Source organism: Archocentrus centrarchus, chromosome 10, assembly GCF_007364275.1.
Source record: "Archocentrus centrarchus isolate MPI-CPG fArcCen1 chromosome 10, fArcCen1, whole genome shotgun sequence".
Lineage (NCBI taxonomy): Eukaryota > Metazoa > Chordata > Actinopteri > Cichliformes > Cichlidae > Archocentrus > Archocentrus centrarchus.
Window position 1 is genome coordinate 34489510 of NC_044355.1, and position 72089 is coordinate 34561598.

General features: G+C 41.5%; 1 protein-coding gene across 4 annotated transcripts in view; it reads right to left on the reverse strand.

The window, feature by feature from the left end:
- pcdh10b (protocadherin 10b) overlaps nt 1–322 on the reverse strand; it is a 16775-nt gene extending 16453 nt beyond the window's left edge. For all 4 annotated transcript variants that reach the window (XM_030740023.1, XM_030740021.1, XM_030740022.1 and 1 more), the window contains exon 1: nt 1–322. This exon is cut by the window's left edge. The gene's annotated coding sequence lies outside the window, so the exon portion shown is untranslated.
- Nucleotides 323–72089: the final 71767 nt, after the last annotated feature.

Here is a 72089-nt window from a genome sequence, read left to right on the forward strand (position 1 = left end):
CATTTTTTAAAGGAATTTAAATTATTTATAATATATGTATATATATATATAATTTTTTTTTTTTTAAGATTAGCTCTGTTGCTTTTTTCGATTCGTCCAAGTGAAGCTACAGCGCACATTCCAATGAAGTATCGCCAGAGAACTGAAAGCACCCTTAAGCGGAGTTGGAAAAAATAAATTATAATCCATAGAAAAAACACAAGAGATACATATCCTGTTCGATGATTGTCCCTAATTAGATATACTTCAGACTTCTTCTCTTTGTGTTTCTGGCTGTCTGTTTCTTCTTGGCAACCTGTTCCCTCACTGCAGTCGCCTCCACTCCACTGTCTACTGACGGTGTTCACTCAACTATTTGCTTTTTTCCCCAGCATCGCGCCTCCCCTCGCAGCCTCCACCACTGTAAATCACGCGGAAAGCGCTCTCCTGATTGGCTACTGGGGTTGTCTGTCAAGGGTTCGTTCGGCCCTTGTCCCCCTCACTGCTTCTCTATATCGCTCTACCTCTCTCTGAGCGTCTCTGAGTGACTTCTCTTAAGGGTACCTGGCGCAAAGGAAAAAAGGAGAGAGAACAACAAGGCATTTATGACTGAGTCTCTCACCTGCAGAATGCCCTTCTCAACATGTGTGTTATAAAGTGCATAACTAATGAACCAGGGTGTGATTAGAGTGAAGAACTTGTTGACTTGGTGGCAGGGCCTGTGTGCGTCTAAGGACATGCTGGGCGAACCGGGTTAATGCATGCAAATGTTGTGATATGCATGCATTAATTCGAATGCATTCACTATCCACGTGCTGCTCTCAAGGCTGTGCCTTATAATTACACCCAACGGCAGTAACGTTATATCTCTCTTCCAACCACACAGCAGTGGAACAGAGAGGCAGGGAGAGTTGTACATCCGCGGAGCGCATACGACCCCTGCCGGCGTAAATGCAAACCATGGTCTGATTGAGGACTGTGAATTAATATTTAGTATAAAGATATGGTTATTACCACAAATATATTGTTATTTTATGTGCAGACCAATAAATGGGTGGAGTGACAAGAATAAAGGGTAAAACTGGAAGTTGGAATTAAATCAAGACAATTAGAGAAAGAAAACACCCCATACTGTCATTTAAACCACCAAAATAAAGATAACTCTTGTGACTGGGCTTATGATCCGTGATATTAATAAATGTACAAAGGCTTGGGCTGTGAGAAAAAACCAAAAACAAAAGATGTGTTATGGAAACAAACAAGTCAGAATCTTGTAATGACCAGTGTATGAATAAAAAACAAACAAACAAAAACAAACACATTTTGTCTGTAGTTCTGGCCTTAGGACCCCATTAAGACAACAGCAGTTAAGATATTAGCATCAGTAGTTAAATAAATTTGAAGGATGATTAACAATAATAACAATTTCTTGCTGCAATTATTCATTTGTACCAGGCCAGTTAACTTCATCTAATCATCCACATCAGAAGATAAAGTTAGCTCAGCTGTTCTGGAACTGAGAACAGCTCATGAACAGCCCGTGTCTTTATTAAGCATTTTACTGTGTCGATTACTCAAAGTAGCACAGGCTCTGACAACACAACACAACAAGTTTTAGAAAATGTATTTTCTAGTAATTAAAGAAAAATAGAACATTAAAACTTGCATAATTTTTTATTTGCATGATTCTTATTTCACCAGTAAATTTTTAGTGAATTTGAAAGTGACCAGATTTACAGTATAAAAAGCTCAAAATTCATGAGCTATACCAGAATTTAAAGACCATATTCTGCTTTTGGGCTTGAAAATTACCAGTTTGATTCCTGTTGCTGAGCCAGTGAGAATATATGTGCACAGAAACATTTCTATTTCTGAGCCTTGCTCTTCTGATTTTTTTGAGTTTTGTCTTTCTGAGCCCTCTAGTGACCTATCTGAATTTAATGCTCCTTTATTAATAATGGCAGAGAGTGGGTAATTTGTTCTGGAGCCGTCTAACATAAAGACTGATATCCTTTCTAGTGAACTGACAAATACTGACTATGGGTCTCTCTTACTCGGGTGATTGATATTAAGAAATTTTTTGTATCCTGGTGCATTCCGAGGTTGAACCTGTTTCTCCAGCCAGTTAATGAGGAATCCGGTTTTTGTTTTTGTTTCTAAATACCGAGTTTTTAGTTGCTCAAGCAACCCCCAAGCTTTGCTTCTTGAATCTGAGCAAACAGTTTCTCAGTCTATCTCAGTTTTTGTGTCCCTTGGGACAGAGCAGGCCTCTCCAGAAACTTCAATGTGCACCTATGCACTGCTTGGGACCTCCATTCTTGGTCCAGGACTCATACCTGCCCCTACGGTGGGTGGCCAGGCCCAACTCTGGGCTTCAACTCTGGCTTCCAGTGCACTTCAAGCGCTCCGCACAGCCTCAGCCTCCAGAGTCACCTGAGCCCCCAGTGTCCCGGTGTATCCCGTGGACACAGTGCAACCCAAGCTTTCAGAGAAGACAGCATCCCCTTTTGAGCAGCCCCAGCCTTCTGAGTATTTTGACCTTCCTATGTCCCACAAGTTGTTCAGGTAATCCCAACTCTTCAAAGTCTTCACTGCTGTCAGATCCAGAATCTGCCAAACAGGTCTCCAGAGTTTCCTTAATCACGGGCATTCAGAGGATCTCTGCTGCTGTCAACGCCAGCTTCCAGCCAAGCCAGCAGAGGTGTCCCATCACCTCTGTCATCACTGGCCACCACCCCAGCCACCTGAAGGACATCATCACCGGCCTCCTGAAAGGCTCTACAGCTGGCTTCCTCTTCTGTATCCTGGGGGGTCACCTCCTCTGAGGCTGGTCCCTTGGCCGGTCCCAAGAGTTGCTCCTTCTCCACCGGGAGGCCCCCAGAACTGCTGCATCTCACCTGTCTTGCTCTATAGCCAGTCTGACCACCAAACCTGTTACTCTGGTGCTCCCTGTTTTCCTTTTGTTCTGTTCCAGTCCCTCCTTCAAGGCCCCCCTCTGCCCACTTGGGTCATGGTCCTGGGTTGTTTTGGGAGTTGTTTTTGTGAGTCAATGTTTGGTGAGTTTTTGGACTTTCAAGTTTTTTTATTTAAATATTCAATTTGATTCCAGATTTTAATGAACCCTCAGTGTTCCATCCTCTTGTGTCAAGTCTACTGTATTAAGTTCATTCATGTGTTTGTGTTTTCCCCATGTAGTTATGACACTTGCTGTTTTTTTCAGAGTTACTGTTGCTTGTGATTTGATTTTAGTTTTGCTTTGTCTCGTCTTCTGTAATTTTTGTTCACCTGTGTGAAGGTATCTCCACGTCCCCAAATTGCCCTTCTATATATTTATAGTTGCTGTCTCCCCTTGTCCTTTGTCAGAGACTCTTTTCCCCTCATCCTGTTGTACCTCTAGTTCCAGTGTATTTCTTTAACTTTATGTTTCTCAGTTACTCCTTTTATACCATGTGTTTTTGCTTTTTCTAGACTTTGCTACCATCAGTCAAGAAACAACGTGCTTTCAGCTAAACTCCCCTTTCCCTACATGCATCTGCATTTGGACCCTCTGCACATCATGCAGATTACAGCACCTTATTAATCCTCTGGACTTCCTGATTCACTTACCATCCACCATCCTCTCTCTCTCTCTCTCTCTCTCTCTCTCTCTCTCTCTCTCTCTCATTTTCTTAAGGTAAAAACAGAGCTTGTACAATTCTAATGAGCTTGAAAGCCAAACTTTGGTGTGACCACCTTTATTCTTCAACACAGCCTGAACTGTCTTAGGCAAATGTTCTTGTAATTTCTTTAAGTAGTCTTCAGGAATACTTCTTCTGGTTTCTTCTGATGTCAAAAGACAGAAAGCCTGGAGAACTATTGCTCATGCCTACTTTAGAAAATGAAAAGAAAAATAGGGCTGGTTTGAGACTTTTGCACAGTAATCTCTCTCTGCACATATATCTCTTTCAGGAGCATCTCAGTTAGTTCAAAAGTTTCAACTGTTGAAACTGTTTGTTCACACACTCGATGAGTCATAGACCAAAATGACAAAAATACACATACCAGGAGTCAGATATTCTTTTAAGTCAACTCTTGCCTCATCACTTTGACCTCAGGCTTCATCTTAGCATTAACAACAAATCTGTGCCATCAGTTTGTGCTCAGTGGGTCTGTGTGTAGCTGAGTGGAGGAGAGCAGCTCCAGTTAGACCTTGTGCTCCCTCTAGTGAACCACTACATCACTACACCACACACACAGCTGCTTCCTGCCCAGACTCTGGACTCAAGATTGCCCGCAGACTTACATGAGTGGCAGGCAGTGAGTGAAACATACACAGACACATAAGTGCATGATTCATGTTGTCTGCAGACTGTCAGAGCTGCACCGAGCAGGCCACTGGATGAGAAACATGAATTGGTTCCAGAAAGAGATTTTCTTTTTTAAATCAAGTCCCATCAAGTCAGTGGTGCAGACAGACATGCATCACAGTCTACTCAGATAGTCAGCTGAGCCTGGAGGGAAGAGAGCAGGGTATAGAGAATTTGGCATTCCAAGTGTGCAATGGTGTGCAGGGTTAACACTAATACAGAGACTGTATTCACAGTCATGAATGACAATTACACGAATACACAAGTCCTTTCTCACAACAATGCATACCACTTCACCATTCTCACACAGACACACTGAAGCAGCAGCAACAGTCTTTTTAGGGCTAAGATATAGCACAGGGATGGGTAATTTCTGTATTTTTTCTTTATTATTAGAAAAGGGCCTTCTCACTCATCAAAAGTTTCCCAAACATTGGAGGGGGCTTTGAAAAGATAACTGCCCTAAAGCAATCCAACCCATAAGATAATTAGAGCAGGAGAAACAGCTTGTAATCATCAAGTGTTATGAAACTGCAGGGACCAGAGAACATCAGCAGTCACATTTACATGTGTGAAATCTCTTCAATCTGAATAAACTTCAGATTAGAACTTCACTGTTTACATGGACCCTAAATAACGTGAGCCAATAATGACCTGTGTTTGCGTTCATCAAGCCTTTGAACAGAATAAATCATTTTGGCCTGCACAGAATTGTCTAACTTTCCAGAAGTAGTGCAAGAAGAAGATATGATTTCAATTCAATTCAATTCAATTCAATTCAATTTTATTTATATAGTGCCAAATCACAACAAACAGTCGCCTCAATGCGCTTTGTATTGTGAGTAAAGACCCTACAATAATACAGAGAAAACCCAACAGTCAAAACGACCCCTATGAGCAAGCACTTGGCGACAGTGGGAAGGAAAAACTCCCTTTTAACAGGAAGAAACCTCCAGCAGAACCAGGCTCAGGGAGGGGCAGTCATCTGCTGTGACTGGTTGGGCTGAGGGGAGAGAAAAGACATGCTGTGGAAGAGAGCCAGAGATTAATATCAATTAATGATTAAATGCAAAGTGGAGAATAAACAAAGTAAATAAGGTGAATGAAAAGAAACAGTGCATTATGGGCCCCCCAGCAGACTAGGCCTATATCAGCATAACTAAGGGAGGGTTCAGGGTCACCTGATCCAGCCCTAACTATAAGCTTTATCATAAAGGAAAGTTTTAAGCCTAATCTTAAAAATAGAGAGGGTGTCTGTCTCCCGAATCCAAGCTGGGAGCTGGTTCCACAGAAGAGGCGCCTGAAAGCTGAAGGCTCTGCCTCCCATTCTACTCTTAAGTATCCTAGGAACCACAAGTAAGCCAGCAGTCTGAGAGCGAAGTGCTCTGTTTGGGTGATATGATACTATGAGGTCTTTGAGATAAGATGGGGCCTGATTATTCAAGACCTTGTAGGTGAGGAGAAGAATTTTAAATTCTATTCTAGATTTAACAGGGAGCCAATGAAGAGAAGCCAATATGGGAGAAATATGCTCTCTCTTTCTAGTCCCTGTCAGTACTCTAGCTGCAGCATTTTGGATCAGCTGAAGACTTTTCAGGGAGCTTTTGGGACAGCCTGTAAATAATGAATTACAATAGTACAGCCTAGAAGTAATAAATGTATGAAATAGCTTTTCAGCATCACTCTGAGAAAGGATGTTTCTAATTTTAGAAATATTGCGCGAATGCAAAAAAGCGGTCCTACATATTTGTTTAATATTGAAGGACAAATTCTGGTCAAAAATGACTCCAAGATTTCTCACAGTGTTACTGGAGGCCAAAGTAATGCCATCCAGAGTAAGTATCTGCTTTGACACCATGTTTCTAAGATTTGTGGGGCCGAGAACAAGAATTTCAGTTTTATCTGAATTTAGAAGCAGGAAATTAGAGGTCATCCAGGCCTTAATATCTTTAAGACATTCCTGCAGTTTAACTAATTGATGTGTGTCATCTGGCTTCATTGATAGGTAAAGCTGAGTATCATCTGCATAACAATGAAAATTGATGCAGTGCTTTCTAATAATACTGCCTAAGGGAAGCATGCATAATGTAAATAGAATTGGTCCTAGCACAGAACCCTGTGGAACTCCATAATTAACCTTAGTGTGTGAAGAAGACTCCCCATTTACATGAACAAATTGGAGTCTATTAGATAAATATGATTCAAACCACTGCAGTGCAGTACCTTTAATACCTATAGCATTCTCTGATCTCTGTAATAAAATGTTATGGTCAACAGTATCAAAAGCTGCACTGAGGTCCAACAGGACAAGCACAGAGATGAGTCCACTGTCAGAGGCTCTAAGAAGATTATTTGTAACCTTCACTAATGCTGTTTCTGTACTGTGATGAATTCTGAAACCTGACTGAAACTCTTCAAATAAACCGTTCCTCTGCAGATGATCAGTTAGCTGTTTTACAACTACTCTTTCAAGAATCTTTGAGAGAAAAGGAAGGTTGGAGATTGGCCTATAATTAGCTAAGACAGCTGGGTCAAGTGATGGCTTTTTAAGTAGCGGTTTAATTACAGCCACCTTGAAGGCCTGTGGTACATAGCCAACTAATAAAGACTGATTGATCATTTTTAAGATTGAAGCATCAATAATTGGAAAGACTTCTTTGAACAGTCTAGTAGGAATGGGATCTAACAAACATGTTGCTGGTTTGGAGGAAGTAACTATTGAAGTTAACTCCAAAAGACCAACTGGAGCAAAAGAGTCTAAACAAATACCAGCAGTGCTGAAAGCAGCCGAACATGAAGAGAAATCTTCGAGATGGTTATGAATAATTTTTTCTCTAATGTCTAAAATTTTATTTGTAAAGAAATCCATGAAGTCACTACTAGTTAAAATGAAAGGAATACTCGGCTCTACAGAGCTCTGACTCTTTGTCAGCCTGGCTACAGTGCTGAAAAGAAACCTGGGGTTGTTCTTCAATTAATGATGAGTAGTGAGATGTCCTAGCTTTACGGAGGGCTTTTTTATAGAGCAACAAACTCTTTTTCCAGGCTAAATGAGCATCTTCTAATTTAGTGAGACGCCATTCCCTCTCCAGCTTTCGGGTTATCAGCTTTAAGCTGTGCGTTTGTGAATTATACCACGGAGTCAGGCACTTCTGATTTGAAGCTTTCCTTTTCAGAGGAGCCACAGTATCCAAAGTTGTACACAGTGAGGATGTAAAACTACTGATGAGATAATCGACCTCACTGGGAGCAGAGTTTAGGTAGCTGCTCTGTACTGTGTTGGCACTGAAGAGCATAATAATGAAGAAATTACAGTAGATCCTTAAACTTAGTTACAGCACTTTCAGAAAGACTTCTACTGTAATAAAACTTATTCCCCACTGCTGTGTAATCCATTAAAGTAAATGTACATGTTACTAAGAAATGATCAGACAGGAGGGGGCTTTCAGGGAATACTGTTAAGTTTTCAGTTTCTATGCCCTATATCAGGACAAGATCCAGAGTATGATTAAAGTGGTGGGTGGGCTCCTTTACATTTTGAGAGAAGCCAATTTAATCCAACAATAGATTAAATGCAGTGTTCAGGCTGTCATTTTCAGCATCTACGTGGATGTTAAAATCACCCACTATAATGATTTTATCTGAACTGAGCACTAAATCAGATTATTGTCTACAATACTAAATTATTGTCTGAGTTGTCCCCTGCTCAGATGTCAGAGTCTTGTTGTCTTTTGAGGCAGTGTTTTTGTATTCCTTCAGTTTCCTCCCAGTTTAGGTTTCCTTTTAGTTTTCTTCTTTTGGTTCATGTATTTATTTTTGTTCAGTCAAAGTAAAGGTTCACTTGTTTTTTACTTCCTCCTGCTCCTGGATCCTCCCTTCCTCAACAAGCCACACAACCTGCTTCCATGCAGCTATGAGGTCTTTGAGATAAGATGGGGCCTGATTATTCAAGACCTTGTATGTGAGAACAAGAATTTTAAATTCTATTCTAGATTTAAATGGTAAATGGACTAGTTCTTATATAGCGCTTTTCTACTCAGTATGAGCACTCAAAGCGCTTATACAACCTGTTTTGCATTCACCCATGCACTCCCATTCATACAAGCACTTCCATTTTTACAAAGCTAAGTGCTTTTTAACTAACATTCACACGCATGTTAAGTATCTTGCCCAAGGATACATTGGCATGTAGCCTGGAGTAGCCAGGATTCGAACCGCTGACCTTCCGATCAGTAGGTGACCTGCTCTACCTACTGAGCTACAGCCACCCCTAACAGGGGGCTAATGAAGAGAAGCCAATATGGGAGAGATAAAAATCAGTCGTTTTTCTCTTTTTGAGAGATAAAAATCAGGACATTTATTTCATCCCAGTGATATTCAGTTTAGGGGCACTCCTCCACCAAAGACAAGGAGCCAGTGGAAGCAGATGAGAAGTAAAGGCTGGTGGGAGAGGACCGTATGTTTTTCTTTGTGTTAGTTTTCCTGGCTAATCTTTCTCTTACATTTTTTAGCAACTTCTCTCCTTTCTACTCTTTACATTCTCAAAACAGTTAACTCTTTTGTGCCTTTTAGGAATTAACATTTAATCCAGGTTCAGCCATATGATTTTTTTTTTTCCTGAATTTGTTCTTTCTAAAGTTTTGGCAATATATGTGATGCTCCAAAAGCTAGTCTTATACAAACTATATGCTGCATTTTATCAGTGGGTAATAAAATGCACAGCTCATGTTTTCTGGGTGTTTTTTTTTTTCTTTTTACTTGAGTACACTTCACAATCTGGACTTTACTCGAGTAAAAGTTGAAGCGGTACATCTTCTTCCACCAGAGTATGAAAAAAAAAAATATTTGGGCCATTTCTCAATATTACTAAAATCATTTATGTACAGAGAACGAAGTGATGTTTTATGAAATGATGCTATCTTCACATTTCTCCCTCCCATTCTTACAATGTTGGAGCATCAGCTATAAAATGCCAGGAAGTGCACACATGCCCTGTGCCAGTCTGAACTCTTCCAAAGGGCTCATCTATTGCTTCAGGTAAGCAAAGTAAATTCTGCATTTTTGGATGAGGGGGAAATACTGGCTTTAAATGTACACTTCCTTGCCTGTATTACAAAAACAATAAAGTGCAAGTGTCAAACTGTGTTTGCAAGCAAAAACTTGAACCCCAAATGTTCCTTTTCTGGAAGAGAGTGTGAACAACACAGAGAAAAGACACCAACTTCTTAATTGTTGGTGACCCTGCTAACCCATTTCTTGACTGGCCTGACTCCTGAACAGGTGTCCTCTAACACCTAACTCAGCTCAGTCAGGGTGGGAGTAGAGATGGCTTTTGGATTGCTGAAGGTGAGGTGGAGGGTTCTTCTAAAAAGTGACTTTCATTTCACTTTTGCACCAACTGTGACTGCTACCTTTGGTGCACCAACTTCTGTCACAAGAAGCAAGATCATTCCCACAGCAGACAGTTGGAAGAGGCCTGTAGTAAGACAATTACTCTCAGCCCAACCAGCCAGTGATCTTCAGTGCAGTAGTGATGGAAGCAGTGTAAGGGAGGTATTGACAACGTATGTCCAAAAACCTTAGTAGTCAAGTCAAGAGGGTAGTCAAGACAGCACAAAGAATCGTTGGCTGCCCTCTCCCCTCCCTGATGGACATCTACACCTCCCGCTGCATCAGCAGAGCCAGGAACATCATCAAGGACAGCTCACACCCTGGCTTTGACCTGTTTGACCTGCTGCCCTCTGGCAGGCGCTACAGGTGCATCAAAGCCAGAACAAACAGACTCAAGAACAGTTTCTTCGCCAGAGCAATCACCACCCTGAACTCAAACACTCACCCACTGTAACTGTGCAATATTATATTATTCATACTGAACAATATCTGACATTCCTATATTGTGTAATATCCAGTATTCATTCACTAGTGCAATATTCATTCACCAAGTGCAATATTCATCATCCATCCATCCATCCATTCACTTCCGCTTATCCTGTTCAGGGTCGCGGGGGGGCTGGAGCCTATCCCAGCTGTCATAGGGCGAGAGGCAGGGTACACCCTGTACAGGTCGCCAGCCTGTCGCAGGGCCAACACAGAGAGACAAACAACCTTTCACACTCACATTCATGCTCTCATTCACACCTATGGGCAATTTAGACTAGCCAGTTAACCTAACCCCAGTAAGTGCATGTCTTTGGAATGTGGGAGGAAACCGGAGTACCCGGAGGAAACCCACGCAAGCACGGGGAGAACATGCAAACTCCACACAGAGAGAGGGAGAGGCCTGGGCCAAGGTGGAATCGAACCCAGGCCTTCCAGATGGTATTCTAACTGTGAGGCAGCAGTGCTAACCACTGCGCCACCGTGCTGCCCGCAATATTCATCATCTTCATTATTATATGTATACACATATTTACTTTTCTTACAATGTACAGATGCACCAATGTATGTATATATTTTTATACATTCTATTTTTTGTATATTTTACACATTGTTTATTTCTGTATATCTCTTGATTATATTGATCATACTAGATTATAATATTTTTATTTTAGAGAGTTTGATTTTCTGTTACATGGCACTGAACAGGAGTGGCCCTCCAATCTCATTGTACATCCTGTATAATGACAATAAAGGCATTCTATTCTATTCTATTCGCACAGGGCGCCTACACTGATGTGTGGTTTAACCAAAAAACAAGAATTCAGTAATTTAATGTTCACAATTAATTTTCAATTCTTATAGTATTATTCTTAAACTTTCAGTTATTATAGTATTTTTTTTTTGTAATTACAGTTCAAAGTATTGATAGTAGTATTTTTGGTGTGTCAGTAATTATACATTCTAAAGCACTGGAAAAATATGGCATTGACTTAGTTTAGAAAAATCTTGAATAAAAATCAGTTAGAGTAGTTGAATGATCTTAAATGCGCATTCAAACATGACATAAAGTGACTTGTTAGCACTTGACTGCTAGTGCTGTGCAAAAAATAAACAATTATTAATTTTAAAAAAAGTAAAAACTTTGCCCTACTTTATACTGAACATAAACTATTTCAACATTCAGTTTTAATAGAACAAAATTTAAGATTGTGAATGTAATTGTTGCAATTAACTAGATATTTAGGTCTTAGAGGTGATAGAGTTGTAATGTTCACTGTAGTTTGGGCTGTGTTGGTTAAAAATTAGCAGGCGTGCTGCAGTTGTGCTGATGCTGAGGGTATGAGTACTCGAGGTGGGCACAGCTGTGGGAAGATGGCTCTAAAAAAATTTGCTCTTGAGGCGCTCATTCGGGTGGGAGGTCTCTTCTATAGATTGTGAGGAACCTCTCTTCCCGTTGCAGACATCTTTCCTGCTGTTCTTCGGTCCACATGCTTTGCGGCTCTTTTCCATAAAAGCTTGTTGTTCATTTGATTAACTGCACATAGCTTTGGCATTAGCTTATGATGAGCTTGGTCTTCTTCCTGCATAGTTACAAAAAATAAGTTTGTAATATTTTTCAATATTTAGACAACAGATTAACATTTTTGTTTCCACAAATTGAATATGGCAAAGTATTTGCATTTCACTCAAAAAAACTAAAATAATTAAGGCAACCCACCAGAAAACTTAAAATGAGAAATGTAACAGTTCCACACCTCTAACTTGATTTTTTTCTCGACTCTATTAATAGTTTCTCTGTAGATATAACCTTCTGTGTCTATGGGGATCTGCTCAGTGCTGTTTTCTATTCCTTAAGTGCTGAATCTGAATGAAAAATGAAAAATGAAAACCCTAATATATAGTTTTGTGACTCTTGGCTTTATAATAGGTCATCAAACTTTTTAATTGTTTTTTTCCACTGTTCACTGGTTTGGTGGATTCTGGGCGCCTTCCGCTGTTCATAAACTGTGTTTCTAGCCTTTTGACCATCAAGATGATTTTTTTTTTTAAGATTTCAAACAAAATCATTGTCAGATATAGACCAGTTTTGTTTCACTCCCACCATGTCTACCTCTAGCTGCTGCAAAGGCAGAGATACAGTACACCAACATATGTCTCACATACCAGACATGCTCAGTAGGATATAAATTTAGACAATATGTAAAACAAGTTGTGGCTATTAAACGGCTTTTAGCATTTCTATGAAGCAAATTGGAACCAATGACACACAAACATTGCATCCTACACACTGTATAGAAATAGTGATTTGCCGTTTGCAAAAGAGCCGGCTCTGAGAGCCGATGCTTTGCTGTGAGTCAGAAGAGACGAATCCTGTTGAATGAGAGCCCGCTCCCCACTGTCTTATTAGTAGCATTTGGCTGCAATTTAAGGAAACTGGAACCAGGGTGCCAGCACTGCAAACTGAAACTTACAGTGAGAACAGGATCCACCATAAACCTGCACAACACATAAGAACTGTCCATCCCTTGACGCAGTTGGAGAGTTTTAAAAGTTTTTAAAATGTTAAATGTAAGATTTTTTTTTTTAACAGGAAAAATGCACAAAATAAAGTAATTATAAAGTTGATTATAAAAACACTGAATGCAAAACAGCTTCTCAACACACAAATCATTCATTTTTTGCTTGGTTAGGCTAAAACATGAGGCTACAAGTGATAAGTAAAGAGCCAATTGGGGCCCGAAAGAGTCGGGTCTTCTTCCAGAGCCGATGCTAAAGAGCCGAACTTCCCATCACTACATAGAACAGCTTTTGGTAGGTACATGCTTTCCCATGTCAGACCGTTGTTTTGTGTTGTATATTTGTTCTCACTTTTGGAAGTCAACAAGCCAACCCACACATCCACTTGTGTGGAGGCCAGGGAGGAGCCACTCACTTCACTTTTCTTTCACATGACACTGATACAGGCCAATATAAGAGAACATTGGTAAAACAACATTGCCATTAAAAGAAGTCTTCATATTGAAACAACCGTGGACCAATGTTGTAATTGTGAGATTTGGTTGCTTTGTGAATCTGACGCAAAACTTGACTGATTCAGAATGGGGTTCATTCATTGTGTATTTTTCTTGTGCTTTTTCCAAAGCACATTCTCTGTATCACCTGTAAATTAGAAACATCCTTTCTCAGACTGATGCTAAAAAGCTAATTCATGCATTTATTACTTCTAGGTTGGACTATTGTAATTCATTATCAGGCTGTCCTAAAAGCTCCCTGAAAAGCCTTCAGCTGATCAAAAATGCTGCAGCTACTGACAGGGACTAGAAAGAGAGAGCAGATTTCTCCCATATTGGCTTCTCTTCATTGGCTCCCTGTTATATCCAGAATAGAATTTAAAATCCTTCTTACATACAAGGTCTTGAACAATCAGGCCCCATCTTAAATACCTCATCGTATCATATCACCCCAATAGAGCACTTTGCTCTCAGACTACTGGATTCCTTGTGGTTCCTAGGATACTTAAGAGTAGAATGGGAGGCAGAGCCTTCAGCTTTCAGGCGCCTCTTCTGTGGAACCAGCTCCCAGTTTGGATTCAGGAGACAGACACCCTCTCTATTTTTAAGATTAGACTTAAAACTTTCCTTTATGATCAAGCTTATAGTTAGGACTGGATCAGGTGACCCTGAACCACCCTTTAGGTATGCTGCTATAGACTTAGGCTGCTGGGGGATCCCATAATGCACTCTTTCTTTTCATTCACCTTATTTACTTTGTTTATACTTCACTCTGTATTTAATCATTAATTATTATTAATCTCTGTCTCTCTTCCACAGCATGTCTTTTGTCTTGTCTCTCTCCCCTCAGCCCCAACCGGTTGCAGCAGATGACTGCCACTCCCTGAGCCTGGTTCTGCTGTTAAAAGGGAGTTTTTCCTTCCCACTGTCGGCAAGTGCTTGCTCATAGGGGGTCATTTTGACTGTTGGGTTTTCTCTGTATTATTGTAGGGTCTTTACCCACAATACAAAGCGCATTGAGGTGACTGTTTGTTGTGATTTGGCACTATATAAATAAAACTGAATTGAATTGAATTGAATTGAAATCAAATCTTCTTCTTGCACTACTTCTGGAAAGTTAGACAATTCTGTGCAGGCCAAAATGATTTATTCTGTTCAAAGGCTTGATGAACGCAAACACAGGTCATTATTGGCTCACGTTATTTAGGGTCCATGTAAACAGTGAAGTTCTAATCTGAAGTTTATTCAGATTGAAGAGATTTCACACATGTAAATGTGACTGCTGATGTTCTCTGGTCCCTGCAGTTTCATAACACTTGATGATTACAAGCTGTTTCTCCTGCTCTAATTATCTTATGGGTTGGATTGCTTTAGGGCAGTTATCTTTTCAAAGCCCCCTCCAATGTTTGGGAAACTTTTGATGAGTGAGAAGGCCCTTTTCTAATAATGTTTAGTTGCTCCTCAGCCTTCTTTAGCAATGATGGTACTAGTAATAAATAGCCTGTTTGTAGCTTTGGAGACCCAGCTCTACATGCCGGAAAATATTATAGCTAGCAAGGCCCTTGTAGTCAGTGCAGCCCAAGGTAGCTTAGCCACCATCAGTTCTCCCTCAGCAGATTGTCCGAAGCAGCTGAGAAACCAAAGACCCAGACAGATTTTAATTCATCTGGAATCAGGATGGGTGGATTGATTTGGCAGGGCCAATGCTATCAATGCAAACCTTCATACAAGGAAATGGGGGGATCAAACAGTTATAGCATTAAATTTCCAGAAACCAGTGCGGAAGCAGGGTGTGCCATCAGACTTACAGAAGGGGCAAGTAGCTATGGGATGCTCCAGGGACTGACTGGGCCGAGTCAAACCTTTCTCTAACAAGTGATTGACTTCCTTTTTCATCAGCTCAGGTTTTGACAGGACAGCGGTAAGCAGCATCAATGTCCTGCTCAGACACTAGTACCACCCTTAAACCACCAGACAGCAGACACAAACAAGCAGGAGAGGAGAGTGGGGAAAAGTGAGAACTGGAAGGAACACAGGAGGACAGAGGGCCATAACAGTACATTCCCCACCCCCAAACGGGAGCCTTGCTTGTTGCGATGCCTGCAATGATACTCCCTGACAACCCCTTATCCAGGTTAGCTGACTGTGGCACCCAGGCCCATTCTTCTAGATCACAGACCTCCCAGCTGACCATGGTGTCAAGCATCCATGATGCGGGTGATGGAATCGGCCAGCTGACCATCAATGACCTGGGTGGGCGGAGGGGGTCCAAAAAGGAGGGTTAATCACAGACTCAATCACAAAGGGTACAATGAAGTTTTGTGAGAAGACCTGAAAAATGTGGATCTCATGTTCCTGTGGAGACTTGGAGAAGATTAGAATGTCGTTAAGGTAAACAAACACAAAATGATTGAGGAAGGCCAATCAATATTTGGCTCATGCACACTTAGCCAGCAATGTCCAAGAACTATGGGGGCGTGTGGTGATTCAAACAGAAAAAAATTGAGTGAAACAATGAATCTTATGGATTATATTGGCTAATCCGGTGCCATTTAAAGTTGTCACTTGAAGTGGTTCAGACAATGTTTCCAGGGAAATGTCTAGGTTACGGGCCAGGGAATAATTAATGAAACTAGGACTGGGTGAGATGAGTTTTGATGTGTATTTTTCCAGGAACCATTAATCTGGGAAGGGAGGAATTGTTCATAATTTTGCCCACCAGTAGCCCCACTTTAACCAAGCAGGCTCAATCTTTTTGCTTGACCTGACAGGCATTTACAAAGTGTCCTTTTTTTGCCACCATAGAAACACTCACCCTCAACCAGTGCAGCCGAACTGCATTGGTTGGTTCTCCTCCCATCCAGTTTCCTTGGCCAAAATTCTGAAGTCCACGGAAAAAACCAACACTCCTTTTACCTTGCTTCAAGTGAAATAGTTTTTGAGCAGCCATGTATGGACTGATGCTCTTATAAAAACCCTTTAAAACAAGAAATCTGGGAAAAAAGACTGGGGTTAGATTTCAAAACAGCTTGTCTCCAGCTCAGAGCTCTTCCTTGTAACAAGATAACCATGAATCCAAGCTTAGAGCTGCGGGGGAGATGCAAACAAATCTTTGTCTGCAAGTCGCTGAGTTGTCGCGCTCATTTGACTGGTGACAAGGCGCAGCATCCAGCTTTGAGCCAAGTGAGTACTCTGCAGAAAGTGGGTCATAGTGGGGTTATGTCATTGGCCTATCTTCAGATAGTCCCTGTACAACAGATGAAGATACTGTAGTCCTGACAACAGGAAAACATGCTGAGACATAGCCACCATACCATCAAAGAAATGGGATGTTCTTATTAAACTGTATAATCATTTGGGCCTGACTGTCCTGCTGTTAATTTTGGCAGAATATTGAGGCTGACATTGTTCTGGGCCAGTGTCCCAGTGTGTTTAATTTCTTTTGTGTAGTTTTGTTTTAGTTTTTGGGTTAATTAGTTCTTACAGTTTAGATTCTCAATTTGTAGTTTGGGTGTTCTCTTTAGTTATTTGTATGTTGTTCAGGTTTCCCTTCGTTCCTTCCTGTGTCTATTTTGTTCCTGTGTTTTGGCCCTTCTGTGTTTAGTTTCCTTTCCCGTTGTTTCCTTGTGTGGTGTTTAGGTTCCCTCCCCCTTAGCTCTAGTTTAGTTCTCCCTGTGTTTTCCCCTTAGTGTCCCCCCCTTGTCTTGTGTCTGTCGTCCCGTGTTGTCAGCCTGTGTTCAAGTAGATGTCTAGTCATATGTTTAGATTCCCTCGGTGTCAGGTTTTCTTGTGTTACGTCTGTGTGTGTTATGATTAGTCACTTTCTGTTTTATTTTGATAGTCTCATGTTCCTTGTGCTTTGTGTTTAGTTTTGTTTCCCCTGTGTAATTATGTTGCCTGTTGTCATCCCTGATGTATTTGTCTGCTTTTGTCTTTGTCTTTTGTTGGGTCCTTGTCATAACGTCTAAGTTGATGTTCCTGCTGTGTTTTGTATTTCTAGTTTTAAGTTTCCTCGTCTAGCTGGCTTCTGACCAGCCTGTTTCTGTTTAAGTGTTTTTCAAACAGTGAAGTACAAGTATCACTCTTGCCTTCGTGTCCTGCATTAGGGTCCTGCCTGCTGCAGCAGCCGTGACAGAGGCATTATCCAATGTTTCCCTTTCTTAGAGGGAGCAGACAGCAGGAGATAGTCCATTTCAGATGTTTTGCTGCTGATAGACATGTCTGGCTTAGAAGAGGTGTGAAGCTGACAGTAGGAGATACACCATGCAAAGGTTGAATTTTCTGCACAGATGCCTGCTATATTTTTACATGGGACATTTGTGTTTTTACACATGGCTCAGGTTATGGATAGAAAAGTTAAGGAGCATGTGTGAAAATAGCTTGACAGCACAGTCTGGTATGCCACTTCATATGAGGTTAAAACTGTTACCAAAGAAAACTGTTGTTTTCTAACCTTCAATTTCTCCCATCTCTTTGTTACAGAAACCTGTATTTACCAAACAAGGAAAACAAGTGGACAAAGTGGAGAGAGCGCTGAGGTAAATCACACTTCTAGAGACAAGCCCCGCACTAAAAACAAAGGCAAGCACAGATGCATACTTTGCTATAAAGTCTGAAACGTCCATCAGATAGCAGGGGCAGCATGTTGATAGTGACTTAACAAATGAGTGTGAATTAGGTACATTCACACTCAAGTGAAAGTTTTTAAACAAAGTGGAACATGCTTCATCCTTGTGATGGCATTTGGAGCTGGAACACAGCACCACAGACTGACAGCAGTGTCTGGAAGCTGTTAAAGCTTGTCTGCTTTCCCAGATTTTGCCTGTCACCTCAGCTCATTTAGGCTCACTCCCAGTCCCATTTCACAGATTGCCTGTGACACCTCAAAGACCCATGCTTACGGGGACTTTAATTTTTAATAAAACCAACAGAGAGGTTTGTTTTCTATGAAAACAATTACCACTGTCAAAGGCTTATCTGCTGCTCCAGCTACATACGCTACATGCTAACTCTGAAGAAAAAAAGTCCTCAATACATGCCTACACACACTCAGTGTCCAGAACGGTACTGTCATGGTGGCATCACTCAAGCAGTGGGAGCTTCAGTCAGTCAGTCTGCTGGCGAGAGGCAGACGGTGTGAAGCCAACATGAGGCTCCCCACAGCGACGGAGAGACAGAGAGGCAAAGACAGACAGAGATGAGTGGAGGAGAGACGGCAAAGTGGACAGATGGAGAGAGAAGTGAGGAGGGATGGAGAAGGAGTGACACAAGCACAGATGGACGTCAGAGTTTCCACACATTAAACACTTATTTCATAATCTTAAGAAAGTTTAAACTATAGGAAAGTAGTTCATCTCACACATTTAAATCAATTTGATACATGAACACGTTACCTGAAATTACACTGCATATTTGTCTTGTTGTAATTTGAGAAGCTGAAAAATAAGAAAGAAAGGAGGATGGATGGAAGAAAGTTAGTGAATCAGGAAGTGCAGAGGATTACTAAAGAGGAACTGAGAGCAGCTATGAAGAGGATGAAAGGTGGTTGGTCCATATGACATACCTGTCCAGGTATGGAGATGTTTGAGAGAGGGCAGTAGACTTCATGACCAGATTATTTAACATAATCCTGTAGAGTGTGAGGATGCCTGAGGAATGGAAAAGTGTCCTGGTACTGATGTTCAGAGCCATAGTAACTCCAGAGAGAATGCTGATGAGCCATACCATGAAGCTATGGTCAGAAGTTGCAGTGTCTTTGTAGATCTAGAGAAAGTATATGATAGGGGACCAAGAGAGAAACTGTGGTACTGCGTGAGGAACTCAGGAATAGCAGATGTATGTGAGGGTGCTGCAGGACATGTACATGAGGACAGGGAGACAGTGGTGAGGTGTGGAGTAGGAGTGACAGATGGGTTCACGATAGGGCTGTGCAATTAATCAAATTTCAATTTCAGCTCCAAATGATCACAAAAACAGTGTAATCAACAAACGGCCTACAGCGTAACCTATGTAATTGGCCGGTGACATTGCTGGCACTTATGCTTGTGTGAGGTGCATTATGTGTTAATTTTCATGTGGTTGTGTTCCAACCCGATCGGGAAATCTACGCTGTAACCTACAATGTAATCTGACATGCACATCCCAAGAAATGTAACAGGTCGGGGCGAAGCAGCCTGCAAGGATTGGCCTGTTTAGTGAGGTCGATTCCTCTTGTGCATTTCTGGCTACTTCTATCTCTGGTTACTCACCGCAGTTTGAATTTATCAGCGAGAAAATAACAATCATAGCAGAATAATAGAATAGAATATCCTTTATTGTCATTGTGCAGTGATGTGACAACAAAAATTATGTACACAGTCTCTATCTAGTGTCTTAAAATAAAATAAACAGATCAAATAAATGGTAAATGGACTAGTTCTTATATAGCGCTTTTCTACTCAGTCAGAGCACTCAAAGCGCTTATACAACCTGTTTGCATTCACCCATGCACTCCCATTCATACAAGCACTTCCATTTTTATGAAGCTAAGTGCTTTTAATTACCTAACATTCACTCACATTCATACTCCGACAGAACGGTCGGAGAGCAACTTGGGGTTAAGTATCTTGCCCAAGGATACATTGGCATGTAGCCCGGAGTAGCCAGGATTCGAACCGCTGACTTTCCGATCAGTAGGTGACCTGCTCTACCTACTGAGCTACAGCCACCCCATAGGTACATACACATGTGTATGTACTCTGTCCACCCCCCCACTCCACGCTTGCTCTTATTTACACCTTCTAATATACAGAGCATCATTATTTTGAAGTGTAATAGCCCAGGGAAAGAAAGTGTCTCTGAACAGATTTGTCTGGCTCTTTGGGGCCCTGTATCTTCTGCCAGAGGGCAGGGGGTTGAAGAGAACATGACTGGGGTGTGATGGATCGCCCAGGATCTTCCTAGCCCTGTTTAACTCTTGGGAGTTTGCCAAGTCATCTAGAGAGGGCAGGGGACAGCCAATTATTTTCTCAGCCGTTTTAACAACACTCTGCAGGGCCTTTCTGTCCCAGCCAGCATACCACACCGTGATGCAGTATCTGAGCACACTTTCTATTGTGGAGTGATAGAAAGTCTGCAGCAAGTTTACCTCCAGGTGGCATTTTTTTAATAGTCTTAAGAAGTGTAGTCTCTGCTGAGCCTTGGCGACCACCGCCGACGTGTTGGTAGACCAACACAGGGGGGGCACAGTCATGTGTGTACAGAGCATAGAGGAAGGGGCTTAACACACAGCCGTGGGGTGAGCCGGTGCTGGGGGTCTGGGTGGAGGATATGGAGGTCCCCACACTCGCTGTCTTTGGGTGATCTGTCAGGAAGTTTTAGATCCAATCACAGGTGAGGGATGGGAACCCCAAGTCATAATTCCCCTTTTTCTCTGTGTGACTGGCAGCAGCATGTATGTCAGTGGTGATGGCGTCAGCTGTTGACCTGTTTGCCTTATAAGCAAACTGGTACTTGACTGAGTGTTCCCTCAGTCAGCTGCTTGCCTGAATAATTCTGAATTAGTTTGAAGTTTTACATGTTTTCTGTTTGCCCTGGGTTATACTGGGCTAGCTTTCCATGTTCTTGGATTAAGTTATTGACTGGAATTAATTGAAAATTAAATTTTTGATTACATGTACAACATGTTTCAGTATGTTGTGGCAGTGTACCTTTAGTTGGTCTAAATGACTTGGTCCTTTATCTTTGTAGTATTATCTGTGATGTACCGCTGTGGCAGGCAGGTCTGAGGACACCAAAGAGGGACTCCACAGACACAGGCTAAACTTTTAGCTTTTTCAGGGATCAGCTCTGAGCCCCCTCTTGTTTGCAGTGGTGACGGACAGGTTAACAGATGAGGTTAGGCAAGCGTATCCATGGACAGTGAGCAGGTGAAGGAGAACCTGGAGAAGCGGAGATATCCACTGGAGAAAAGAGGAAAGAAAATCAGTTGAAACGAGACAGAATACATGTGTGTGAATGAGAGGGAGATGGGTGTAATGGTGAAGCTGCTGCAGTGAGTAGAGGGAGTGAGGGTGGGTGAGTTTAAATACCTGGGGTCAGCCATTTAAAGCAATGGTGAAGAAAGGTGAAGAATAGAGGGTAGGCAGGTCTGAATGGGTGGAGACGAATGTCAGGGGTGATTTGTGGCAGAAGGACAGCAGCAAGAGTGAAGATTTATGTGGTAGTGAGACCTGCTATGATGTATGGTTTGGAGATGGTGACACAAACAAAAGACAGGAGATGGAGGTGGTGGTGGCTGAGTTAAAGATTTTCATTAGGACTGACCAGGATGGACACTGAGCAGCTTGGAGACAAAGTTAGAGAGGCAAGGCTGAGATGGTTTGGACATGTACAGAGGAGGGATAGTAAATATATTAGACACAGGGTGTTGCATATGGAGCTTCCAGGCAACAGGAAAAGAGGAAGACCACAGAAGATTCATGGATGGATACAGAAGATTCACTCGAAGGCACAACTGGTTCATCTCTAGGACAAAGCTCCCAAACATGAGCTAAGCAACATAACGTGTGCAGTGCAGTGAGGAGTGCTTGGAGCTTTATATTGGAGAAACCAAAAAGCCACTCCAAAAACCCATGGCACAACATGGAAGAGCCACCTTGACAGGTCAACAATCAGTTGTACATCTGTAGGATAAAGTTCAGTCTTTCAAGGATGCCAATGTTCACATTTGTTTTGAAAGACTGAACACAGGTGGTGGCTTACAACACCAGCTGTCAGCCACCAAGAATGCAGTTTTTAAATCCCTTCCCAGGTGCCTCAACTCCCACTCTCACGTCACTTCAAGTGACCTCAATAGATGACGTGGGTCAAGGTCTCTCAGCGGTTTTGCCCAAAACACCTGGTGGCAATGACCCACTCGTTTTTTCAAATCTTGGCTCATGTGAGGACATGATTAATAGTGGGTCAACAGCCAGCTCTGTAGGGTACAATCTCCACTAAGGTTTAAATAACTGGGACTCTCGAGCATTTGGTTTTAGAACTGAAGAAGCCTCTTGGATAAGAGATGAAACACCTTCAAAAACTTAGAGAAGTCCACTCATCTTTTTTCATGCTCTTGTGACTACCATGACCTGGATGACTGAGAACCTACACAGGCACCTTAATTGGTTTAGTTTAGTCTTTCCTCTCTAATGTCCCTAGTATCTTGTCAAGTCTTTGTGTCATGTTACTGTTATAATTTTATGTTGATAGTCATTTGTCTCTTATGCCATGTTTTAGTTTGACTTCCCCATGCCTCATTACCTGATTTAGTTCAAGCAGTATCTACTTTTCCAGGTGTCTCAACTCTGCCCCAATCACCTCTCTGTGTATATAGTAGCTGTCTCCCTTTGTCCTCAGTTTGTTTGTGCCCTAAGCCTGTTTTGTTCTCCCTCTTATGCCTTGTGTACTTTTGCTTAAGACCTTTGGATTCTGCCATTGAGTTTCTGTTTTGGATTTTCATGGACTTAATGCTCCATTTGCCACAGTCTGCACTTGGATCCTTTTCTGCATCATATGACAGAGTTCAGGCTGTGTTAAAGATCATCATTCCAAATACTGACTTTCAAGCTGATTAAAATTGTACAAACTTAATTTTTGCCTTATATAATGCATTTCCGTGTATGTTTGCATATTTCAATAAATTCTTGCACCTAGTTCCTATTTTCCTAGCAAAATATGAAGCAATGAGTGATGACTTAAGATTTTTGCACAGTATTGTAGTGTATTGACCAAATCTGAAGCAGCACTGTTTCACTCACCCAATCTTCTCGTCAAGACAGTTATTTGTGATGAGATTTGATTTTCTGGTGACAACCCAGAGAACAAATAGCACACATCACAATGAATGAACCATCAGGCTTCAAGTCCGAAGAAAGCATGTAAGGACATGAACATGATCAAAAGTATGCGTTCATTTTCTTTGATTTCTGTAATTCAAGAAGTTGTAAGTGTTGAATTCTTGAATTCCAGGGCCACACTGGACTGACTGGTAAAACCCTTAATGGTCATGCTGTTAAATGTCAGTAGGCCCAACCTAAGGGAGACAGGAAATCTCAGCTGGCTGTGGTGGTCTGTCTTTCAAAAAGTCTTTGCTCTTAGATACAATTCAATTAATGTTTCATAACATCTGTGTCATCTGGGTTGAACCCAAAATATCTGTGCTCAGTGGCAGAGATGAACAACTGGCATTTGCCCTGAACTAATAAATATCCCTTATGTTATCGCACAGATAATCTATTCTTTTTTTTTTCATCATGTGGGACATTTCTTTCTCCACTACTGGATTCTGTTTCATTCCCTGACTTTCAAGATGTCATTTATCAGAACATGTACCTCTATTTTTGAGTGCTTCCTCTTTAAATGCATGTGCCTCTTCTACGCCTCTGTGTTCCATTTGTCCTCTGACACAATTGTAAGTGGCTTCACTTGCTCTAGTTCTTTCAGGACAGGAGGGGAGGGTGGAAATTGCCTCCCTTAATTGAGTTACCTCACATATCTATTCCCTATTCACACTCAAACTGATCATCCTCTCTCCCACTTTTGCTGCCTCTCACACTTCATCACATTATCACGTGGCTTGTCAACAGATATGAAGCTGCCGTCTGTTCTCATTTTCTCTTGGAATATGTCTCTTAGACAAACTTTGCACTTTCATCAGAAACATGAAAAGGCAAAAATGAACTTTCTGTGTTCCAGTTTATCATTGTTATACCTGCAAAAGGTAACAAATTGCTGACCTTGGAAACAGCAGTTGTCAAGTATCTCATCACGTTCCATTTTGAAGCTGTGCTTAAACATTCAATCATCACTCATTCCTCTTCAGCATAGGGAGCTGAAACCTTGTTTTTGTGCCCTCTACTGTCAATATTTACTAAAAGTGTCAGTTTTGATGACTGATTGATGTGGACAGTTATTTTTGCAACTGGCCTTACTGCGTATGTATTTGGAGTTTCCTCTTTGGAGTGCACAACTGCAAATTGCCATGAATTTAACACTGAGAAAAAATTAAAAAAATCTTATCTGGCACTGAATGTGGTTGTGCTAATTTCCACTAGGTGTGTTGGTTTGAAATTCCAGGGAAAGATGTCAGAATGAGTAGATAACTGGCACACATGGATGGCTCATAGCTGTGAGCACTGTGCCAAAGCTTTGGCTCTGTCCTGTAACTCTTCATTGAGTTCTCACCATGAATGCTTAGAGTGAAGCCACACACATTTCTGGTCAATGATATTGGTATTTTGCGGAAACACAACAGAACCTAACTGAAATTAACTAGGAGTGTCAGAGGGACTGGAAATACAAGGATGCGTCTTGTGTTAGACAACGAGCCGATGGGTTTGCAGTGTTTCAGGTTTGTAGTCATATTTCTCCACAAAGATCATTCCACAATGAAAAAGCCTTTACATGTCTTTTCTTCACACTGTACCTCATGCCTCACACGGCATGAAAAAAAAAACAATGAGCACATTTGTGTACGGAGTACAGAGACTTTATTAACACATGGATGGATAAGGCTCTGATCTGATGGTGAGGAAATGTTTTGCGTTCTACACACTGTACAGGTCAGCAGTAATACACAGATCTCAGGATTAGATGTTTGTAACAGCTTCGGTAGAGTGCAGGATTAATCCGGAGTAGGGCTGCGGTGTCATTTTATTCCAGAGAACAACTGTCGCACATGACTGGCCCACACAGAGTCCAGAGAAATTTCCCATAGAAGAGTTTGCCCTTCTATTAAAAGCCTATTGATGATTATTTTTTAACTACTTGTCATTGCTTTGAATAGTCATACTGTTTTCACAAGAAAACAAACTGTTATTTTGGTTAGTGGATTGCTCACTTCCTCTTCAGGTCTGCTTGTTTATGACCCACTAATTTGTGCTGCTCTTTGTAGACTGTGTTGGTCATTATTGAAATGAACTAGGTCATGCTGTGTTTATCAAGTAGCACACTGTTAGCAGATTATCTGCAGAACTAGCCACTCTCTCTGGTCCATTTTTGCCCCACTTGGTAAATCTGGCCCTTGCTGTGTTTTGGTTTTTTGATCAGTCCACCAAGAAGGCTGGAGGGGTGAAAGTGGCATAAGTTGCAATCAATCTAATGAGTGCCAGTCAATCAGCACTCATTAGTAAAAACACTAAGGAAACCATGCCCAGCAGGAAGTTCATGAATGATACTTCAACCTTTTCTGCCCCATCTACCTACCTTCCTCCATGTCTTTCTCCTTTCAGCCTAGTGATGAATTGAGCCACCACGACAGTCTGTTTCTCCTCTCTCCCTGTTCGCCTGTCTTTACATCATCATCATCAGCACCCCAAGCCTAACCTAATTACAAGCGTATTTAACATTTATCTTAATTACCCCCATACCTCCTCTTACCCCCTCTGATTTAATTAATGTAATCAATAATTAATTTAAATATCTCTTTTTAAATTAATTATTGCTGCATTGCAGCTAATTAGCTATACTAATTAACTGAATGGTTTGGTATCCCCTCTGTGTATGTCACAGATCAAATTCATAAAGTGTTTCAAGTATTGTTTATAGGCGAGTCCTCATTATCCGCGTTCACTAACTCTCCCTGAGACTTTCCTCGTGTGCTTCTTGTTTGTTTGTTCAGATAGAAACACCCAGCTGTCCTGTTGCTAAGCAGCACATCAGTTAAGAGCTTTAATTGTGTTGTCTTTGTTTGCCTTTATTCCTTCTAATTTCTAAACTACCATCATTCTTGCTGAGTATTCTTCTTCATTTCCCATTTTTGTTCCATTCCCATCATTCCTTTCCTCATTACCTCACAGCACTCCGATGTCTTTCTCTCTCTCTTTCCATCTTGACATTTACAGAGAGCTTCTATCATGTCATGTTCCACAGCACTACAAACAAGGAGATGATATGACAAGAAAAGAGGAAAATGGCTGTCTGATTACAGTGTCTGCTTTGCATGCCAAACAGAGAGCTGATTCACAGTCAAGATAAATGTTAAATACATCCTGTGTCACCAAGACAACAAAAGGTCAACTGCCACTGAACCACTATGGTTTGTTAAATTGGGATTTTGGCTTTTAACAATTATGAAAGCATAGAGATAAAATTATTACTTTTTAAAGTTAATTTTCAATTCAGAGGGCACTCGCCTATTTGTGCAAGCCTATAAAAACCATGACGGGCAGTTTTGCTGTGTGTGTATGTATTTTGTCCACTTGATACATGTACACTGTGTGTTCCTGTCCATCTTGGACACACACATGCAGCTCTGCTTTTTGTTGCTACACTGAAAAAAAAGTCCTTTGAATTGACTTGATTTTATTGTGACGCACAAGTGGAATGTGGTGAACTAACATAATTTCTCTTTTCCCCCAACTTCATTTTTACTTTCATTTTCAACCTGACTTTTGTCACTTACTGTAACACAAATCGATTGTCAGTTTTACAAGTGATTTAATCATGTTCTGGGTAATAGATCTGCTACTACTTCTACTACTGTTATTTCTATATTACACTTACAAATACTTGCTGTACTGTACTAAATGCTGACTCCAGTCAAAAATGAATATATTTTGCGCACTGCTCAACTTAAACTAATACGACCTACAATATTAATTCTAAACATTTTTAAAGGCAGTAAGGCAATAAACAATTATACTTCGGTAACCAAGCATATGTATTTCTCAATATTACACAATTACAAAACTGGACTTCCAATCGACACATTAAGCATGTGGCACATACAGAACACATTTGTATGAAAGGTAATGTAACAAAGCACTGAAAAACATACTGGTGGAACGCTGATACAGCACCATAATCTTAATTGCATCTTTATGTAAATAAATAAAAACACATTTTTGTAAAATATCACATTACAAAGTAGTAAACTCATCCCACTCAGCCTTTAGTACTTATTGTGACTACATGCTGCTTTCTAGCTCAAAGACCAACAAGAAGTCAGCCATAGTCCCTCAACAGTATAGTTAAACTCTGGAGATGTAAAGCGCAAAGTAAGTGTTCATTAGTCCAAATAACACAGCAGCAGTTATTCTGGAGTTTACTGACTCTTGTCAGACCAAAAGACACTCTTTATATCATCTGGCTTGTCACAGGCATCTGTGTTTTGTGAGTGAACAACATTCTCACTGTGGGATCCTCAGTGGATCCTTGGACATGAAATACGTACAATTTCTGAACTGTGTCTCAGAAGCTCTGCATCAAATCAAAACTGACTGAACATGTAAGATGCTGGGCCAAAATGTCCTTCAGCTGAATGAGCTGAATCTCTCAGAGTCCAGTGAAGTCAGTGTGTCAGTACTGATACAGCCACTGGACAGGAATATAGATTCATCTAGTGAGGGCAGGCATAAGACAGTAGGTGAAGTGGAAATTACCTTAGCACACTGATGCATCCCAAGTAAGTGTCCCTTTGTCCTGTACTTCATTTACTGAAGGGAGTCTCTTAGTTTTCAAACTGTGCATCCATAAATCAAAGCTTGAAGTGAGTGTTAAAGCCGCACAATCTTTGAACATCACTGATTTAAGTGTTGCAGCAGAACCAGGAAGTCTGTCACATTAACCTCTGACAGCTGACGTCTCCTAAGACTGCTCTGCAGAAACATCACTGCATGTCTTAATCTGTCAAAATACTGAAAGAGATTTGTTTTGAATCAGAATCTTTATTGTCATTGTACACAGAAGTTGCACAACGAAATTTAAAATGCATTCCTTTCTAGGTGCCTCAGACAATAAATAATAAAATAATAAAAATATGAGTGATAAAAATGATTACTAAAATACAGTGCACAATAGTAAATTAAGATGAATCTAGCCCCAATACACACACCAACGCACGCACACAGTCAGCACTACCACCCCACATCACTGTCCAAACCACACAGAGTTCAGTTCAATGATAGCCCTGGCATAAAAGCTGTTCCTCAGTCTGTTTGTTCTGGCCTTCATTGTCCTGAAACGTCTGCCTGATGGCAGTAGCTGAAACAAGGAGTGTCCAGGGTGTGAGGGGTCCTGGAGGATGTTCTGTGCCCTCCTCTGGCAGCGGGCATTGAACAGTTCCTGGAGGGAGGGCAGGGGACAGCCTATGATCTTTTGAGCTGTGTTGATGATTCGCTGGAGTGTTTTCCTGTCTGCTGCTGTGCAGCTGTTGAACCACACGCACAGACAGTAGGTCAGGATGCTCTCTACACAGCAACGGTAGAAGGACACCAGCAGATTCTGGGTCAGATAGTTGCTCCTAAGAACCCTCAGGAAATGCAGTCTCTGTTGGGCCTTCCTGTAAATGCTGGTCGTATTGATACTCCAGGTCAAATCATCCTGCAGATGTACTCCCACGAACCTAAAATCTGAAACCAGCTCCACTTCATCCCCCTCGATGAACAGAGGTTGAATGACATGTGTTGTCCTCCTAAAGTCTACTACCATCTCCTTTGTCTTAGTGGTGTTCAGGATCAAGTTATTCTCACTGCACCACCTTGACAGCCGCTGCACCTCGTCCCGGTATGCTGACTCATCCCCGCCTGATATGAGCCCCACCACAGTGGTGTCATCTGCAAACTTAATGATGCAGTTACTGGCATGTATGGAAGTGCAGTCATGTGTGTAGAGGGTGAAGAGTAGGGGACTCAGCACACAGCCCTGTGGAGAGCCGGTGCTGAGGCTGATGGCTGAAGAGAGGTGGGGACCTACTCTTACCCTCTGGGAACGGTCTGTCAGGAAGTCCTTGATCCAAAGACAGGTGGAGCGTGGTATCCCCAGATCTGACAGTTTAGTCACCAGTCTGCCAGGAAGGATGGTGTTAAACGCCGAGCTGAAGTCCACAAAGAGCAGCCGAGCGTAGTTCCCCCCCTGCTCCAGGTGAGAGAAGGCAGAGTTTCTGATTCTGATTCTGATTCTGATTCTGATTCTGATTTAAAACGTTTATTACATACACTGATCAACCATAACATTATGACCACCTATTGTGTTGGTCCCTCTTTTGCTGCCAGAACAGCCCTGACCCATTGAGTCAGGGACTCCAGTAGACCCCTGAAAGCGGGCTGTGGTATCCGGCACCAAGATGTCAGCAGATCATTTAAGTCCGATAAGGTGCACGGTGGATTGGACTTGTTTGTCCAGCACATCCCACAGATGCTCGATTGGATTGAGATCTGGGAAATTTGGAGGCCAAGTTCACACCTCAAACTTGTTGTGCTCCTCAAACCATTCATGAACCATTTTTGCTTTGTGGGAGTAAGTAACATCTACATGGATGGCAGGACCCAAAGTTTTCCAGCAGAACATTTCCCAAATCATCACCCTACTGCCAGATAAGTGAGACACACATGCACCTGACCATCTACGTGATGTAAAAGAAAACATGATTCATCAGACCAGGCCACCTTCTTCCATTGCTCCGTGGTCTGGTTCTGATGCTCACATGCCCATTGTTGGTGCTTTTGGCAGGTGACAGGTGTAAGAATGGGCACCCTGACACATCTGATGCCTTTCTCTCAGAGGTCATCTAGGTCATCTGTTGGATCGAACCACATGGGCCAGTCTTTGTTCCCAGTATGAATCGATGAGCCTTGGCTGCCCATAACTGGTTCATCCTTGGACCACTTTTTGATAGATATTGACCAAGGCAGACCAGGAACATCCCATGAGAGCAGCAGTTTTAGAGATGCTCTGACCCAGCTCTCTAGCCATCACAATTTTGCCCTGGTCAAACTCACTCAAATCCTTATGCTTGCCTATATTTCCTACTTCTAACACGTCAACTTTGAGGACAAAAAGTTCACTTGCTCCCTAATGTAACCCACCCACTAACAGGGGCCATGATGAAGAGATAATCAGTCTTCTTCATTTCACCTGTCAATAGTCATAATGTAATGCTCCATCAGTGAACACTTTTCATCCAGAATTACAGATGAGGGGGAGAGTAAATGAAATACATTTGCTTCATCATCATCATCATTTTGAAAACAACTAAAATCTGATTTAAACAGCTAAAGTAAACAGTCTGTACACAATTTTATTATATTTATATAGCACAAATCACAACAGTCATCTCAAGGCACATTATATTGAAAGGAAAAGCCCCTACAATAATTACAGAGAAAACCCACCAGTCAAAATGAGGAAGCACTTGGTGACAGTGGGAAAGAAAAAGTCCCTTTTAACATGAAGAAACTGGAGCCAGGTTCAGGGGGGGGCAGTCATCTGCCGTGAGTGGTTGGGGGTGAAGGGAGGGAGACAGGACACAGGCATGCTGCGGAAGTGAGCCAGCGATCAGTATTACTAATGATTAAAGATGGTAGATGCAGTCTTAGAGCATGGGCATATTTAGTAGCCAGTGAAACTTGGTCCCTTGTTTATTGATAATATGAGTACTGTAGCAGAAGAGCAACAGAATGAATTCTGAAGTCTATACTTTGCACTCACATTCAGGCAAAGGCTGCAAAGCTCATAGGATGGCACTTCACAGTTCTGAGAGATTATAACCCAAAACAGATAAACAGGTTCTTAACACAAAAACACAAGTTATTGAAAGGTGGAGTTAATCACATTACTGAACTCAGTTAAGCTTACTGAAAGCCAAACTGAAGGGCGAAAAATCTGCAAACATTAAAAGGCCTAGCACAGCATCTCAAAGGAGAGAAAACAGCTCTGATTTGTCCATTGGTTATAGACTTGAGGCAATCACTGACTGGAAAAAATCCTTATATATTTCCTTATACAGTATGTTTACATTTTTTGCCTTTTCCAATTAGGCTTTGTCAAAATAGAGAGACTATGTAGAAAACTGTGTGTGTGTGTGTGTGTGTGTGTGTGTGTGTGTGTGTGTGTGTGTGTGTGTGTGTGTGTGTGTGTGTGTGTGTGTGTGTGTGTGTGTGTGTGTGTGTGTGTGTGCGTGCACCAAGATGATGCTGATTTAAAATGACAGTGTTAACAGTGAATGACATGATGTGTTAATAAATATAGCTGAGGTGGAATCATTGACCACAAACAGCTTCTCCTGTGTCGTCCTTTGTTTTTCATTGTTTCATCTACAAAGCTGTTCACGGTATCTGTAACAGAAGCTCCACTTTGCCCTGCAAAAGATGGTCGAGACCGCTCAGCACATCATAGGTGCACAATTACCTGCCACCAACAACCTTTACCACCAGCTCTGTTTGTTGAGAGCACACAGCATCATCAGGGACTCTTCTCACCCAAGTCAATCAGTGTATAACCTCCTGCCTTCTGGGAGGAGATACAGGAGTACCTGTGCCAGAGCTGCTCAGCTCAGAATAGCTTTCCCCCCCACTATCTGTTACACTACTGAACTCCTCAGTTCACTCATAACTACCCACTACATCACATCACATCACATCAACTACTGCCCACATCACACACACTGGACTAACCTTACATATGATAAATATGATAAATTATTTAAACATTATTTAACCATATTTAACCTGCATTTATATATATCTATAGACCATAAATATATATTCTTATTTACCACATCTATCTCATATTTATCACACTCTGTCATAATTGCACAATGCACTCACACTTTATCCATAATTGCACAATCCTTTTTACTTTTTGCACTCTGTAACTGTGCAGTTTTCATATTTGCACTCCTAAAAATTTGCACAATGCTACTGTTTGCACTGATAGATGCTAACTGCATTTCGTTGCCCTGCACTTGTACTGAGCAATGACAATAAAGTTGAATCTCTCTCTGTCGCTCTCTCTGAGGCCATGGTTCTCAGCAGGAAAAGGGTGGAGTGCCCCCTCTGGCTCAGGGATGAGTTGCTGCCCCAGGTGGAGGAGTTTCAGTATTGAGAGTTCCAGTGAACAGCTACCAAATGTTATTTCCACACATGGAATCATCTGCAGATCTTCATGGAATACCGAGGGAACAGGCCTCATCTGGGCAAATGGTGGATTATATAAACCATTGAATCAATACTTTTGTTCAGCCCCTTGAATTAAAGCTGAAAATCTGTACTTCAGTCATATCTTGATTGTCCATCCATCCATCCATTCGCTTCCGCACATCCTGTTCAGGGTTGCGGGGGGGCTGGAGCCTATCCCAGCTGTCATAGGGCGAGAGGCACGGTACACCCTGAACAGGTCGCCAGCCTGTTGCAGGGCCAACACAGAGTTACAGACCTTTCACACTCACATTCACACGCTCAGTCACACCTATGGGCAATTTAGATTAGCCAATTAACCTAACCCCAGTAAGTGCATGTCTTTGGAATGTGGGAGGAAATCGGAGTACCCGGAGGAAACCCACGCAAGCACGGGGAGAACACGCAAACTCCACACAGAGAGAGGGAGAGGCCTGGGCCAAGGTGGAATCAAACCCAGACCTTCCAGATGTTATTCTAACTGTGAGGCAGCAGTGCTAACCACTGCGCCACCGTGCTGCTTGATTGTGTGATTTAAAATCCACTGTGGTGGGGTACTGAGGCAATATTATAAAAATTGTGTTATTGTCCAAATACTTATGGATCTACAAGTATAAACAAAGATTAAAATTAGGTATAATTTTTGATTATTATGGGTGGAGATCTTAACTTGTATGGTGAGAAGGTGTCATGTTAAATATCACAATTTTGCTCTGCCCTATATAAAAGTCAACAAAGCTTCCAGTCACATCTAATTAGGGATGTCACAATATCAGTAATTTAGTAGTCTATGGCAATACCATTATAAGTACATGAACATTACAAATTTGAACATAAACAAAACTGACATTTCTGTATAAAAAAGTAACAGCAGTAGAGAACAGAAAATGCTAAAATTATATTTTGTTGACAGGACACAGACTGAAATTTTGGGATGGTTGCTAAGTAGCCTACTGACAGTACGAGTTCCTCCGTTAGCTAGACTGCGTTAGGTTAAGAGTTTATATAATTTTAGTACTTGACAAAATTTAGCCCATGAACCATAGTTGAGTTTTCATCAATGGAATCTTTTTCAAACAAAACAGTAATGTATATTTCAGTATAAAAAAACAACACTTGAATGTTGTCAATATGAAATGAAACCTTGAATTATGTGAACAGATCAGTTGCTTTGCTAGAAGTATTTCCTTCCTTGGTATTAAAACACAATAACATTGTTTGCATATTGATTTTTGCAAATCAATTATCACCCTTGGTGTTCCGCCTCAAATGCTAATTACTTCCACTGCCGACTCTTACTGTCTTTCTTATCAACAAGTCGGGCGGACCTCTCGCAGGCAGCTGCACTACTTTTCAGCTTTCGTGTGTAGTTTCTCCTGTGCTTGTGGGAGTCTTTCTTCTTCCTCATCATGTAAAGATGTACTAGAACACTTGCAGGCATATGCTCCCGCTGTCAGTTCTGGAAGAATTGCAGCCTTAGCACATGTACTGCCTACAATACATGCAGCACCAACAAAAAAAAAAAAAAAATTAAGAAGTGCATTTTCAGAATCTTGAAACTCTTAAAAAATAAAATAATAATAAATCACAATTTTAAGGGGTTTACAAGATTCCTGCTTAACACTGTGAAAAGATACTGATGTAAATGAGCACAGAAATTGAAAAACAGCATATGAAGAAACAGAAAATAATAACAGTATATTATTCAATACATAAAATTACAGAACGTTACCAGCCATGGTGATATTGGTGCTGCAACGCTTCCTGTTAAAATGGAGTTCTTCCTGCCCACCACTGCCAATTGCTTGCTCACAGGAGATCACCTGATCATTAAGGTTCTTTTGTAGCATCTTCACCTTACATTATAAAGGTGACTAGTGTGGTGAATTGCCGCCACATAACATTTAACTGAACTGAGTACAGTGTTATCACCATGATGTCAAAACTACAACATTGAAGTTGTGAAACACAAACACACATGTTCACACATGATGCCAGTACATAGAGGTTACATACCAGTGGTTATGGACTTGTGTGGTTGCCTATAAAGCCTGTAAGAGACAGCTAAAAGCAGGTTAAACTTAATAATATAGAGGACAATTATTTTGCATCCCGTGGAGACCAACACTAATTTAATAAGTTATGCATTTGTTCGGTGTACCTCCCCTCCAGTCTCATCACTGAGAGACTTTCAGAAGGACTACCACCCTGAATTAAAGGACTAATTTTTCCCCATCTCTCTCTCTCTCCCCGGCTTTCTATCATGATAAGCTGTGGCTTAATTAATTTAATAGGGTCAGGAGTTATTACCACCTTCACTGCACACAATTTATTACCATGAAGCATCACCTCCATTATGGATTCTTTTTTAGGACACATTTTTAAGACTCTTCTCTCAAGCCTCCTCAGGTGTACAGTGAAGAAAGCAGGAGAATGGGAGAAGAGCAAAGGGATTCATTCTGTGGCTGAATGCAGGTATACAGCAGCCTGCATACAATACCCTGCAGCCCAGTAACTTACTAGTGAAACTGATCTAAGTACGTTTTACTTCCAAAGTTTATCAGGATAAGTAATGTGACAAATACACTGATGAGTACAGTATAAAGCATTAACAATGCTGTATACATACACCACATACACCCACATACACCAGCTTTATGTCAACTCACAGAAGACTTTCTTATTTTGTGAATACATGTATACAAAATATGCCAAATAGGTTATTATATGAATAATAACCTATTATTCTTGTCATCTACACTGAGGTTTGGTCTATCCTATTAGCACTTAGGACGCTCTGCACACAGGAAAATAGGGACTGTCATCACAGAAAGTGCCAATATACTGATCAAAAATAAGAAAACTAAGTTAGTTTTCTTCCACTGAATTGGTCTTTGAACCAAAACAACAAACAAACAAAAAGAGTAGCCTGCATTATTTCACATAGTGTGACAGTACAACATCTTGACAGAATTCTGCAAAGCACTGTGCAGCAACAACGCACAACCATGTCATGCACTTTATTACTGCTGATTGACACTTAATAACTATACTTCTGGTTTGTTGTTGAACACTCAAAGCACTTTATACAACACATTTGCATTTACCCACTCACTTTTTTCTGGATCTAAGTGCTTTCTACTTAACATTCAGACTCAGACTCAGACACAGACACACACACACACACACACGCGCGCGCACTCCGATGCAACTTGGGTTTGATATCTTGCCCAAGGATACTTTGGCATGCAGACTTGAGCAGCCAGGATTTGAACCACCAACCTTCCAACTAACATGACCCATTCTACCTCCTGAGCCACAGCCACCCAAACAACAGAGGTTATTTCCCCTGAAACAGTCACTGTGGCTCAAGTGGGAAAAAAGTTTGAGCATTAAAGCTGAAAATAACATATGGAGGACAAAGAGCACATGATGTGTCAGCCTGAGAAAAAAAACTGTAAGAGAAAACAAAAAAGAAGGAAAGAAAGAAAAGCCAGATTCTCGAGCATCACCCCAAATAGTGCAGAAAAATTATACTTTAAGTGATTACATCCAGCAATAATTAATAATAATGATAATTTAATAGAAAATAAATACATTATTAATATTTAATGAAAGACAAGATCATTTCCACGTCGGTTTGTTTATTTTTTTAACATTACTACAGCAAAACTACAAGTCAGGGTCATACCAAATTGACCAGTGCCCACTATGGGTCAGGGTCAAGGTAAAAAAAAAAAAAAAAGAAGAAAGAAACAAAGAAATCCTGAAAAAAACAACAACAAAATAAAATCCCCCTCAAAACCAATCAGACTCATCTGATTTTTGGAACACAGGTGTGGAGGGCAAAGAACTAGATCCAAACTGAATGCCATCTGGATCCAATCCAGATTCTGGATTTGCAGGCTACTTAATTTTAACATGGGAAACTCTATTTACCACATATTTCTGGCTACATCTCAGCTGAAAAATCATCATCCTCATTTGTTACAGTGAGAACGATATCACCACTGATCAGGATATGATTTGGATACGTGAATTTATGGTACAACTTTCTATTACTGCCCACCCAACAAATATTTTCTCATAAGAAATAAAGCTTTTAAAAAAAAATTAATAAAATGAAATTTTTACTGTAACTCTTTAAACCTCGGAGAATGATGTTCATGGACAATAGGATCTGCTCTGTGTTATCTTGGTGAGTCAGTGTTTGGAGAGGGACATGTTTGTGAGACAGACTGCATTCTGCCGGGGGCGGGGTCTGTTGTTCACAGTCCACTTATTTACGATAAGATGAAATAAGGATAAGATTGACACCTTTTCATTTACTATGTTGTTTTCTTTACACAATTTTTTGCTGTAATTCAGTATTTTGTTTTTTTGGTGATTTAGAAAATTGCAAATGATTCACATTATTATTATTAGCAGTAGCAGTAGACTTGTGTATAAAATCTCCTAAGACAGCCAGGCCTTCATCATTTGTTCACACACATGGTCCGAGGCACTTTAATTTAAAAATACTGATAAATCACTGATTTGTACGAGAAACATTTGTATGCAGGATGCACTGTTATGAAATTAAAAAAAAAAAAAAAAAAAGTCCATTTGAAGATGATTTAAGGTTACCAACGACTTAATGAACAAATGCCAACATAGTCAACCACCATACACCAGATTTGGAATATTTAATTACGATTATGTGACTACTATGACCCATGTTGTATTTCCACCACACTGGAACTACAGAGGAAAGCTTCCCTCTGTTATTTGTATGGATCAAATAGCTGGCTTAGCATCCCTTTGTTCAACCCTCCTATGTACAAGTGTCTAATCATAGCTGTAAGCTGCTGTGCAGCCTATAAGCACAGCCAGGTAATACAGGATGAGAGCTGAATGTGTGCCTCCCCTATTTTTGATCCTCTCCTCATCCTCACAGCAACTTCTTAATCTTTTTAGGATTCTGCTGGCTGCTGTAGGGTGACAAGATGTCAATAAACAGAAAGAAAATGTAAAGCGGGCAGCTCTATATCGCATCTGCCACAGTGCAAATGTTTCCATTAAAGAGTCAGTGACATTCATCCAAAAGTTTTAAATGAGACGCAACGTCCTGATCAATGCGAGATAATTGATTCCCCCTTTACTTCTGACATTCAGAGAGGAAGGATGAAAGTAGGTATTTAGCTCTCTCAAGTGTGCATTGGCTTTATAACATAAAAATATCAATCTTATCTCCAGCAACTGAGGAGAAATTCTTCTATTTCTTACTCTGTTTCATTTGTATTTTGATGATAGCATGTTTTTTTTTTTAAACACAAATATGTTATCTTTCATACTCTTTTTGTGCCATTGTTTTTCAAGCCAATGGAGCCTAGGTAGATCGCATTACAACTTTGGTTTTCGATTTGTTGCTGTGCAAGCAGAAAAAAAAAACAAAAAATAAATTGCTAGGAACTCAAAGCACCACAATAGTGCTAAAACATAATGTAGCAGCTTTTCTGAAATTAGAACTGATCCAAAAACATGAACAGTATGTCAGACAAATTGGATAATCCAAATTTACTGGAAAAATGACCGCACCGCTGCCAGAGATGTTCCATGATGGTAGTTTGCTGACAGACTTCCTGGTTAGACTTTGACCCCCTTACTTACCAGTGTTGTACAGTTCTCAAGGGCAATGTTGCAGTTCATGGTGTCTTAACCGCTTAAAATATGCATTTAGGATTATTAGGTTAAAACTGTTACTAGTTAACTAGCTACTGACAAGCTGAGTTACAAGATATGTAAATATTTTGCTTTGAGGCAAAACCAGCAAAATCTTTAGTCGTCCTCTGCCCAGCGTGAATGAAGGCAAAGGGTCCAAATATCAGGCTGTGATTGGTGTTGACACAGATTCACACAGTACAACCGCAATGGCACAAAATGGCAGCACATATATTTTAACAATACCAGAATAGTAGATACTAGGCCGCGGGGTTTGTGACAACTGAGGGACGGACGCATACAGGGAGGCTGTGACCGCATGCAGGTACAATCTGACGCTCAGCAGTGAGTAACAATCACTGAATTCGATTTTCAGCATCAGTCTGAGACAGGATGTTTCTAATTTAAGAAATATTGTGCAAATGGAAAAAAGCGATCCTACATATTTGTTTAATATGTGTATTGGAGGACATATCCTGGTCAAAAATTAAAAGATTTTTGAGTGTTACTGGAGGCCAATCTGAGTGTGTGAAGAAGACTCCCCATTTACATGAACAAATTGGAGTCGATTAGATAAATATCATTCAAACCACTGCAGCGCAGTGCCTTTAATACCTATAGCAAGCTCTAATCTCTAATAAAATTATATGGTCAACAGTATCAAAAGCTGCACTGAGGTCCAACAGGACAAGCACAGAGATGAGTCCACTGTCAGAGGAAGATCATTTGTAACCTTCACCAATGCTGCTTCTGTACTGTGATGAATTCTGAAACCTGACTGAAACTCTTCAAATAAACCGTTCCTCCACAGATGATCAGTTAACTGTTTTACAACTACTCTTTCAAGAATCTTTGAGAGAAAAGGAAGGTTGGAGATTGGCCTATAAACACATCCTGTCCCTAAAACACCCTGTATCAGTGATGCTGACAAGCTAATTCATGCATTTATTACTTCTAGGCTGGACTATTGTAATTCATTATTATCAGGCTGTCCTAAAAGCTCCCTGAAAAGCCTTCAGCTGATCCAAAATGCTGCAGCTAGAGTACTGACAGGGACTAGAAAGAGAGAGCATATTTCTCCCATATTGGCTTCTCTTCATTGGCTCCCTGTTAAATCTAGAATAGAATTTAAAATCCTTCTTCTCACATACAAGGTCTTGAATAATCAGGCCCCATCTTAATTAGACCTCATAGTACCATATCACCCAAATAGAGTAGTTTGCTCTCAGACTGCTGGCTTACTTGTGGTTCCTAGAATACTTAAGAGTAGAATGGGAGGCAGAGCCTTCAACTTTCAGGCCCCTCTTCTGTGGAACCAGCTCCCAGTTTGGATTTGGGAGACAGACACCCTCTCTATTTTTAAGATTAGGCCTGTGGTGCATAGGCCACAGTGAGTAGGGCCATTAACATGGCTCTGCTGTTTGTTTTTTCCCACAAATATTCCAAGAATTTACAATTAAGGGTATCAGAATCTGCATCTTTATTTTCATTATTTACTTATTAATGACCAGTGCTTTATTTAAGGTTTGGGCTGCTTTCTGAATTTTAAACACTACACGAATGTGATGCATGAATATTAAACAACTATAAAGAAAAGTTTTTTTTTTTTTTTTTTAACTGGATTCTCACATAGCCCGTGTTATTTTAAGAACAATCAGAAAAAATAAACACAAAGCACATTGATTTAAGAACTGATGCAACATAGAACAGTGTCTAAAATCTATCTACAGAACGTAACAGTCAAATAACTGGTTTTTAATTTAAAAAAAAATAAATTCATCATAGCATTTTCAAGAAAACCCATGATGAATTATGAACAGGTTTACATTGTTGAAGGAGATGGTCATACATCTTGTTGAACTTCTGGGGGCTTTGTTTCAATAATCCCCCTCCATCTCCATCACCATTTTCTGCATATATTGGAAAAGGAAAAGCAGGTTATTAAGAACACATTGACCACAGGAGGACAAAAACATTTTGTACATAATAATCATATAATATATAATCACCTGGAAGAGTAGCCACAGGTCATTTGACTCTAGTAACCATCCTGTTAAATGAAGCATAAATGATTAAGGTAGTCAGTAACAGGATACTAGTAAGTAACAAAACATAAGTCAAATTCAAATTTCAACCCCCAAAACCCAAACTGTAAAAGAAGTGCTGAAAAAAGAGAGCCAGCCAAAAAGTTCTAAAGAAAGAATTAGAAAGATTTAAAATGGTTCTCGCAAAGTAAGCTGACCTTCAATTTATATTTTTTATAAAATATATCTATCTTCTTTGGTTTGCTTGTGTTTGGGTGAGTGATTCTTGAGGAAGCTGCAACCTACAATGAGGATGCACAATCATGCATGCGCACACACCCCACCCATCAGTGGGAGTATCCTCTTAACTGTCCTCTTTTCTAAACAATAACTTGTCACTGCCGGGATGTGATACATTTAGGGGATATTGATAACTACACATTTGAAGCTAGACAAAAATAAATACCTTGAGCAGGACGCAGCAGACAGGAACCACATGTGGCTGATGTGGCTCGTCAGTCCAACAAGGATGTTATTAGCCAGGCCACAGTTGTAAATAAGAAATTGTTCTTAATCTGTTTGCCTGGTTAAATAAAGGTTTAAATAAATAAAATCAGGTAGGATTGGCTATTTGCCAATAATCAATGCTCCTGTCCCACACCGATCAACAGTAAATGAGGTTCTTCACCAGTCACTGAACATCATGGAGTCTGCAGCTCAACAACATTGGTTTTGACCAGGCATTGTATGCCAAAGCTGCTGAAATCACCTGGAAACACCCAGACAAATTAAAGGACATCATTTTGAAAATTGGGTGTTTCATGCCACCTGCTTTTCATGGAATGCCACTGGAAAACATTTTGCAGATGCTGGTCTAAGAGACCTTTGCATAGAAGCAGGAGCGATAGCTGATGGCTCAATCACAGGGATTTTTGATGGTCACAGGTGTAACTGAGCAATACGGCTCCATAAACTGCTGAATGTTTGTGTAGGTCAGGGGTCCTCACATCCAGGCCTCGAGGGCCGGTGTCCTGCAGGTTTTAGATGTGTCCCTGATCCAACACACCTGAATCAAATGGCTGAATTACCTCCTCAGTATCCAGTCAAGTTCTCCAGAGTCCTGCTAATGACTTCTATATTTGACTTAGGTGTGTTGAAGCAGAGACACATCTAAAAGTTGCAGGACACCGGCCCTCGAGGCCTGGACTTGAGGATCCCTGGTGTAGGTTATCAGTCATCCAGGTCATAGTAGACTCTGAAACTTGAAAAAGTGCTCTGAGCCTTTCCTGACACTAGCCTGTAAAGAGTTTCATCCCTGGTTAGGAGAGAATCATCCTGAGGATCTCAGGATTCCCTTCGAAGAAACTCTGCAAGCAGCCAACAACGAGTGTGATGAACTATCAGACCCCAGATTTGAGAAAACCCTTGGGCAACACTCATACCAGCTCAGTTTGACAAGCTTAAATGAGTTTCTCAACTTCTTCCTGGATGTCCTACATGGACTTGGTTGAGATTTTGAGATGGTTCTGTTCATGGTTGATTTTGTGGGACAAAATAATGTGAAACCGACGGGGTAGTAGAGGAAAAAGGGAGCTCAAAGGACAATTTTGGGCTTCCTATTAAACCTAAAATCCCAGGAGCCTGGATTGGAGCTTGTCTTGTTTTTGTAGACTCACAAGGATAACACACTGGCATGTTGCTTGAGGAATGTTTATTACAGAGCGGCTGGCTACTCTGTGGACAGTGTGTGTGTGTGTGTGTGTGTGTGTGTGTGTGTGTGTGTGTGTGTGTGTGTGTGTGTGTGTGTGTGTGTGTGTGTATAATTAATTTGGTGTGTTTTTATCAGCTGTGTTGCACAGTGTTGCTTTTCTGTACCTCAAGCCACTGCAATATGTCAATTTCCCTCTGGGATTAATAAAGTGATCTATCTACAATAGCTGCAGGTAAATGTGCATCTTATTTTCAGAGCCTCGTAACACAGACTAGAGGGATCCACACTCCCTATCATCATCAAGTCACATGGTCCAATCATGGGATGCGCCGATCTGATATTCAGTATCGGTCCGATCCTGACCTAAATTACTGGATCGGATATTAGGAAGGAATAAAAAAAATGCAGGAATTTCTTTTAACACTAAGTTTTTCCACGCCTCCACCATTCTCTACCGTGTTTGTGTGTTGTGCTGAGAGTTTCAGCTGTTATTTTTTTCCTCTACTTCAGCTCCCAGAATGAATCGTTATACAGTAACCGCAGTTTGCTAGTGAGCGCTGCCGGAAGAACCCCTTCCCGTCAAAATATTTTTTATACTTTAATCCCTGAGTAGTGACTAAATATAGACCTGCCGTAGACACGTATTTTGGAGAATGCTTGTGAATACAAAGCATTACAAGATTACGCTCATGCAGCCCCCAGTTTTTCAACATAAACACTGATAGCTCAACAGCAGTCAGCTGTTTTACGTGCAGTCTATCTGCACAAGCGCAATGAGGCGGAGCCAGTGAGCTCAGATGGAGCGGAAGGAAATGTTTTTCTAGCATCCAAAAGAAGCTTTTTCCCCCTTGTAACCACCATTAAACCGTTACTGGGTAACAGTTGGAGGTCTTTCATCAACCACCTGATCATCAAGTGAAGAAAAGAGAACTTTGTAGCTGCTCCATCCACCCTGTTTGTTTCACAAAGGGAAAAAAACTGCAGTACAGAAGCTAAAATGTGCAGATGAACTGTTAATACGAAAAAAAAGTATTTCTTGTCCAGTTACTTGGGTAATCGATGGAATAATCGATAGTTGCAGCCCTCAGGAAATTTGCAACATGCCATAAGACAATGCATCACCTTTTCACATAGGAGCAACAGGATTTAGGTGACAGAGCAATTGTTGCATGAGAGACTCTTGACTTATGTAAAATGCATCCAAGCATTTGAAAACAATCTTTTAAAAAAAAAAAAAAAAGGTTGGAGTTGTATTGGTATCGGCAGATATCCAAATGTAAAATATTGGTATCGTATCGGACATTAAAAAGTGATATCGTGCCATCCCTACCTTCAGTGACCAACCATTATTACAGAATATTACATACATAATATTATCCAGCTGTTCACAGACAGTGAATTAGCAAGCTGGCATGGCACTTAGCATTTAACAAGCTAATGCTAATTAGCACCCACCCGCCAACGCACACATGCCAGGCTGAAATTTTTTTCTGGCTAGAATCCTGAACACGCTACAATGTTTCTGAAGAGCTGAAGTCTTCCCATGGGGAGGGGGATACCCGTATGCTCTTACAAGCAAATCATGCCAGCCAGAATGGCTTCCAAACCACTGTTACTGTGAGCAAGGATACAGATGTCATGATGCTTTGTCTTCTATACTGAGAAGATAAACTGCCCCCTGTATCTGAAATGTGGCACTCAGAATTGAACATGATATATCAGCATCAGCGACATTGCACAGCTCTTTGGGATGACCTGTGTAATGTTCTTGTTGGTGTACATGCCTTCACAGGTTGTGATAGCATAATTGCGTTTGCAGAACAAGGAAAACCATGCATTCAAACTTGTCAAAGGAAACAGGACATTCCAAGAGTCTGTCAAAACCTCGCGTACATCCTGGGATGTATCAGAGAAATTAAACACCAATATGAATTCATTTGTCTGGAGGATGTACGCACCATCATCAAGCATATGTGATGTCAATGATCTGTATTATGTGATGTTCTGCAACAAAAGGGGTGAAGTGGAGTCCAGCGTACTGCAGGGACTGTTTAAAGCTGCATACAGCATGCCAACTACTAGGCAGCAGTTTGGAGGTGTTCCCTGGAGGGACAGCCAAACATGCCAGAGCCAAAAGGTCATGGATAAGCAACTGATGATCAAGGTAATAATTTCACTAAATAAATAGTCACCATCTTAGTTTAATAATAAAATAATATAAATATGCATTGGTTTTTATTACACATTTAGGTTCCTTACCAAAATTGATGAGAAATACCTTCCACTTATTCTTACAGGTATGTTGATATTAGATTGCATGCGAGGATCCCCAGCACCACTGGCTGTCCTGGAACTCATGGCCTGTGTGTATGGACCTGCAAACTTCCTGCCTTGCAAATAAACTGAAGTGCTTGCTCAGGGAGCCACAGTGATGCCAGCCCGAGGATTTGAACCAGGGTCCTCTCAGTGATGAACCCTCTTCTTCTCCCCTAGGCCACCACTCCCCTCTACTCAGACAAAGTTTTAATTCTTTTGAAAGCCTGAGTTTCAGTCTTGTCCACCCTAATTGGGAAATACAAAAACCTGTTTTATTTATTATCTATCGTCCACCTGGTCCTTACTCAGAATTTGTCTGATTTCTCAGACTTTTTATCTGATTTAGTGCTCAGTTCAGCCACTATAAAATAATTATAGTGGGTGATTTTAACATCCATGTAGATGCTGAGAATGACAGCCTCAACACTGCATTTAATCTATTATTAGATTCAATTGTCTTCTCTCAAAATGTAAAAGAGCCCACCCACCACTTTAATCATACTCTGGATCTTGTCCTCTCACAAAGAAACAGTATGAGTATGTTATACATTTCCTGAATCCTTAGAGTCCAGTGAGTATTGCAGTTGATGACTCTCGTGTCCTTGATATCCCTAGATGCCACAGGGCTAAAAGAAAATACTGAGGTAAAATTTGTGGGAAAATTTGTATTATTTGTGGTTTAAAGTGCTCTAGTTACCTCTATGTTGTTCAGAGACCCAAAACCTGGCTCAAATGAAAGCCAGGAGGGTCCCTTTTAAGATGACACCAAACAATATATTATAGACCTTTGACAAATGCCTGAAGCATGAGCCTAAACCAGATATACACCAGTGTAAAAAAAATAGAATTTATCTTAAGGGGTTGTTAACTTGATGAGCTGATAACTCTAACAACGCTACCACTTAAGATTAAGATTAAGATAGTGTTTATTTGTCACATGCACAGTTATACACAGTACAATGCACAGTGAAATGTATTTTGTACCTGCAACCATATATACACACACATATAAATAAGAAGAATAAAAATAAAAAAAAGTAATTCACACTATACACTATACTCTATATACTATACACTATACACACTTTTATAAATTATAATATTTACATTGTGCAATAATGGTCCAGTTAGGGCTCAGAGTTGAGCAGACGGATGGCTTGTGGGTAAAAACTCTTCTTCAACCTTTCAGTCTTAGTCCTCAGGCAGCGGTAACGCCGGCCTGATGGGAGCAGGGAGAAGAGAGAGTGTCCGGGGTGGCTGGGCTGTTTTAGGATCTTCATGGCCCTCAGCCTGCACTGCTTGGTGTAAATGTCCTGCAGGTTGGGGAGGGTGGTTCTGATGGTCCGTTCAGCTGAACGAACCACCCTTTTTAGGGCCATGAAGTCCTGCTTGGTGCAGTTTCCCATCCAGGTGGTGATGCTCCCACGCATGATGCTCTCGATGGTGCAGGTGTAAAAGTTCCTGAGCACCTTGAGTGGGAGCTTGAAGTCTCTCAGCCGCCTGAGGAGGTAGAGACGCTGTCTGGCCTTCTTCACAGTGATGTTTATGTGATGAGTCCAGGACAGGTCCTGTGAGATGGTCACTCCCAGGTATTTGAAAGTGTCCACTCTTTCCACCTCAGCACCACTGATGACAAGTGGATGGTAGTCCCACTGCTGCTTCCTGCTGAAGTCCACGATCAGTTCCTTTGTTTTGCTGACGTTGAGCAGGAGGTGGTTCTCCTGGCACCAGTTCTCCAGGCGGGAGACCTCTCTCCTGTAGGGTGTCTCTTCATTGTGAGAGATTAGTCCCACAACAGCAGTGTCGTCAGCAAACTTGATGATGACGTTGGACTCTGACGTGGCCTCGCAGTCATGGGTGTACAGTGAGTACAGCAGAGGGCTGAGCACACAGCCTTGGGGGGATCCAGTGTTGAGGGTGAGGGAGGATGAGGTGAGGTGACCCACTCGTACCACCTGTGGTCTGCTGGTCAGGAAGCTGTGAACCCACCTGCACAGGGATGGGCCCAGGCCCAGGTCCAGCAGCTTAGAGACCAGCCTGGAGGGAACTATGGTGTTGAATGCTGAGCTGTAATCTACAAACAGCACTCTCACATAGTTCCCCTTACCAGTGTCTATGTGTGAAAGGGTCTTGTGGAGGAGGAAGGATATGGCGTCATCTGTGGATCTGTCTGGCCGGTATGCAAACTGTAGTGGGTCGAGGGTGGTGGGCAGTGAGGAGGTGATGAATGTCTTGATGAGTCTCTCAAAACACTTCATCACCACAGAGGTGAGTGCTATGGGCCTGAAGTCATTGGGGCTGCTGGGGTGTGGTTTCTTTGGGACAGGGACTATGATGGACTTTTTAAAGCAGGTGGGAATCACACACAGTTTCAGTGAGAGGTTGAATATCAGTGTAAACACAGGTGCCAGCTGGTCAGCGCAGGTCTTAAGGACACGTCCACTAATACCGTCTGGTCCAGCCGCTTTCCTGGTGTTTACACGTCTAAACGCCCTCCTCACGTCGCGCTCCGTCACAGTGAGTGTCTCCGCCCCTCCGGCCGGGAGCGCAGCGGGCTGTCGGCTTCCCGACTCAAAGCGCGCAAAGAAGATGTTGAGTTCATCAGCCAGAGAAGCGTCGGCACTCACCGGGTGTGTGTGTGGTGCTTTGTAGTCCGTGATGGTGCGTAGTCCCTGCCACAGTCCCCTGGGGTCAGACTGTTGTAGTCGCTGTTCCAGTCTGCGGCCGTAGCGATGTTTAGCCTCTTTCACCGCTCTGCGGACGTTGTATGATGCAACCTTGTAGTCCTCCATGTTCCCAGAGGCGAGGCCGGAGTTGTAGGCAACGGTGCGGGACCTCAGGGCGTCGCGGACAGATTTATCCACCCACGGCTTCTGGTTGGGAAAAGTCCTGATGGTCCTCCTAAGTGAAGTGTCTTCAACAACTTTCCCAATAAATCCCACAACAGTTTCCGTAAACTCCTCGATGTCTCCGCCCGCGCTGCTGCGAAACATGTCCCAGTCGGTTGAATCCAACGCACCCTGCAGAGCGGCCTCTGTTTGATCAGACCACCGTGTCACTTCTCTCACAGCAGGGGGTTCCTGCCTGAGCCGTTGTTTGTATTTCGGCATGAGAAGTACAGAGGTGTGGTCAGACTTCCCAAAAGGCGGAAGAGGCTTTGCTTTGTAGCCCTCTTTGAATGGAGAGTAGCAGTGGTCTAGGGTCCTCTCTCCTCTGGTGGGGCAGTCGATGTGTTGAATCACTTTGCAAGGGCTATCATACCAAAATATAATCAACAGACATTATGAAAAAGAAAAGAAAAAATATGATTAGGTTTTGCCACCCTGAGACGGACCAAAAAGTGGTCTAACCCATGGACTAAATTGAGCCTTACCCTGTCAGAAAAATCATCTGAACATCAGTACATCTTCATCATGTGCTGTTGGCTGCTGGACCTTTGAAACTTCCTGCACTTACATGTAATGGAGCTACAAGAAAGGCCGCCACCATGAGGAAGCTCCAGTTCAGATGGTGAGATTACCTGCCTTGGCAGTAATCTCACCAGTATGTGCAGTATACTTCCCTAAAGCTTTTGGACAGGGAGTGGCCTCTGCTGGCCTCAGAATTTCTAAGACAGAGAAGACAGGGAGGGTGATGAGGGCCACTGAAAAAAGGTGAGTTGTTTTGGCACACAAACTTGTGGTAAAATTTCACCAATTCCTCGTCAACTTGTTCTGGTGAGTATGGGACAGGTGCCGGAGGCAGGAAGGAATCGAAGGAGAGGTGTTGCTGGAGCCGGGATGGCCACTTGCTGCTGTGGCTGAGTGAGGTGAGTGCAGCTGTGGCACGAAGGACTGCTGGGAGTTTTGAGGGTCAAGCGTCTTCACAGGCTTCTTGGTCATGGAGGACAGTTAGGTGGTGAGTAATCTCAGCCTTACAGGCTCTCTGGAACTTGCAGGATATTCAGTGGGGCTTCTGGAAAATGAATGAGGTGATCTTCCCAGGCTGGCCACTGCCCTTGCTTTTAAGGGACTCTGCCTGACTGGGGAGCGGTTGATATAAGGTCTCTGCATTGAAGCAATGAATTCTGGTGCAAGCACGGAGATCCCAGGCCTCTCTAATGCAGAAAGAGATGGTCTTTTGTTGGAGGCTTTAGCAAAAGGTCATGAAGGACTGTCCATGTTGGCAGAGGCCTGTTCTTCCAGCTGGGGTCGTTTAGGACGTGACAGCTGAGACACAGTCAAAGTCTTCTTTAGTGATATCTCTTTGGAGGGCTCATCGGAAGCAGAGAAGTCCATTATGAGGACAGGCTTACGCTGCTGTTTTTTCATGGAGCTTTTTTCCTTACCAGAAGATCAATTCTTGCCAGTCTTGCAGACCAGTCACAATCTGGTGTTGTTTTGGTCCTCATGAAATGCCTTTGCATGGGGCTGCTGAACCATTTTTCAGGAAAGGTTTTGATGGTCATCTTTTTTGTCTTGCTCTTGGTTTGTTTCAGGGTGACAAAGGTGTTATCGAGATTACTTCTATTTGACTGCTGACACCATCTGCGGTATCTCCTCAGCACAGAATTGGTAGCCGTTGAGACATACTGCTGATGCTGGGCCCTCTCTATTCGTCCAGTCATGTTTGGATAGAGCTTCACCAAGCCACTTCTTCTAAGAGACATTTCCAGATCCTCATCTTGGTCTTCGGGCTGAAGTTCCATGCTTGATAAGTTTGTCTGACTCTCATCCAGTGAGCTCACAGTCAGCTGAGTGGCATCATTTCTACTAATCCCTGTATGATCCAAATGGAGAAAAGAAATAGGGAATTGGAAAAAAAAAAAAGACTTTCATCCAAGAGGACAACGTGATCCAGCTTACCCATCACTTTACATTTTCCCCTCCAGCTTCCACAGAGGGTGCTGAATGGAGCAGTTTCTCAATATTATTCAGCTGCTTCTAGAGCAGTGGTCTCAAACTCAAATGACCTGGGGGCCACTGCTGGTTCTTTCATTTCACCGGAGGGCCATATATATATATATGGTAAATGGACTAGCTCTTATATAGCGCTTTTCTACTCAGTATGAGCACTCAAAGCGCTATTACAACATGTTTACATTCACCCATGCACTCCCATTCATACAAGCACTTCCATGTTTGCTAAGCTAAGTGCTTTTTAATTAACTATCATTCACACACATTCATACTCCGACGGGACGGTCGGAGAGCAACTTGGAGTTAAGTATCTTGCCCAAGGATACATTGGCATGTAGCCTGGAGTAGCCAGGAATCGAACCGCTGACCTTCTGATCAGTAGGTGACCTGCTCTACCTACTGGGCTACAGCCACCCCATTAATATATAAACATAAACAGTGGCACTCACACACACACACACACATACCTACTCAAAGAGAGAAGGTAAAAGTAGCAGGTTGTATAACTGTTGGATTCAGTGAATGAATCTCAGCATCAGCAGCTTTGATTCAAACTCATCTCTGCTGCACTCATGTAACCTGTAACTCTGACCATGAACACTGCCTCTGTGCACCAACATAGAGCTTTACTGTAAATACAGTACAGCAAACTGACCTGTTTTCATATATTAATTGAAGTATACAAAGACACTTGGTGTGGTTGCTGATATTTGTTGAGCATTTAAAAACGTTGCATTTAAAATTACCTGTCACATGTTCCTTCCTTTATTTTTTGCTAAATGCTGAAATACCGCGAGCACAACTTACGGACATCTGCACCCACTCTAACCCTTGATTATAGCGCTATAAATGATAAAGAAATTATATGGTTTTGCCTCTTTAATATGTTTGTATGTGATAAGCCCTGATGATGAAGCATTGTCTCTCACGGCAGACCGGGTTGGTTATTGTTCCGCTATTTAGGCTCAGATCGTTTGATGTTTGACGGCGCAGTGACCGGAAATGTAAACTTCTCTCAGACGTGTTAAACCTAAAGTAACGAGTCTGTTTGAAAATGTAAGAAGTAGAAAGTACAAATACTTATGTAAAAATGTTGGGAGTAAAAGTAAAAAGTAGTCAGAAAGCTGTGAAAGACCAGATTAATGCAGTATTTATGTGAAACACTGTTTGCCAACAGAGAAACATCGTTGAATAAACTCTTCAGTGGGTAAATACAATATATCCCCGGTGCTGCTAAATATAAATGGTAAATGGGCTAGCTCTTATACAGCTGTTTTCTACTCTAGTTGAACACTCAAAGCGCTTCAGATGAGTGTTAAGTAGGTCAGCCAACCTAGTTCTTGAAGGCTGTTACACACCAGACGTGTTTTGTGAATAAATCGTCCCTATAACTGAAAAAAATGAAGTCGACATCAAGCAATAATGTAATGAGGTCCTGATGTTTCTAAATACGAGAAGGAAGAAACAGATTCTGGGTTCATTCAGCTCATAAGAAAGCAGCAGCGGGGACAGTTTCATGGTTTGATCCCAGAGCTGAAGCCTGTGATATTTCAGTTTGAGCTTTTGTTGGCAGAGCTGGGATCACATCTGAGCCACAGAAATAATTTCAGAGAGCCGACTGACCCGGAGCAGCGTGTAGCTGTGTGTCTGAGGTAACACTGTATTATTTTACTGCTCCCATATCTCTGTTTATTCAGTGTATCAATGCGCGTTTTGCGCTATAAGATCACATGTTGCTAAATGCAGCGCTTTGATTGGTCAGATGTTTGTTTGCTTGTAAAAGTCAACAAAAATCAAACTTGATCCTGAAAAAATAAATGCCTATATTCGTCCTGTGTAATGACGCGGTCGGTGTGAACGGCTGCATTATGAACAGGCGGATCTGAAAAATATTTTTAACACATGAAACGAAATTTATGCGTCCATGTGTAACGGCGTTTTGACAGGCAGGGAACCAGTGAAGATTGTGTTTAATTTTAGCAGCACCGAGACAAGAATCATGACACGTCATGATAACTGGCATTACCTTTCTATTTATTTATCTGTATATTTATTATTTGTTTCATTTATAATGTATTTATTTATATTCCAATTTATTTAAATATATTATTATGCTGTATATTTTTATATTTTATTTGCATATTTTGTATTTTATTTTCGATGTAGTATTTATTGTCAAGAGATTATAGAAATGCACTAGATTTTAAAGTATTCACTCTTCTTGCAGGGCAATAAATGCAGCATTTACAAAGTCAATGAGTAATCATTTTAAATAATCATGATTTCAATTTTGACCAAAATAATCGTGATTACAATTTTTTTTTCAATAATCGAGCAGCCCTACCCTATTAATTAATTTAAAGGGCACATATCATCCTGTTAAGTCCGTCCTTTTCACATGTAAATCATACACTTGTGGTCTATATAAAGTAGAAATGCAATGCTTTGGTCTGAATCCTCATTATTGTAGCTCCACAGACCCCTCTTACCCCTCTTTAGCCTTGTGTCTTAGAGCAGCTCGTTTTGGTGCGGTCTCTTTAAATTTCACGCCCCGCCCCCCCTCCAGGTGGCAGAGCGTTCCACTCCACCCCGGTCGGCCATTTTTGTAGTTTGATAGCAGCAATATGATTGTCTAACGGCAGAGAAACAGGCACTTTGAAGAGGCTCTGATGCCGGGACAACTAAACATTTGGCCTTGTCTACTTGCAGCTTCGGCATAACTGAAATTGGACTACAAAAGCACTGCAAGAAAAAAATGCTGGATTCATGAAATCGGTAAGGAGTCACTGTCCTTGTTTTTTGTTTTGTTTTTTTTAAACACTCTTTTATTGAAGTAGAAGGAAAATTTTACAGTAATGAACATCAATATATATCTGATATACAACATTAGTCCCTGTCCTTGTTTAGCAGTTCCACAGCAAATACTGTGACATAAGAGGAAAGAAAACAACAGGGAATAGAGAAAACTGAACAGACTGAAAAATATGACCCAAAAAGAATATAAAGATATCTATGCAGCACTGGGAGAGAATACATTTAAATTTCCTGCACTCCTACACACTCAAAGTACACAAAAAAAATGTATTTAAAGGCTAAAAAAGTGGATTTTACATCCTTTAAGAAAACATGCATGCATCTCCTGTCTCACATGTTATCTAGGACTGTGGGAAACACTGGAACAAAGGGGTTTCCTGTTCTTAATGTTATCTTTCATAGAATGTTCAGAATCAATCAGAATCAATCAGAATCTTTATTGTCATTGTACACAGAAGTTGCACAACGAAATTTAAAATGCATTCCTTTCTAGGTGCCTCAGACAATAAATAATAAAATAATAAAAATATGAGTGATAAAAATGATTACTAAAATACAGTGCACAATAGTAAATTAAGATGAATCTAGCCCCAATACACACACCAACGCACGCACACAGTCAGCACTACCACCCCACATCACTGTCCAAACCACACAGAGTTCAGTTCAATGATAGCCCTGGCATAAAAGCTGTTCCTCAGTCTGTTTGTTCTGGCCTTCATTGTCCTGAAACGTCTGCCTGATGGCAGTAGCTGAAACAAGGAGTGTCCAGGGTGTGAGGCGTCCTGGAGGATGTTCTGTGCCCTCCTCTGGCAGCGGGCATTGAACAGTTCCTGGAGGGAGGGCAGGGGACAGCCTATGATCTTTTGAGCCGTGTTGATGATTTGCTGGAGTGTTTTCCTGTCTGCTGCTGTGCAGCTGTTGAACCACACGCACAGACAGTAGGTCAGGATGCTCTCTACACAGCAACGGTAGAAGGACACCAGCAGATTCTGGGTCAGATGGTTGCTCCTAAGAACCCTCAGGAAATGCAGTCTCTGTTGGGCCTTCCTGACAATGCTGGTCGTATTGATACTCCAGGTCAAATCATCCTGCAGATGTACTCCCAGGAACCTAAAATCTGAAACCAGCTCCACTTCATCCCCCTCGATGAACAGAGGTTGAATGACATGTGTTGTCCTCCTAAAGTCTACTACCATCTCCTTTGTCTTAGTGGTGTTCAGGATCAAGTTATTCTCACTGCACCACCTTGACAGCCGCTGCACCTCGTCCCGGTATGCTGACTCATCCCCGCCTGATATGAGCCCCACCACAGTGGTGTCATCCGCAAACTTAATGATGCAGTTACTGGCATGTATGGAGGTGCAGTCATGTGTGTAGAGGGTGAAGAGTAGGGGACTCAGCACACAGCCCTGTGGAGAGCCGGTGCTGAGGCTGATGGCTGAAGAGAGGTGGGGACCTACTCTTACCCTCTGGGAACGGTCTGTCAGGAAGTCCTTGATCCAAAGACAGGTGGAGCGTGGTATCCCCAGATCTGACAGTTTAGTCACCAGTCTGCCAGGAAGGATGGTGTTAAACGCCGAGCTGAAGTCCACAAAGAGCAGCCGAGCGTAGTTCCCCCCCTGCTCCAGGTGAGAGAAGGCAGAGTGGAGGGCCGTGGCAATGGCGTCCTCTGTGGACCGGTTGGCTCTGTAGGCAAACTGGTGGGGGTCTAGTCTGGGAGAGAGACTGGAGATGACGTGAGCCCGGACAAGCTTTTCAAAGCACTTCATAACAATTGGTGTTAGTGCTACTGGCCTGTAGTCATTCAAACCTCTGATAGTGTTCTTCTTGGGGATGGGGACGATAATGGAGGACTTCAGGCAGGAAGGGACAGCAGCCTGGCTCAGGGACTGGTTAAAAATGCTGGTAAAAATGCCAGCCAGCTGAGCCGCACAGACCTTCAGTATCCGTCCAGAGACACCATCGGGCCCCACAGCTTTCCTGGGGTTCACAGTTTCCAGCATACGCCTCACCTCTTGCTCTTGCAGCCTGAGGATGCTGCTGCTGCCTGCTGAGGGATGTTGGATGGCTGTCTCTGATTGCTGTACCTCAAAGCGTGCAAAGAAGCTGTTCAGCTCCTCTGCCAGATTGATGTTACGCTGATCAACTAACAGGCTGGGTTTGTAGTTCAAAATATGCCGAACCCCTTGCCACACCTGCCTGAAGTCGTGGCTCTGGAAACAGTCCTCAATCCTCAATCCAATCAAGTTGGTTGGCAGGTTAGCTTTTCGGGTTCACTCTGAGACAGGATGCTTCTAATTTTATAAATATTGCGCAAATGCAAGAAAGCAGTCCTACATATTTGTTTAGTATGTGCACTGAAAGAAATATCCTGGTAAAAAAATGACTCCAAGATTCCTCACACTGGGGGCCGAGGTAATCTGGAGGCCATCCAGAGTAAGTATTTGGTTAGACACCATGTTTGAAAGATTTTTAGGTTCAATCATCCAGTCATATCAAACACTCATGTTCTAACTGGAACCCAGCTAATAGAAACTTAAGAGTAAACATGGCCTTAACCTCAGAATAACATGGAGTTGTGCAGTCATGCTTCTTCCAAATAAAATCCAAAGTTAAAACAACACCCTCAAAATCATGGAAAAAGTCATCCATGCTTTTGTGTTCTCTGGAGGAGACAGCTGCAAATCTCTTACTGCTGGTATAAATGAAAAGGCACTCTCTCGCCTCCAACTAGTTCAAAATTCAACAGACATTCTGTACTTAAGTACAAAAATACTTTGATAAAAGTCAAAGTAATGGTTCAACTTATCTACTTAAGTAAAAGTAAAAAAGTACAGGCTCTGAAATGTACTCAAATTAAGAAAGTAAAAGTAGCTCTCAACCTATATATTTTTATACATTTTATTTTCTGTATATTTTTAAACATTGTTTTATTTTATGTATATTTGTAGAAATTCTAATTTATATTTTAGAAAGTTTGACTTTCTCTTGCATGGCACTGAACAGGAGTGGCCCTCCAATCTCATTGTACACTCTGTATAATGACAATAAAGGCATTCTATTCTCCCCCCCCCCCCCCCCCCCCCCCCCCCCCCCCCCCCCCCTCTTCTCTACCAGCCTGTCAACTCTGGCATTACAAGGACCCGTGTATGTGTATGGGAAAAATTACACTAAGAAATAAAATAAATAAAAGGACAAACATTGACAAGAAGAGTCTATAGAGAATCTATAGGACTCATCTTGGAAGAATAAATATGTCTGGCACAACAGTGCATTCAGATCACAATTCTGGTTGCAAAATCTTCCAGACATGACAGGCTTTAAAAAAAAAAAAAAAGCTTTGCAACTTACTTGTGGAGCTTATATCGTCGAGGTCAACCTCTATCTCCCCATCCTGATACTCAGCTTTTGAATACTGTCAGAAGCAGAGAGGTTGGCTGCCTCGGGTTCTTGCATTTGTAAAACTCACTTATATGCTAAGCTTCATGCTAACTACCTACAGCTTTATCGAACACACCTTGTCTATGATTCGATCCAGGGCACGTTTGAATCGAAAATAGTTTCCATCTAATTGTTTATTTAAAAGATTGTACATTTTACATATAAGATTATTTTTGTGAGAAGGAAGAAAATGCTGCAGGACAAGGAGAAGAACAGCGAATTTAAGATGGCACTATTGCAAATGAGCGGAACGTGATCGATTGGACAGGTTGATTGGATTCACTGATACTGGGAAATCCCGTCCGCAGGAATAGCGCCGGAGGTCATGTGACCTTCATAGCGGAAGTGGGTGTTCTTGCGGGGCATATTTGAATTATCCAAAGGTGTCAGAAACCCAAAAGTTATATCTCATTATTAACTCCATTACTAGCATTTCAGTCAATATTTAGTGCTGCGGTGGTCTTTGCCGCTCACAGATGACAGTACAATGATGATAATTCACTAATTGTTCATTTAAAAATGTATTTTGGACAGACATATATATATATATATATATATATATATATATATGCACATCACATTGATTTTTTTAATAAATTTAATTTCTATTTTTCATAAATGTTATTTAAGCACTTTAAAATTTAAATTAACATTTAATTCAATTCAATTTAATTTATATATCACCAAATCACAATTAATTTAAGATTATTTATTTATTATTTACGTAATTTAGAAGGCATTTGCTTAAATGGGCATTGACCTCTGAATGCCAGTTGCCTTTCATCCACTGTGACATTAGGGAATTTTTAAATTTTGTTATGTCATTTTAGTGGAAGTTGCTCATCCCACTTGTTCCACACTGTCCTAATAGCTGCCAGCTTGTCTTCCTCTCTTCTGACACCCCTTACCTCTTGAAAATTGTCCAGAGTCATTGTGGCACAAAATGAAACCCTGCCTGTCTCTGCATCCCATATTTTAGCTGTTGATTCATCCTTTGATTTATAGACCCCAGCCAAGATGAGGACCCCCAAATATACATGTAAATGTATTTTATCCAGCTCCTTCCACTTCTCCTCCGAACCACACCTTCCTTGCTTAGGTCTTTTAAAAAAGATAACTTGATATATGTCCCAAGAGTTGCTGCCATCCCAGTGGACTTTGGCACTGTCTTTATTTTTTTTCTGCATAAACTGTTGCAAAGGTATTCTCTCACTCATCTAGATCACTGGCTTCAGGTGTTCCAGTCACTTCCATGACCACAGGTGTATAAACCAAGCACCTACTGTAGGCATAAAGACTGCTTCTACAAACATTATTGAAAGAATGGGTCGCTCTCAGGAGCTCAGAGAACCAGGCCTTCTCTCCAACATTAGTGTTGAAGCTGTTATAGCTGCAAAGGTGGGCCGACATCATAGCCTATGGATTAAGAATGGGATGTTACTCGGGTTTGTGTGTGTGTGCAGGCAGACGAGCAAATACTTCTGGCAGTTTAGTGTGTGTCTCACAATTGCAAAAAAACAAACAGTATTTGACATGTGACTGCAGGGTCAAACTGACCCAAACACTATCTATGTAATACAAAGATGCAGTTGAGGTAAATATGTGAAATGAGCACTTTTCATTCTATATGACGACGTCGCTGAAGCCAAGCAGAAGTGTCGTATTGTAAAATATTTGACCCCCAGGATTAAAAAAAAGACCATAATACACCCCACCCGCCCCCAAAGTTAAACCATCAAGTCTTCTGCAAGTTACAAATTCCCCTAAATTAGCATTTAATTGATTTTTAACATTAACCTTGAAGTTCCTGGAAGATCCTGAGAGCAGCTGATGACAGAAACACTCAGACATCCTCTGTCATGAAATTATTTCAGCTGTTGCATCAAAAACTCCTGACCTTTGTGCACTTTGAGTTTAACCAAAAACAGGCCAAGGAAATCAATCTCATGGTCCTGTAGACTAATCCACAGTATTTTATCTCCTTGATTGATAATTTTCATATTCAAATTTCAGATATCTTCAAGCATGTATGTGCCTCTGAACCACAGCTGTGACTTTCTAACTTCTTTTCCTGTACTTGATGATTGATAATAAGTTTGATAAGACCAGTGTTGCTTCAGTCTAATTATTTATGAAATCATACAACATAAAAACTGAAAATATTCAAAGAATGAACACCAAACAGCTGCTGGCCATCACCACCTCTGCCTGTAGCTGGGTCAGACCAGCATTTCCGAGACTTATCTGAAAAACAGTTCAATAATGCAGTCATCACAACTTCACTTTCATTGTCCCTAAAGTGAAGTTTGCTTTGCAGCCAAGCAAGAGACGCCTGTACTCAGAGGAAGACATGAAAACCAAATCTTTTATATTACCTATGTGCCAGCGTTCTGTTCACTGAAAAATACAGAATGAAAAAAATAATGATCGGATTCAGTCAGATGCACCAACTGGCAGCAGGAAGCTGAGAGTATAACAATGCAATTTTAAACACCACCTTTAAAACCAGCACTTAAACCTTAATCAGCAGGAGTGGAGCCAGACATTGGAGTTTAATAGTTTGATGGCCTGAGTGATTAATTTTTTTTAAAGCAGTTTGACCTCGTCTTTGGTAACCTGTATTTCCTGCTTGAGGGCAGAAGCTCAAATTGAAATTGGAGGAGATCTTGGGTACACTGTACAATGTCCCTGGACCTGACCTGTAGCCTGCTTCATAAAACGTAAGATCAGGAAACTTAGTACCAACAGTGATAATATAACAATGTTTTTTTAACTTATCTGATTAACTTTAAAGTCATTTATAATCAAATCTAAGATCCATCCATTCATCCATTCTCTTCCGTTTATCCTGTTGAGGGTCGCGGGGGGGGGGCTATCTCTGCTGACATAGGGTGAGAGGCAGGGTACACCCTGTATAGTTGCCAACACAGAGACACAGACAACCATTCACACTCACATTCACACTTATGGGCAATTTAGAATGACCAATTAACCTAACCCCAGTAACTGCATATCTTTGGACTGTGGGAGGAAACCCACACAGAGAGGCCCGATCCAAGGTGGAATCGAGCCCAGACCTTCTAGATGTCATTCTAGCTGTGAGGCAGCACTGCTAACCACCAAGGAGTCAGACTCCAGGAGTCAGGCACTCGATAGACCTGCTCTACCTCCTGAGCCACAGCCTCCCCTCATGAAGAACCTATGGGTGCCAGCAGGGAGGGAGAAGGTTGCTGCTCACAGTAGTGTACAACAGAGCCCAACAAGATCTCAAGCATACAAGATTGACCGCCTTACCTCTGAGAGCATTACATTACAGACAAAATCCAGCAACTTTATCTCCCCTCTCTTGATCCTTTCATCAGTAACTGTGACTTTAATCACCATCATAAGCTAAAAGAGCTAATGGAAAAATTAAAATTAGTTTTTAGTTCTGTATATTCACACATTTACCCACTGTTCACTAAAATGCAGCTTCACTGAGGTAGATGGGTTCTGCCACATCTGGCACATCTGGTTGGAATGGATCCTTCCATTGATCAGATCATCATGTGGGCTCTGAAGCCAAGTAAAGGATGAACATGAAGTCACTTATAAAAAATGTAATTGCTAATAACAATATAAATTCATGCCTTGATCTGATATTTTGAAACCACAGAATTCCTCCATCCTCAGCAGCCTTGATGAGCCTGCAGATAAACATAGAATAGAATAGAACTTTATTGATCCCTTGCAGGAAAATGCTTTGTTACAGCAGCAGCAATTAACACTAATATAAGGACACAATATAAATACCATATACTATATAAATCCTATATACTTTATACACAATTTAAATACTATGTGACTAAGAATATTATATACACAATATAAGAGTTATATACACAATATAATTATAAATACTATATACAACTGTGTAAATGGTAAATGGACTAGTTCTTATATAGTGCTTTTCTACTCTGAGCACTCAAAGCGCTTATACAACACGTTTAAGCTAAGTGTTTACTGTCTAACATTCACACACATTCATACTCCGATGTTTGCATAAGAGAGCAACTTGGGGTTCAGTATCTTGCCCAAGGATACTTTGGCATGCAGCCTGGAGCAGCCAGGAATCGAACTGCCGACCTTCCAATCAGTAGGGGACCTGCTCTACCTCCTGAGTTCTGGTTAGTGGGTCACGTTAAAGAGTCTGATTGCTGCTGGCAGGAAGGACTTCATGCTGTGTTCTGATCTGCACCGAGGTGGTATCAGTCTGTGACTGAAGGTGCTTTCCTGAAGCACCTCCAGGTCATGCGGTGGGTGTGAGTTATTGTTCAGCATGTTGTTCAGTTTCCTTAACATCGTGACCCCATCCACCTGCTGAACAGAGTCCAGTGCAGCCCCGATTGAGGAGCTCGTCCTCTTTATGAGCTTATCCACTCTGTTCCTGTCTCTAGAGTGAGCCCCCTCCCCCCAGCACACCACAACAAAGAACAGTGCACTAGCCACGACTGTCTGGTAGAAGGTAAGCAGTAGAGGAGAGGTCAGCAGATGTCGAAGGATTTTAACCTTCTCAGGAAGTATAATCTGCTTTACCCCTTCTTGTACACTGCCTCAGTGTGGCTAGACCAGTCCAGTCTGTCATCCAGCTGCACTCCCAGGCATTGCTGTTTTTGGCAACCATTTTCGTTTTAGTTTTAGCGATAGTTTTAGTCCAGTTTTAGTCGACAAAAACTCAGAAAAGTTATAGTCAAGTATTAGTCAGCTTTAGTGAGGAAAAAAAGAAGAAAGTATTAGTCTTTACAAATTAATTAGAATAATTAGTGGTAACAGTGGAATCAATTACTCCAAAAATGCAATAAACAAAAACATTCTCACTTTGGCAATTGGGGCTTTATTTCTCAGAATTTGCTGAAGTGTAATGAACATACATATGCCCAAAATATAAGCAGTGGATGAGGAACACATGCTTAACTTGACCTTGTCTGCCAGGGCAATCAAGTTGCATATTATATTTAAAAACAGACACCACACAACACCAGGCTATCTTTAACTAGTGCAAACATTCTAAACCAAATAAAATAAAAATAAAATGCGCCAGGAGTTATGTGAAAAACTTTAAGCTTACTATGAAACTAATCACAAGCAGATTGTCGAGTAACACTGTATGTAAATTATATTTCAACAGTAGTTTTTGAAACTTACTTTGGAACAAATATCAGGGTGGTCAACTTTGGGGTATCGCTTAAGATTTGTGGTGTTTTTCCAGCAAGTTTACCGCTGTGTCCCTGGACAGTGCAATCAGTTTTCCTTTCAAATGTGTAATATTGAAAGTAAGTCCATAGATCTTTTCTTGGTTTGCATCCACCGAGACCCTTGGTGCAATGTCCAGTGTCTGCCATGGTCCATCAGTGATTAAAGTAATGGAGGTGGTGGGCATGACCAAAAATAGATGGGATGCAGCAGCATTACTGAGGTTTTAGCTTTTGACTGACAGATTACAAGCACAATAGGCAAACACGTCATGCATTTTGGATGAATGACAGAACATCCATTAACCTTCTCGTCTAGTTTCGTCTTGCCAATGAAAACTGACAGATGTCTGATCATATTTTTAGTCATCAAAGAGCCACGTTCAACTCGTCATCGTCTCCTTATTGTCATGAAAAAAAGGGTTGTCAATGAAATAATTTCATTATTGTTAATGAAAACAACACTGCTCCCAGGTACCTGTAGCTGGACACAACTTTTAACTCTGTGCCTTGAATGGTGACTGGAGCCAGTGTGGGTCTCTTTCTTCTAAAGTCAGTCACCATCTCCTTGGTTTTACTAATATTCAGCTGAAGGCAGCTGAGGTTGCACCAGTCCACAAAGTCTCTAATCATGCCCCTGTACTGATACACCCCACGATCGCTGAGTCATCAGAGAATTTCTGAAGAAAGCAGGCATTGGAGTTGTACTGGAAGAGAAAGGGGGACAAGACGGTCCCTTGTCGAGCACCTGTATTAGTCAGTAGCTTACTGGAGACACAGTTCCTCAGGCGTACATACTGTGGCCTGCAGGTTAAGTAGTCCATGGTCCAGGCGACCAGGGCTGACTCTACCTGCATCATATCAATTTTATATTCAGTGTGTCCGATCTACACACCAGGGGGTTCTAAATTTCAAAAGTGATGTGTTTTCAGCAGAGGGTGTGGCTGTGACGCCATGGTGAATTTTGATCATTCACCAGGAAATTTTGATTGGCTCTCATTCATACCTACATAATCCAATGTGGACCAAACTTCTTCATTAGGACGAGGGTCCACCTCTGAGCACATAAAATTGTGAGTTTTTGTACAGGGACACACCCTGGTGGCCAGCAGATTTGTCCTGAAACACTCAGTCCTTGGTGAGGGTTTGGAAAGCTCAAAAACACATGAAATTAGGCACAGTTCTCTGTGAGCATGTAAGCTTTCGGGTTTAAATGCTGTGATTACCAAATATGGAAAAATGGCTCCACAGCGCCACCTGGAAATTTTCAAAACATCAGCCACAGAGCTACCTTCCATCTACATATCTGAAATTGTGCAGGCTCACATAACATCCTAAAATGTGAAGAAAAGTCTCTTTTTGAAGAAATTTGGTCCAGATTGCAATATTTTACACGTGGCTGCTGCTTAAAACGCTAAAATTTGAATCTTTGGCAACCATGGGCTAAAATTAAAATATAAATTTGCAGAATTTTATGTTAAAACCTTATCTGGACAATTAAGTACTTGTATTGCAACTGTCGCTGCAGAGAAAGCACAATAAGTAATAAATACTTGAGAAACAGTATTGGTTTTTGTCTGGATGTGCCCTTGCTTTTCCTGGGTCACACATTTCCATCTGTCAGTTGGAGCAGGACAAATGCTATGCATACTACTCATGCATCAATGATTAGTAGCTTCACAAAGCTTTGACTTGGCTCTAAGGTTTAATGGGGGGGGAGAAAAATTCTTACTTTCTTATTTTATTTTCATGTAATTGTTCTTTTGCTGAAGACTTAAACGTTGAACATTTATTATTAAAAATATTTTGTTACACATTGTAAGTCCAAGAAACATTGAATAATTATAGTTTCTTGGAGTTGAACACTCTAGCATGGAGTTAGAATTTTCTGAAAAGCTCTATTCTGTCTATCCTCTGTAAAGGCCCCATGAAATAAACTTATAAGTCAGTTTGAAATGGCAGACAGTCCCTGAGTGCTGGCCACTGGTCAGGCTGCAAATTTTCCACCCAAATAATGGCTTCACAAAGGCCACAGGTATGGCTCCTCCACCACTGATTTGAATGGTATTTGACTAAGACCTTCAGCATGTGCGGTTATGGCTGGAGCTCAAAGAGCAGACTGACCCATGAATACTGAAAAACAGAGGAGAACCAATAACTGTGAGAGAACTCTCAGGTCTCTGTGCATGTCAGCTGGAAGAAGATAATTGGGCTAAAGAATTATATTTTAAACATACAGCGCTTAACAAATTTATTAGACCACCACTGACTGTAAGGTTTATGACACAGCTACACAGTAATTACCAAAGTCATTTTTTTTATACTTTTGTAATTTAGCATAACAAGCTTAAATGATTATTATTATTATTTTGATATTATTATGAATTTGCTGTTTACAAAAAAGCCAGAAAATATTAAAGCACATTATAATTTTTTGATCAAATTACTTACTTGGATTTCTGAACAGAAAATTTAGTTTTAGTGGTTGAATATTAAGTTTGATTAATTTGTGACTCGTCAGAGAAGTCCAGTATGCCGGCTCAAATTTGAGTATAGAAATGTGAATTCAGTTTGTTCTTTTCTGTTTAGCAAGATTAGTTTTAAACAAGTTTTTGACATATTTCTAAAATATTTGTGATAGGTGGTCTAAAAATTTGAAAAGCACTGTATTTTATTCACACATAGCAACCATTGGTTTAATTCAATTGTAGTTTCATCACTTAACAAGTAATATGCAGAGACATTTGTCATCTCTGTATTCATGCATGCCAAACTCACACTGGGTTGAAAGAGCTGAGTGAAGGTCTTGAAGAGTTGCCATGTATCTTGGCCAAATGACCATCATCTGATTCTGATGCTGGTGGGAACAGTTAGGGTCAGTGTTTCTGGGTGCTTTTGTTCTTTTTAGCTAGAAGATCTTTCCATCAAATTTAGTCATAGATTGGATGCATCCATCCATCTTGGTGCAATGTAGCCTATTGCTGTGTACTGTGTGAAAGCTTCTCTCACTTTTAACAAGGTAGCTAGCTTTACAATAGCTGTATCTGCTGGCTGCTGATGCTGTGTGTCAACTACTAATACCAGATTCTGTACAGTGAGTGATTTCAACTCCTTTGTAACATATAAAATTACCAGCCTTAGAAAAAGAAAGTCATTTGGGGTCACTTTTCTAGCAACTGACTACTGCAGGCAATGCCTGAAACCCTCTTAAATAATTTTGAAGCCTGGAATAAAAGTAATCATATTACTGTCTGAAGTTTGAGAACAAAATATCTCATGCTTTACAGATGGAAATCCAGAGCCCAGAAAATTTTGACCAATTTTCCTCAACAGTACAAGTGTCAAGTGTAGATATTGAAGCGGCTTACTTCCATGCAATATTGGTTCAGTTTGTTTGTTTGACTGAGTATATTTTGCTTTCTTAGACATTTGGGAAACAAGAACACAATAACTAATACAAAATTATCATCTTCAGTATTAACATGAAGAGCTGATGACACAGCAGATCCCCATACAGAGATGCTGGCTTTAGTAATAGTGTCAGTAGAGCAGAAAGAAGATTTAAGTTAAACAAAGGTTTCCTCCAAATTTTCTTCCCTGCTGTACCTGATCTTCATCAGTGTGAGCAGCTTAAAGGAAAGTGTTAATGGTGTGTTAGCCTTTGTTTAAGCTGGGACAGGTGAAGATGACAATGTGGAACAGGACCTGTCACTGGAAGCACTGGTGGCCTGACATTAAGCAGAGGAGTTAAGGTCTAGTAGGCCATCATGGGCTCTTCCCCTGTCAGCTTTGCCTTTTCAACAACACACATAAACCCTGACGCCATATTTGCATGTGCCCATAACCCCTGGTGACCCCTCTGCCATTGTTCACTATAATCTAACATTTTAAAGGGTTTAATGCAGCCATCCATCCATCCATTCTCTTCCACTTATCCTATTTAGGGTTGGGGGGGGGCTGGAACCTATCCCAGCTGTCATAGGGTGAGAGGCAGGGTACACCTGTACAGGTTGCCAGCCTGTCGCAGGGCCAACACAGAGAGACAGTGTAACGAAGAGGTTTTTCATTACTTGTTTATATTTATTTGTATGGTTTTGGGTAGTAAATGTTGGGACACATTTGCACTTTACTGGCACTTAGCACTTTTTGACATACACTCAAAAATAAGGACTCTTAAATATATATTGATTCTTTATTAAGTATTTTAATAATTGGTATGGTTCTGTCTTCCAGGCACGTGAGCAGTTACTTGGTGTGTAGCAGGCAGATGCTGTAAAATAAAGAATTAGTGTTAGCCACAATTATAATTGACCTGTGGTTAAGAAAAGTGTGTGTGTTTAACTTATGCAGATATAGTGCAAGTGGGTTTGCGGTAGTGATGAGCGTGTGAAACCGAAGCTTCGATACGCTGTTGTAACCCTGGGCTTACAACTCCAGAGAACCACTGCTTCGAAGCTTCGAAGTTTTAGCGTTGTTTTGGCCAACAGTTACTGCTGAGTTATGAATTAAAGACAACCTTTGCTGGCTCGTCCTTTCAACGTGATGACGGACGCTGTCGTATCAAGATTAACGCAAAACTGGTAGTTACACAAGCACAGCCAGTTAATGCCATGTTTTCCCAGCACTCTGCTGAATAACACAACACACACTTTCATCCATCTTTATTTGTAAACAGAACCTGATACCATGATATTTGGTCATAACCTGTGCGCCTCAAACAATGCAAAGATGTTTCATATCATTGAGGTGTGTGAGCATGTGCATGCAGGTGTGTAATTGAAATCATTGCACTTTTCCAGGAGAGGGCGCTATAATTGAAGCTTCGAGTAATGAACCTATTTCCGAAACAATTGGTCCAAGTGGTTCAGTGCTTCACAAAAGCTTAATTTGCTCATCACTAGTTTGTGGTGTGGCAGTCACTCACCCGTTTCTTCTTTTGTCCTTCCAGGGTGTTTCAGGCAAATGTGTCCCGGGGGGTCTGAACACTATTTAAAGGTTCCAGGAGAGACCAAGGAGGAAATTGGGTGGGGGAGTTGTTTGGGATTTTTTTTAGGTATATTTTTAGGTGTTTTGTAGGGGTATTTGGTTTTATTGTAGATATTGGGTTATGGAGATGTTGGGGTGATGGTTTTAATTGTAAATGTTGGTGTTTGACTGTTTGTGTATTTTATTGTTGTTAAAATGTATGGTACTCCTGCAAGTTGTGGAGCAAGGTGTGGCTCATCAGCAGCTGGGTATATAGGGGCTCTTCTCTCTTTTGTACTGGGTTGGGTTGCTGGAAAGGTCACACCTGCTTCACAGGGCAATGGAGTTTAATAGTCTAAATTGAGCTTGAGAAATAAAATGGAAAATGGGGTATAAAAACAAAGTCTGCCTCCCATGATTTAAAGCCTTGCTGCTCAGGGTCATCTTGGCGTAACAGACAGCCATTCATACTCGTGTAACGTGTATAAAGCAGTAATACACGCACTCACTACTCTAGATCCTAAAGGAGGAGTATAGGTGAGATGAAATCAGACAATTGCTTGTAAGTAAACAAAGCCGGCATTTATTCAACAACCAAATGAATACCAAAAAAATTAATAATTTCTTTCTTTTCCTGCAACCCTTTGTTTAGTTCAGTTCTTGTAATTCAGTCCTTACACTTTATATATTCACCATGTATTGTCCTTTAAATCCTTCTTTACATTTGTTTCAGTCTTTTACCCAAAAAAAAAGAGGATCCAAAAATGGATTATAAAATGTCCACAAAATAATAAAAAAAATAGCTCAGAGCTCCAAAAATATAAAACTACCCGGGTAGTGTGATTTTGTGCACAATGGTTCAAGCTTATCTGTCTGGGATGAGGGCTGGAATACGAATGGGTCCACTGTGGAGATATTTTAGGGCATCCAGTACGTCAGCGGCTCGCGGACACAGTCGTGGCTCCACATCTAACCAGTCCCAACTTGAATCAGGTAAACAAAAAAACCAACCTGCACAAGCAGGTGAACATTAACATCAATATCACTCTTTTCAGACAGAAATTAATAACACCAGATCTGGTAAAACTCATTCACAACTGCAATAATCTATGCAGCAGTTTACAGGTCATTACACAGTGTCATACTACTGCATCACGTTGCACACATAGCACTAGCATGTCATGCGGTAGTGTAACTGCCTGCTTATGATCATTTCTTGTCATCAAGTTCTGTCCTACACATAGTTTCACACTTTCTCCGATTGGTTTTAAGTAATCATTTCACAGTATAATGCAGACAAATACAATTACATCAAAACTTGTGGTATGGTGACGCAAGTCACCATAGCATCGCTAGCTTGGTTTAACTAATCGCAGTACTCTGATACACAAGTCATATACAACACTCACCGGAGAACAGAAATCAAAAGAACTGGACAAATCCTCGTTCTTCAGTACCTCTTGGGATCAGGTATGTCATCAAATGCCAAAAACTACCACTCTAATAACATTTTTCTTTACACGATCTCATCTCTCTGTACTCAGTGCTCTCTCCCGTCAGTAATGCGTTGGACTGACGTTTTTCCAAGATGGCGGTAAGTGTGTCAGTAGCACATACATCCCATCTACTGGTGAAACACAGATACTACACCATAAAACAAAGAAAATAACTTTAGACCTACAATGCACTGACTTAGGTGGGTTACATCCTCCCCCCCTAAATCAGCATGCATCCTTGCATGTTGCACACAGCACTATTTTAAAGGGAAAAAGTGTTGATAGCTATTGGGTCAAAATTGAAAGTGTCAGTCAGGGCTTGGTCTAATCCCTGCAAGATTGAATGCATAACAGTCACTAATGGGTTCCCCAACGTGGGGTAGGTTAGCCTTCGTGGGGCTACTCTTTCTCTGGAAGATCTTCTTAGTTCTGTTTCTGTGTCACAATCACTTTGTGTCAAATCTGCATGCTCATTTCCACTGTCATTTCCACTGGCATCTTCCTTTCCATTTTCCACCCCTTTGCAGTGACTATGATTTTCGCTTGGAGTATTTACCGGCGAATCAGGAAGACTACCATCAGTTAAAATAGTTTGATGGACAGGCGTTGGCTCATTTTGTTCAACTTCTGAAGGTAGCATTGGTTGGAAAATTGTAGCCTCAGGGTTCAATGAAAATGACTGTGAACCTGTGCTTTCAGTTTTACCTTCTGATTGTTCAGGTGTATTCTCTCCATGTAAAGCAGTTTGGGGTGGTATTTCAGAATCTGGATTTTCTGCTAACCCAGCATCCTCCAAAACTGGGTCTCTTGGTTCATAGTTTGTTTGGGTGTCGTTTCTCTCATGCTGGTCATAAGAAGAATAATACTGAATTCCATCCTCAGTATCAGGTGGGTCCAGTTCCTCCTCATACCCCAAATGAACAGGAAGCTGGGACTCTTTTTGTACCACTTTGGGTTTTGAGTTACCAGGGTTCACTTCCTCAAAGGTAGATGGCAAAAATCCACAAGGTAAAAGCAAATCCCGATGAAGGACTCTCTCAGGCCCATTCCCATTCTCGGGGACAACAACATAAACTGGTGAGTCCGGTATCTGCTTAACAACACAGTATATTGTCTCACTCCAGCGATCTGCAATCTTATGTTTGCCTCTGAGGCCAACATTCCTCACAAGGACTCTGTCACCTACAGCCAGAGTGGACTCTCTCACTTTGTTGTCAAACCTTCTTTTGTTTTGTAAGGCTTGCTTTTGGCTATGCTCTGTAGCTAGCCGATAGCTTTCTGTTAGGCTTTCTGTTAGTTTTTTGACATATTCAGAATGGGACACGCTACTACACCGATCTGGGTTTAGCCCAAAGGCTATGTCTATGGGAAGGCGCGGCTGACGACCGAACATAAGCTGATAGGGGGAAAAGCCGGTGGTATCATTTTTAGTGCAGTTGTACGCATGCACAAGAGGCTGCACAAAATCTTTCCACCTAGCTTTGTCTCCCTCTTCTAGTGTTCCCAGCATTTCAAGAAGGGTTCGATTAAACCGCTCCACGGGATTGCCACGTGGATGGTAGGGTGTAGTTCTAGTTTTTTTAACATGGAGCAGCGAACATAAGTCTTTAATGAGAGCGGACTCAAAGTCACGGCCCTGATCACTATGTAAGCGCTCTGGGAATCCATAATGAATGAAGAAATTGTTCCAGAGGGCTTTTGCCACGGTTTTTGCCTTCTGATCTGCTGTCGGGACTGCTACTGCATATTTAGTGAAATGGTCAGTTATGACCAATATATTCTTTGTTCCTTTTCCGTCTGGCTCGAGCGAAAGGTAGTCCATACAGACTAATTCCAAAGGACGACTGGTTTTAATATTTACCAGAGGGGCACTCTTTTCAGCTCGTGCTTTTCTTCGCACACACCTTTCACAGGTCTTGATCTTTGTGTTTACATCCAGAGCCATACGGGGCCAAAAGAACCGGGTGCGGATCAGATCCAATGTTCTATCAACACCCAAATGTCCAACAGCATCATGAAGGTGTTCAAGGGCTTGGTGTCTGAAGTTCATTGGGAGAACGAGCTGATAACAGGGTTTACCCTGATCAAAACGCTTCCTGTACAGAACCTCATTAGTCAACACTAATTGATTCACTGCTCTCAGCAACAACTGAACCTCTCGACTTTCATGTTGCCTCTTTTTGTATGAAAGGCGTTTTCCTGCCTTTACAATGTCAATCACACGGCTTATAACCGGATCGTGTCTCTGTTCACGTGCCCAATCTTCAAGAGACATCTTTGGCAGAGTACAGGATCCAAGTATATCTGTTTGGCAGAACATGTCAGGTAGTGCAGATGCCTCAATGGCTAGGCATTCTACTGGCACAAGTGGCTGTAGCTCTGTTTCTGCATCAGGTCTTGAGTTAAGCTCATGCCTCTGACACAGTGCTTTTACAGCCTCAGCAGGGAAAACGGGATCTTTATCATCCTGCAAGAACTGATCAATGAACCTTTTGATCCGATCATCTTCATCTTGCGAACTGATATCAGGTATGTTAGTGTCTTGTGGGTGTGGACGCCTCGAAAGACCATCTGCGTCTTGGTTCTTTTTGCCAGCTCTATACTGGATGTTAAAATTAAAGCTGGAGAGTGCAGCCAACCAGCGGTGGCCTGCTGCATCAAGTTTGGCAGATGTCAATATATACGTCAGTGGGTTGTTATCTGTCACCACTGTGAATCGCGCTCCATACAAATAATCAAAGAACTTTTCGGTGACGGCCCATTTAAGAGACAGGAATTCTAGTTTGTGAGCAGGATATCTCCGTTCACAGCGTGAGAGTCCTCTGCTTGCATAGGCTATCACCCTCAAGTTGCCCTCTTGCTCCTGATATAATGCTGCACCAAGACCATGCAAGCTGGCATCGGTGTGGACAATGAATGTTTTTTTAGGATCCGCAAATCCAAGAATGGGAGCTGTTGTGAGTTTTTGAATAAGAGTCTTAAAAGCATCCTCACAAGCAGGAGTCCATCTCTCATCAAATGGTTTCTTGAACTCTGCACTGGTGGAGGGCTTAGTGTTGTTAAATGACTTTCTCTTTGGTGGCATATGACCAGCAGTTAAGTCATTAAGAGGTCTTGCAATTTTGGAGTAGTCTTTTATAAACCTCCGATAATATCCAGCAAAGCCAAGAAAAGACTTGAGCTCTTTGATATTATTTGGTCTGGGCCAGGTGGTAAGGGCTGCTATCTTGGCTGGGTCTGTCTCAACCCCTTTTTCGGACACAACATGACCCAGGTATTTGACAGACTTTCTGAAGAACTGGCATTTTTCAGGTGACAGCTTTAAGCCAAATTCTCGGAGCCTATCAAGTACTTTTAGGAGCCGTTGCTCGTGCTCCTCAAGTGTGGCAGAAAAAACAATAAGGTCGTCAAGGAAGACCAAGACCTCACTCAAATTCATGGGTCCCATGCACTTCTCCATGACCCTTTGAAAGGTACTTGGAGCATTCGTAACCCCCTGGGGCATTCTGTTAAACTCCCAGAATCCCATTGGTGTCACAAAAGCAGTTTTGCACTTATCTTCTTCCTCTACTTCCACCTGGTAATATCCAGACTTCAGATCCATAATAGAGAACCATTTAGAACCTGTCAAGACCGAGAAAGCTTCTTCTATGTTAGGCAATGCGTAGGCATCCTTGATTGTTTGGCTGTTTAGCTTGCGGTAATCAACACACAACCTAATGGTGCCATTCTTTTTCTTCACCACAACAATAGGAGAAGCAAATGGGCTCTCTGATTCTCGGATAATGTTAGCATCTTGGAGCTCTTTCAAGTGAAGTCTGACAGCCTCATAGTCAGAAGGATGGATTGGCCGAGGCCTTTGTTTGAATGGAGTAGGGTCGGACAATCTGATTCTGTGTTTGACTTCAGTGGTGTGGCCATAATCAAGGTCATTTAATGCAAAAACGTCTGACATTGAATGGAGTTTCTTGGTAACTCTCTCTTTCCACTCCTCCGGTAGGGGTGAATCAGAGAAATCGAAAGTGAGTTTACAAGAATCAGACGTCTGCATTGAACTGCATGCTGCAAGATTTGGTGCGAAGTGGGGTGATTCATCTGATGTACTCTTAGTGTCACTTACTGGCAGTGGTGTTACAGCCTTTGGAAGTGAGACCTCTGCTATCACGTAGCCCGCAGGCATTCTGATGTCGTGTGCAGTTTCATTTTTGACAAGGACAGGTAACTTGAAGGAGGAACGTGATGGACTTGTCATGATGTAGCTGCAAAACAGGAGACCAGCAGGTAAGTTTGACTGAGGAGGTTCAACTAAGAGAGTGGTACCCTCTGCTACTGGGACCCTTCTTATGTATCCATTTAACACTGCTCTTTCCCCTGCAGGAATTTTAATACACTCTTTGCTTTGCAGCTTGACACTGCCAACAGTCCCATGTCTCTGGTTTATCCTAAACCTATGATACAAATGTCTGGCTAAAGGGGATTCATGACTGCGCTTGGGTGGGTGAGCGATGTGCTCATCCAAGGTCAGTGCATACCTTTCATACAGAGGGTCCAATACGTTCGTGCCTATTAGCAACGGAACGTGCATATTTGATCTGTGGTCAGGAACAACAAGTGCAAGTGTGTCTACTTTGTCTGGTGCTCCTGTGATATTCTCTGGGAAATCAATCGAGACTTGGATATATCCCAGGTAGGGGACTTCCTGACCACCAGCACCTTCAAGATCTAAAAGGTCTTGTATGGGAAAGATGGGCTGGTGTGCAAGATGGTTGTCATGAAATGATTTTGAAATGGTTGTCACCTGGGAACCCGAATCGATTAGGCTGCTGCACTGGACTCCTTCAATAGTCACTGTGGCTATATACTTCGGCCCTACTAATCCTTTTGGAAGTTTACTGTTACATAGCTCAGTCGCAGAGTGACTTTCACAAGTGGCTGGTGTGAAATTTTGGGTTGACAAGGGACATTGTTCTTTATTGGGTGCAGTCAGTCCCTCCACTGCGACCCTTTCCTGTTTAAATGACCATAACGGTTTTGCCATTCATCCTGCCGCTCCTTTAACTCTCTGTACTTTTGGTCCACTAATGACTTGTTAGCTGGGTTTGCACATTCACGAGCAATATGCCCATCATTGCCACATTTGAAACAGAACCATGCTTTTGGTCGTGGTCTAGGCATGATGTGCTGGACTTCAGCCTCAGTTACTCCAACTGGGGATGGTTCAGGCTTTAGGTGTGTTTCTTTAGCACCTTTCTGTTTCCGCTGTTCTCTCTTTTTGGTAAGCTGCATTTTTAGTTCAGCTACCTGTTTCCTTAAGTCCTCTGTCTGTGTGATGTATGTCTGAAGAATACCAGTACTTGGTT